The sequence below is a fragment of the Balaenoptera acutorostrata genome, chromosome 8, assembly GCF_949987535.1.
Source record: "Balaenoptera acutorostrata chromosome 8, mBalAcu1.1, whole genome shotgun sequence".
Taxonomy (NCBI): domain Eukaryota; kingdom Metazoa; phylum Chordata; class Mammalia; order Artiodactyla; family Balaenopteridae; genus Balaenoptera; species Balaenoptera acutorostrata.
In genome coordinates, this window is record NC_080071.1 from 17,771,495 (window position 1) to 17,843,583 (window position 72,089).

The window sequence follows — 72,089 nt, forward strand, 5'->3', positions numbered from 1 at the left end:
AAATTTTTTGCTTAAACAGTGCTTTTATTACTCTTCATCCAGTTTGTTAAAAGACATTGACATTTTCTTGAGAATGAAATTCTACAGAAAACATATCTTCTTACATTATATATATTCGATAATTTTAAAAATATGTTTTAAAAGTGATAAAAAGAGTTACAATAATTATCAGCCTGTTTGATACAATCGTATTTTAAAGCTATATTCTATAGTCTTTAATATTTAGTTTTTTGTTCTGTTAGGGATTTTGAATAGAGATGGATAGCTCAGAGGAAAGAGTCAGGGAAATACATGAGCATTGGATTTGAAAAAATCTAGGAAAATTATTGATAACAGTATACAATAGCTCCTTCTCCTCTGGGTATTTCTGCAAGATATCAAGAAACTTTAAGCAAACAATTTTATGAAGAATGTGGCTATCTTGTACCCATTCTGTCCTTATCAATCAGATCATATAGAAATGTTCAAGTGTTTGAATGAGTAAAGAAATAAATGTTTGCCTAAATGAATTAATAAATAAATTGATTACCTGGAACACAAGAGAAAAAATAACTTACCTTTAAGTACACATATATACAATGAAATAATTATTTAGAAAAGATTCATTACATTTAATATACTAAATAGAGTACTAAATATTGGGGCAGAACATTGAATAAGGCAGAAATCACCCCTGCCTTCAAGATGTAAATATCAGAGAGAAAAATGAAACTAAAAAAAGAATTGAAAAATAAGCTAAATATTAGCATAAGTGAAGACTAGTTTAGATGCAAAGAGGGAGTACAGAACCTGGAGAAATCTGAAGGATAATTATGAGTTACCAAGGATAAGAAAGATGGGGAAGGAATAGCATGTATACATAATAGGTTAGAGAAGTACAATTGACCCATGAAAAACATGGGTTTAAACTTATGTGGGTCCACTCACACAAGGATTTTCTTCAATAGTAAATACTACAGTACTACACGATCCGAGGATGGTGGAATCAGTGGACGCAAAACCGCGGATACGGAAGAACTGCAGATATGGAGGGCCATATAAGTTATGCACAAATTTTGACTGTTCGGAGGGTCAGTGCCCCAACCCCCCATGTTATTCAAGTGTCAACTGTACTTCCTTTAAAGTCATCTCGGTCTTCTCAGATGCACAGGGTAAGTTTCTGGACTTGTTTTTTTCTTAATACAACAACTTCTTTTTTCTTAATACAGCAACAAGTCAGGCAGGAAGTTGAATTTCTTTCTTTATGATGTGAATTTTATGTAACACAACTTTTAAAAATATTTATTCTAACATTACCCTAATTTTGACACTTCCCATTATGCCTTAGATTATTGCAATAGTTTCTAATCTCATCTTCACACTCTAACATAGAACTTTTTTAGAGCATCCTTTTCTTCAGTGATTGGTATTTTCCTACAAGAGCATGCTGATCATATAACACCTATCTTTCAGATAGTGTTAGTGATCCACACATTAACATCGTTACCATGGCAACCACAACTGCTATTAGGTGACATTAACTGACTTTTCTACTGTGTTTTTTAACCAACCTCTCCATGAAACCTCCATAACAATTACAGTAGAAAGATAAATTATTGATACTGGCATAAAAAACAGACACATAGATCAATGCAGTAGAATAGACAGCATGGAAATAAACCCATGCTTAAATGGTCAATTCATCTACAGCAAAGAAGGCAATAATATATAAGGGGAAAATACAACCTCTTCAATAAATGGTACTGGGAAAACTGGACAGCTACATGCAAAAGGATCACCCTGGACCACCTTCTCACACCATATACAAAAATAAACTTAAAATGGATTAAAGACTTAAATGTAAGACCTGAAGTCATAAAACTCCTAGAAGAAAAAATAAGTTGTACCCTTTTTGACATAGGTCTTAGCAATATTTTTTTTGGATATGTCTCCTCAAGCAATAGAAACAGAAGAAAAAATAAACAAATGGGACTACATGAAACTAAAAGGCTTTTGCACAAAGAAGGAAACAATCAACAAAACATAAAGACAACCTACTGAATGGGAGAAGATATTTGCAAATAATATATACAATAAGGGGATATACAATAATGTATATCTAAAATATACAAAGGACTCACAACTCAACAGCAAAAAAACAAACAACCTGATTTAAAAATCATCAGAGGATCTGAATAAATATTTTTCTAAATAAGATATACAAATGATCAACAGGCACATGAAAGATGCTCAACATCACAGGGACATGCAAATCAAAACCACAATGAGACACCTCCTCACTCTTGTCTCAATGTCTATTATCAAAAAGACAACAAATAACAAGTGTTGGCAAGGCTATGGAAAATAAGGAACACTTGTGTACTGTTTATGGGGTTGTAAATTGGTGCAGTCACAATGGAAAACAATATGGATGTTCTCAAAAAATTAAAAATAGAACTGCCATATGATCCAGCAGTTTCACTTCAGGTATTTACCCGAAGGAAACAAAATTGCTAATTCGAAAAGATAAGTGCACTACAGTGTCCTCTGCAATATTATTTGCAATAGTCAATGGTGGAAGCAACCTGTGTCTATCGATAAACAAACGGATAAAGAAGATGTGGTATACTTATATTATGGAATAATACTCAGCCACTGAATAACAAATGAAATCTTTCCATTTGTGTCAATATGGATGGATCTAGAGAGTGTTATGCTAAGGGAAATAAGTCAGAGAAAGACAAATACTGCATAATGTTATTTATATGTGGAATCTGAAAAAACAAAACACTCAAACAAAACAGAATAAAACAGACTCAGATACAGAGAATAAATGAGTGATTGCCACAAAGGGGGGAGGGGTGAGAGGGTGGTCAAAACAGGTGAAGAGGATTAAATATAATTCTCCAGTTATATAAGAAATAAGTCATGGGGATGTAATATACAGTATAAGGAGTATGGTCAGTAATATTGTAATAACTTTGTATGGTGTTAGATGGTTACTGGAATTATCATGGTGTTCATTTCATCATGTATGCAGTGTCAAATCATTATGTAGCACACCTGAAATTAACATAATATTATAGGTCAACTATATTTCAATTTTAAAAAGCCTTTCCTTTTTATGCTATAACATTTTATTTATATCTTCATTAGGATATTTAATTCTCCTTTACATTACAATTAGTTCATTCATTTATTCAGTGAATATTTCACTGTTTAGTGTGTGTGTGATGCTTCCTATGTGCCCTCTACTGGCTTATAAATTCTTTTAGAATAAGTTGTATGTTCTCTTATTATTTCATCAGTGTCTAGAAAGGTATTTTCTGAGGAATACACGTAACATTCTGTTTTGTAATTTAAAAATAAGAAAATCATGTAAGTACAGTTCTGGGAGATGATTTTTTGATTTAAGAAGGTTAGGTAAGAAAGTTATGTGTCTCTTATAAGAGCAAATCCTAGGTTAAGTTGTCTTTTTAAAAATATGTTCAGAAAAACATATGTTCACGTATTTCTCTCTTAACCAGAGTCATCTAATGCATTATACTTAATTTTGTGTTTTGCAATTGAAGAGTCCTATTGAAAAAACAATGAAATGCATGCAAAGACACATTAACAGAATGATGAAGCTTTGGGATATTAGGTTATGGGAGAAGAGATGGAAAGTTAGAGAAATGGGATATATCTGTGGAAAATTAATCACATTGGGGAAAGGGGAGGGAGAGCACTATTATCATTAAATTTTGCATATCCATCCAGAGAGTAGATCTAGAATTAATGCAAAATATATAATGGAGAGGTAGAGTCAGATTTTAATTTAAAAGTGAGAAGATACTTGCTAAGAGATAGAGTTCTTTGGGAGTGTTCATGCAGAGACTGGATAAATGCTGAATTGGAACTCCTTAATTGGAAAGCTGTACTATAAGTAGGGCATTGAACTTGACAATTTCTAAGGCTCCTTTTCAAGTTGTGAATCAAGGATACTTCACATATCCAGTCATATTCCAATTTTCCATTTTTTCTCTATTTTAGAATTTCATTGTTTTCGCTGTAGCTAGAAAGAATGGCACGTAAGTGAATATAAGTATTAAACATTGATGCTAATGGTTTAGAAAGTAAAAATATTTCTGAAGCTTAGATTTCCAGAGATTTTAAAAGTTATTTTCAATGTTTATAAGTTAACAAGTCATCAAGTGCCTACACAATGTTCATAAATTGTATAATCACTCATAAATGAAGGTCTACTTTGGTTTCACATACAACTTTCTTTTTTAAATTTATTTTTATTTTTTTTAATTGAAGTATAGTTGATTTACAATGTTGTGTTAGTTTCAGGTGTACAGCAAAGTTATTCAGCTCTATATGTGTGTGTGTGTGTGTATATATATATATATATGACATATATATATTCTTTTTCAGATTCTTTTCCCTTATAGGTTATTACAAAATATTGAGTACAGATCCCTAGGATTCAGTAGATCCTTGTTGGTTGTCTATTTTATGTTTAGCAGTATGTATATAAGTTTGGGATTAACACATACAACTTTCTTAATAGAAGTACAATTCTATTTGTGAAGATCGAGCATATTTAACATGATTAAATGATAAAGATATGCATGGGCTCACATAATTTATGTATTTGATGATTTTTTTGGTATATCCACTCTTAACCAAAACATTTATAATGTTCATAAAATGCCAAGAGAAGCCCTATTTTAAAAACATGATAATAAAATGATAAAATTTATTTTAGTATGACATGTGACATTAATATGTTTAATAAAGAAAATTAATATAAGGACTCAAAGAGCACAGAAAAATGCAAGCAGTAAAAGTATAATAAAGACATCTGTAAAAAAAAGGAGTTAGTGACACATGTTTCAAAAATCCAGAGAAGGAACAATTCACCCAGTCACTCTGCTAATTACCTTGATCGTAGTAGGTCCATATAACCACCATGAGTCTCAATTTTCTCATCTCTTTAGTTAGGATATTGGTACAGATCATCTAAAAGGTCCTTCTGAACTCTAAACATATAATTTTATAAACTTCCTCATGTATTCATTATCAAATAAAGTGCATTTCAAATGCTTTGGGAAACAGGCATGCTTTCTTTTAATGAAAGGAAAGATATAGTTGTGGCTTTGGTAATATTTGTCAACCCTTAAATATCTAGTTTTGGAATTACCATTTTCTTATCTTTTGTCTTTCCATTGCACACTTTTCAGTCATTTCACTCTTTATTAATACCAGATAGCTTGTGAAGAATTGGGAAACTTAAATCAGCAAACACTGCTATTATATAATCCTTTTAAAAACAGTAAGAGAGAAAATGGATAAAAAGGAGGCCTTTGAATTAACCATGGATTGAAGAATTCTTCTCATTACAGCAGATCATCAGGACTTTGCTATTAAGACTACAAAACATCTTGGTGAGAATTTCATTCTCAACATCTAAGGATAATGTCAACAAAAAACACTGCTGTATAACAATAATTATATAATTATTGATAGATTAAGTGATTAGAACCCTATCTAATAGAAATATTAGTATTGATCTCTAAAGATGGCCATGTATTTAAAGATTTATTGTAATTGAATCCCTGAGGCTGGAACAAAGTAATCAAATTATAAAAGAATTTATTTTAAGAAAACTTGATTTTATCTGAATGTAAGATAGTATAAAATATAGAGATATGTTATATAAATATACAAATTAATTTGTGATTAATGTATTCATGAATTCAATTAATATGTATAACACAATTATATTTGAGTATAGTAGTAGAAAAACAAATAAAATATAATATTCTAACATATGCTTCTATGTAGAGAAAGCTGCAATACAAATTTTAATTATTTTTATAAAGTAAGATTTGCAATGGCAAAACATTTTATGTTCACATAAATTGAATGGCTGTTAGTTAATCACAATGAAAGAATTATAAAAATAACTGGTTTTCCAAATGGACAGTCAGAGAAATGTTTACTAATCTTTGTGTGGCATATTAACATCTAAAATATGTGTAAAAATAGAAGACACTCCTAAGTTCTTCCTTTGTTGTACAATGACCTTATAAACCAATGTCTAAACAACAACTACATAGGTCTATTTGTTCTTTTATTACTATTTAACTGAAAATTTTTTACCATGAATGGGTACTGATTTTTGCCAGATGCTTTTTTGTATTGTGGTTTTGCAAAATGTGTTTTGCATTTTCTAAAACTGGCTGCAAAAGCATTTCCCATCCCACACGCTTTCTGCAGTGTGACCTTGCCAACTGGAGATTATTTCTCTAGTCCCTTGAATGTGAGCAGACTTTGGTGCTGCTTTGTTTAATAAAATGTGGTAGCAATGATTCTATGGTGGCTGATTCTGGAGATAGCCATTTACTGGTCAGACAGTTTCTTCTGCTTGACACTTGGAAGACAACCACCATATAAGAAGTACAACAACCCTAAAACTGCCATGCTGTGAGAAGTCAGGACACAAGGAGAGGCCCTGGAGAATCAAAGGGCAAGGGCATCTGGGTATCAGACATGTGAGTGATGATGTCATCATGGTAGTGGATTTTCTAGCCTCAGCCACCTCGGCTGAAGCCAAATGAATCAAAGAATCACCCAGCTAAGCCTTTCCTGAGTTCCTGACCCAAAGAACAGGGGCAAAAGGAAGTATTGCTTTAAGCAACTAAATACCAGAGCACCTGGTAATGTAGCAGTAAATAACCAAATGTATACCTCTTGAGAGGATAATATAGACTTTTCTCTTTTTATTTAGTTAATGTGGTCAAAAACTACATTGTTTGAATTTCAAATATTGAAATAACCTTATTCCTGAAATATACCAAAGGTGGTTTGTGGAGAGATGTTTACTAAGAGGAGAAATTAAGAGTAAGGGGATTCTTCTGGTAACCATAAGTTCGTTCTCTAAGTATGAACGTTCGTTCTCTTATGGTTAGAGAGGGGAAGGGTGGGGCGTGGAGGGATAGTTAGGGAGTGTGGGGTTGACATGTACACACTACTATATTTAAAGCAGTTAACAAACAAGGACCTACTCTATAGCACAGGAACTCTGCTCAATATTATGTAACAACCTAAATGGGAAAAGAATTTGAAAAAGACTAGATACATGTATATGTATAACCAAATCACTTTGCTGCACAACTGAAACTAACACAACCTTGTTAATCAACTATACTCCAATATAAATTAAAAAGTAAAAAAAAAAAAAAAAGGGGATTCTCACTGAAGGTAGGCAGGTGATAAGATATCAAGCGTTGGTGGGGGGATGGGGGAATGAGGAATTTGATCAGATAACCAGGGTGATCAGATATCCAAGGTGGGGAATTCTCTTTCAACTGACTTAGCAAGATGTTTTGCTACAACTGGAAGATGCAAGCTCATCAAGGAAAGGGGCCAACGTCAAGACCTAGTTGAGAAGAGGGTTCAGAGGAGTGTGACCAAAGTTTGGTTAAGGAAAGAGCTTTTTTAGGGTCTAGACTTTACAAATATGTTACAACCTTGATCATTACTCTCTCTCTTTGATTTTATTATGTACAGTATTATGTTGCTTCTGTTGATATCTTTCACATTTTAACATTTTTCAGAGTTGCAGCTAAACATTGAAGAGTATATTTAATGCTATAGTCTTTCTTTTCCTAAAAAAACATAACATCACAAAACATTATAAATGAATATATGTTTAGAATTAAGAAAATATGATACCTGTCCAGTTATATAACCTTCTCATTCTCCATTGAAATGTAAAATAACCCTAAGAAATTAGAAAGCTTATCACTTAATATAATATTTTGCTATTCAACAATATGATATTTTAAATAAATCCAAGGTCAGATTCTTCCTTCAAGTGAGAATAGTAAACACAGTAAGTAGTTAAGAATACTGTCTTTAGAGTCATAAAGACCAAGTTTGAAATCCTTCATCTGACAAGTGTCTCTAAAGACATGCAAATAACCATCTTAGAATGGTTCCTCAACCATTCTTAGTATCATATATAAAGTAAAGATAATAACATGTACTTTGTAAGATTATGGTGAAATTAAACATATTTTTCCCCAAAAAATCAGCATAGTATGTAGTTGATACTAAAAATTCAATATATGTTAAATTATTAAGATCAAACTTTGATGGCATTTTTGGACGATGTTAAAATATGTGTCCTTAAACTTCTAAAGGATCATTGTAGTATAGAGGTTAAATGCTGCTTCATGTCTGTGTCTATGGGGAAAAATAGATAACATAATCTGAATCCAGAAAGAGTAGAATATACTGACAGAATGATTAAACATTGAAAGACTAAGTGACTCATCAACTCTTCCTCTGGAAACCATTTACATTAAAAGATATTCCTCTGTCTAGAAAGATTTATGTCTATACATTTTTTGAAGGATGCCTGGACCAGCACTTTGCATTTTCTTTCTGTTCAGTGTGCAATATACCTGGTATCCTCTTCTAAGTGAGGATGAGTGGGAATGAAGTAGAGGATAGATCTAGGCTGTACTCTAGATGCAGATGTTGGCTAGGATATAAAGGAGCATACAAAAAAATAAATCAGTCCAAAGGAGTAAAGTCACATTCAGCAACTAGCAATTGGAAATAAGTTCTGAAGCAAGTAAGAGCTGGAAAAATCTCCTGAGGCAATGTTACAAGATCTGGATTTGGAGTAGAGAGTCTTTTATAAAATGCCAGTGGAGGAGCTCTTGGTCAGAAAGAGGGTTGTTAAGGGCCCTGAGTTAGTCAGACAAATTAAACATGTGTTAATGTTAGCAAAAGGGTGTAAGAATTAGAACTACAAGGTATTGAGAAATGTTTCACTCATCATTTAACAAGAGAGACTTTAAAGAACAAGGAACAGTTGTAAAGTAAAACTTTGTGAGTCTAGTAAGAAACATCAAGGAGATGCATTTGTGTCATAAGCAAAAAATTAAGAAAGAAAAACTTGCCTGTTATTAGCTGACAAGACTGAAGTTAAGAAGAAAGCATTGACCTTGCTTAAGTGTATTTACAATTTATAGTAATTTATAGAAAGCTTTCTTATAAAAGAAGAGAGGTTAGTTTTGTTTTGATTTTAAAATTTCAATTGTGTACCTGAATCTCTCCATGCCTATACGTATTCTCAATTTCTAAATTAGATAAGTTAATGAAGGGGCTTCTCACTTTAACTCTACCCCTGCTGCTCATGTTAATGCAGATTCCTAACTTGCCACTTACACTGATTTAATTTAATTTAATTTTAGACAACTTTATTAAAGTACAATTCATATACCAAAAATGGGCATGGTTAATGTATACAATGTGATGAGTTTGGAGATATGCAAACACACATGAAACCATCACCGCAACATAGCCAACACCTCCAAAAGTATCCTTCTGTCTCTTTGGATGTTTTTGTTTGTTTTTTGTTGTTGATTTTGTGTGGTAAGAGCTCTTAACATGACATCTACCTCTCTAACAAATTTTCAAGTGTACAATACTGAGTTGTTCACTACAGGCCTACCTCGGAGATATCTCAGGTTTAGTTCCAGACCACCACAGAAAAGTGAATATCACAGTCAAGTGAGCCAGATGATTTTTTTGGTTTCCCAGTGCATATAAAAGTATGTTTACACTATTCTGTAGTCTGTTAAATGTGCAGTAGCATTATGCCGAAAAAAACAATGTACATACCTTTATTGAAAAATGCTTTATTGTTAAACAATGCTAGCCATCCGCTGAGCCTTCAGTAAGTCATAATCCTTTTGCAACATCAGACAAAGACCACTATCACAGATCCACCACAACAAATACAATAATAACAAAATAGTTTGGAATGTTGCAAGAATTACCAAATTATGACACACACACACAAATGCTGCTGGAAAAATAGCGCCAATAGACTTGCTTGAGGCAGGGTTGTCACAACCCTTCAGTTTGTAAAAAACACAGTATCTGCAAAGGGCAATAAAGTGAAGCACAATAAAACAAGGTATGCCAGTATGACATTGTTGTACAACAGATCTCTGGAATTCATTCATCTTGCATAACTGAAATTTCCTACCCATTGAACAACTCTCCATTTCCCTGCACCCCCAGGCCCTGGCAACCATCATTCTATTCTGTTTCTACAAGTTGAACAATTTTTAGATACCTCATATGCTGAATCATGCAGTATTTGTCCTTTTATGATTTATTTCACTTAGCATAATGTCCTTCAGTTTGACTCATGTTATTGCATATGGCAGGAATTACCTTTTTTACAGCTGGATAATATTCCATTTTGTGTAAATACCATATTTTATTCATCAGTCAATGGAAATTTAGACTGTTTCCATATCTTGGCTATTGTAAATAATGCTGCAATGAACATGGGAATGCAAATATTGCTTCAAGATCCTGATGTCAATTCTTTTGGATAAATATCCAGAAGTGGAATTGCTGGATTATGTGGTGGCTCTATTTAATCTTTTGAGAAACCTCCATCCTCTTTTCCATAGTGGCTGTACTACTTTACCTTCCACCAACAGTGTACAAGTGTTCCAGTTTCTCTATATCTTTACCATCACTTGTTATCCTTTGTTGTTTGTTTGTTTGTTTGTTTTTTATAACAACCATCCTAACAGGTGTAAGGTTATATCCCACTGTGGTTTTGATTTGCATTTTCCTGATTAATGATGTTGAACATCTCTTCACATACCTGTTGTTCATTTGTATATCTATTCAAATTCTTTGCTCATTTTTTTTTTAATTAATTATTTATTTATTTATTTTATTTATGGCTGTGTTGGGTCTTCGTTTCTGTGCGAGGGCTTTCTCTAGTTGTGGCAAGCGGGGGCCACTCTTCATCGCGGTGCGCGGGCCTCTCACTGTCGCGGCCTCTCGTTGCGGGGCACAGGCTCCAGACGCGCAGGCTCAGTAATTGTGGCTCACGGGCCCAGTTACTCCGCGGCATGTGGGATCTTCCCAGACCAGGGTTCGAACCCGTGTCCCCTGCATTGGCAGGCGGATTCTCAACCACTGCGCCACCAGGGAAGCCCCTTTGCTCATTTTTAAATCAAGTTGTTTGATTTTTTTTTGCTATTGAGTTGTAGGAGTTTCTTACACATTTTGGATATTAGCCAATTATCAGACTTATTAATTTTAGTAGCTACATGTATCATGGTGTAGCTCCCATTACCCTCTAATGACTCCATTTTTTCTATCCATCCCTCATAAGAACTTGCCTCTTTTCCTTCCTTCTATAGGATCCCTGAACATAATTTTTTCAATCAATTATGTTTTTAAAAACCAAAGTAAGATTCATTTTTGTTTGCTTGTATGTTGTGTTTATTTTGTTTTGATTTTCCCCAGACAATTTCTGCTTTAGGCATGATTACACAGAACAGCCTGAGGCAAAGATAAATAATTTCTTATGATAAAGGAGAGGGAAAATGCATGAAAACAGAATATAAATTAGTATCTCCATATTATATTGACCTTCATATTTGCTTTGGGTTCCTTTAAAGCAGAGACTACTTTGACTCAACTTAGCAAAGACTTTTCTTATTACCTAGTAGACCCTTGTGATCTAAGAACCTAGATCTTTCTTTACTTTCCATTTGATTATTTATGTTTCTTCTCTAGGTCCATTTCCCTCCTGCATTTGTATTATGACAAGTATATTAGATATACTCATAATACAAATTAGATGGTGAATTACATCCACATTTTCTACTCTTTTGTTCATCATAAATCTTATTGGCTTTTTTCTTTCAGTTTTTAGTGGATTCCTCAAGCTGGACTTATACTTCACTGATACAATTTTGCTCTTTTCTGCTATTTACAATATTTTCCTAAGAGATTGTTTAAACAATTTGACAACTATAATTTAAAAAAATTTCCTATCAGAGTTTTTAACGGATTCATTGACATCTTGAACCTTGTTAAGAGTGTAAAAATAGTATTTTCAAAGCCTTTCTCCTGTTTATCAAAGTGTTTCTTTTTTTTTTTTTTTTTTTTTTATGGCTGTGTTGGGTCTTCGTTTCTGTGCGAGGGCTTTCTCCAGTTGTGGCAAGCGGGGGCCACTCTTCATTGCGGTGCGCGGGCCTCTCACTATCGTGGCCTCTCTTGTTGCGGAGCACAGGCTCCAGACGCACAGGCTCCGTAATTGTGGCTCACAGGCCCAGTTGCTCCGCGGCATGCGGGATCTTCCCAGACCAGGGCTCGAACCTGTGTCCCCTGCATTGGCAGGCAGATTCTCAACCACTGCGCCACCAGGGAAGCCCAAAGTGTTTTTTTAAGAGGTGAACTTTTATTTCTTCATGTAAATTTCCTTCTTCAGAATATTTATATATGCCTGACATTTTTCTCTTTCAGAAAAAAGTACTCATTTGTTCCTCATTATAATTAACACTGTCCTAGTAGATTTTTTTTATGAATCCAGTTAAAACGTTTAGTCTTAAGGAAAGAGTGAAGAGAAAGCATTATATTGTTTGCATTCTCATGTTGTTAACTGGGAACTGTGTTTTTCTGTGAAGCACAGAAAGAGAACTTCTCAGAGAAGAATGTGTCAATGGAAAGAAGAGTTACCACTATGGGGATTAATTGTGGTAGTTGGGAGTTAGCTTGGGGCAACACTCTTCCTTCCAACTGTAATACTTGGTCTTGTTGAGAGCCTGTCCCAGCAATAACAGCTTTCACAAGTCTCTCTGTGTCTCTACTGAGGTTCCTTCCTTTGCCACACAGTGAGAACGCAGAGCAGTTCCCCTCCTGGTGCTGACATTTACTCAGCATCCATCTGTCCTTGATGTTAATACATGCCTAACACTTCCCTCCTGACGCTGTCATGGCCACCCCTCAATTTCAGCACCTGACACTAATTTGAAGTATTTTTGTGTTCTTATAGAAGATTCTATTCAACTCGTCCCAGAGACTTGGTAATATTTCCCTTTATCCAGTCCTTTTTACATTTTATTTGCAGAACAATCTCATATGTTGTGGCATTTCAATGAGATTTTTAAAGGAAGGAAACCACTCAATTGTGTTGGTTCAAGTCATCAACTTGAAGTTGTGGACTTTTCTTCTATTCTGGCATAGCATGTAACATAGCATGTCACCCAAGAAAAGTAGGAAATTAGAATTTGACAGCACTTTTGAATTTCTTTAGTATGTTCTGTGAAATAATAAAATGTCTGCAAAGGGCTTTGACCTTTTGTAGAAAAATCCTACGTAAGTGCAAAGACCAACTCTTCCTCAAATTGAAATATTCTTTTGCATAGCTCCATAATGATTTATATGTACCCTTATGAAAACTGTAGTGTACACCTGGATAATATAGGATAATCTTCCCACCTCATGACCCTTAATTTAATCAAATCTGCAGAGTCTGTTTTACCATGAAAGATAACATAGTCATAAGTTTCATGGAGTTAGCAGGTGAATATCTTTGGGAGACCATTATTCTGCCTGTCACAGAGACATTTTACAAAATAACTGGTTATATTCTAAATAAATGTCAGTTTCATAAAACAAATAAAATGTGATGAATCACTCCAATTAAAGGAGACTAAAGATAGATTAAAACTAAATACAGTGCCTAATCCTTGTTTGGATTTTGGATAAGAAAAAATTGCTCTCAGATACTATTGGGATAACTGACAAGATTTGAATAATTGAACTATATCTATGTAAGTGAAGGTCCTTGTTCTGAGGAAATACACATTGAAATATTTAGAAGTAAAGGAGCATGTTGCTACAACATATTCTCAAATGAATTAACAGTAATAATAATAACAATAATAATTATAATGAGAATTATAGAGCAGATGTGGCAAAATATAAGCAATTGGTTAATCTGTTTAAGAGATACAAGAGTTCTTTGTAAGAGTCTTGCTAATTTTTCTGTACATGTGAAATTATTTCTAAATAAAACAATACTAAAGTATGCTTATAGAAGATTTCTTCCAGTATGATCTTATCAGCTAAGCTCTTCATCATCAGCACTTACATTAACAGAGTTACCCAGAAATGGTCTTCATGCTATGTCAAATGAGGATAGTAGGAAGACATAATTGAGACTCAGGAGAGAAAATACTGGAGACTAATGTTCAGTGTTGATGCCTAAAAAGAGCCTGTATTCGAGTACAATAGGATGGTAATACATAGAACTTTAAAGTCAGTGGTAAACTAAAATTTCTTTTTGAACTACATAGTATTTCAGAAGATATTTTAGTTATGGGGTAACATGATGCAAATAGTAATTAAGGCAAAAATGTGCATGATGGATTGGAAGCAAAACACTTTGGAATTTAACAGCAAAAGAAATTTACAACATGTTATAAGACTTTTCTAGCATTTTAATTTTGAGATGGTAGGGATTAAAACTGGGATATTAGCAGGTGGCCTGGGGAGGAAGAAATACAGAGTTATTGCAAAAAACAAATCAATAGGACTTAACAACAAGCAAGATAGAGCAAGATAAAGAGAAAGATGAAACTAAGGATAAGATGTATTTGATGTTTTTTAGTTTGGGTAACTAAGCAAATAATGGAAACTTTTCAGGAAAATTGGCATGTGAAAATGACTAATTCAACACTTGGTATAATTAGTCTGATTACATACCAAGATAAACATTAAGAAATAACCAGTAAGAAATTGTAGTTTTAGGATTAGCTATCAGTAGACACAAAAAGAAGTTCAGTTGTAAAATTTGGTTATGGGAAGATGTCTACTGATTCTAATATCCTACATTAACATTGGATCTAGAGTTATTTGATGTTATGGAAACATGGAAAATCTAATATAGTAAGAAGAGAAATCTATTTTAACTTAATCTATTTCCATACTCATACAGCAATAAGCTGTCAGTTTATGCACTTGTGAAGTTTCATTTCCTTTCAAGATAAAATGAATTTTGTATGTATAATTTGTCTCTAATTTTATCACATACTGTTATTTTAAAGCAATGCAACAGATCTATTTTTGTCAAGATAGCATTATAATTTTAGAACCTGTGTGAAAATTAACTTCAAAATCTATAAAATCACATTCAAATTTTGTCATGATTAATTCCTCCTGGTACTTTTCAAAAAAAAAAACTCATTCACTCCCTCAAAATATGCAATATAAATTCAATGTTAATTGATTCTGCAAAACTGATGACTATCACTCACTACTTAACTACTCTGCAGATTTTTTTTTTTTTTCCTTTTTACATGTCCAGGTGCTATAACCTTCTGAAGAATTCCCAATTGAAAAATCTTCCCTTTTTTTGATAGCCTCTTTTTCTATACTTCTATCTAATGCCAGTAAGCTGCATCCCATTGGATCCTATATTTGTGTACCCTTTAGAAAAATAACCCTCATTATCATAGATAATATTTATTGAGCACTTGCAATGCCCTAAATGTTGCCTGAAGTAGGTAATCATTTAAACAGATGAGGAAGCATGATATATTAGTTTCCTATTACTTCTGGAACAAACCACTTCAAACTTAGTGCTTTGAAAACTGCAAATTAATGTTCTTACAGTTCTGGAAGTCAGAAGTCTATTAAAAAATAAAAATAAAAAAGGTGTTGGCTAGGGCTGTGCTTCTTCCAGAGGCTTCATGAGAGAATATACACTATATACTTCCTTGTCTGTTTCAGCTTCTAAAGGCCAGCCAGATTCCTCACCCCTTCCTCCATCTTCAAAGGGCATTATTCCAACCATTGCTTCCCTTGCCCCAACTCCTTCTTCTGCCTTTGACCTTCTTACCTCCTCCTATAAGAGTTTTCTGATTATACTGGGCCCACTCAAATCCAGGATAATTTCCTCACCTCAAAATTCTTCCTTAATCACATCTTCAAAGATGCTTTTGCCATGCAAGGTGATAGACTCAGGTTCCGGGGATTAGGAGGTGGGCATTTTGGCAAGGCCATTGTTCTGTCTACCACTCATGATTCAAAGAGGTAAATATCTTTCCAATGACACTCAGCTTGTTAGGTAGCAGAGGTCAAAATAAACCCAGAATTTTCTGACTCCAAAAGCAATCCCTACACTACTATACGACGTTGCCTTCCCAGATAGCCCTTACACCTTCCATCCTTCTTAAGCCTCCTACATACTTTAAATTCTAACATGAATACCAGGAAACACACATACTTCACATATTAAAAACTGTGGAAATGAAATCACCGTAAGGATATCTGTGTTATTCTCTCAGAAATAACATGGGCACATATTACTTCTCTTTAAGCCTTGGTAAACTTTTTATATTTAAAATTTTTCAATGCTAGACAAAGTAAAGGTTATAGAATTGCTTTATTTGATTTTGATTCTGAAAAGTAATCTCTTTGCCACATGTTCTCCTCACCCGTATTTCTATTTAAAGCCAGTGTGCTGTATCCCTTTGTATACCATACTCATGTGACAACCTTGAAAATATATTGAAAGTATATTAGCTTTTCCAGAGTGATGGGTATCCACTTTAAAGTGACTCAATGAGAAGCCTTAAAGAATTGATTTAAATACCAAAGCAAACACAATAGACAACTCTAGAACTCCAGTCCACAGTAGAGTACATCTCATTATTATAGCTGACTTCTTTGTTTTAAGGAAATTTTTTATTTTGTGATAATTTTAGATTGGCAGATAAGTTGCAAAGATGGTACAAGAATCCCCGTTGAACAAAAGCAGTGATCTGTCTCTGGTATTCAAGAAAGCATTGTACCATGTTTGTTACAGAGTGTATGCTCAACAAATGGATGACTCGATGATGAATTTGAAATGTCAACCCTCAGTTTAAGACTGTTTTTCAACCAGGTATGATTTTGCCCCCTAGAAGACATTTGGCATTGTTTGGAGCAATGGTTTTGTCACAACTGAGAGAGGGGAGTTGATACTGCCATCTAGTGGATAGCTACTGGCATCTAGCGGGTAAAAGCCAAGACTACCGCTAAACATCCCACAATGCATAGACTACTTGCTGTCTACAAAGAATTATCTAGCCCAAGGTGTCAAAACTACCAAGGTTGAGAAACTCTATTTTAGACCAATACAGTTGTAATAAATAACAATGGATTAATGAGAATCTGTACCTTTCCAATATGTAAATGAAACAAAATCAGTGTTCAAGATAACTCCATAAATTAATATAAACACATGCAAGTGTTAGCACAAAAAACATTTATATAACAACTAGAGAGCAATGGTAATTGCACTGATGTTGAATAAAGTGGAAAACAATTCCCTTTCTGTTGTTTCAGTGTTGTGGAGAAAATCACAGATATTAAGTCAGGTTTGCCCAACATTTGATCAGAGAACTATATGTTCTCTTTTGGGAAGTGAAAATATCTTTAAAAAACTCATCAAACACTCTAATTACTCTATTCTTTGTTCTGCACAAAAATTAGCCACAGCTTCCTGCAGAAGACAAGAATGCAGATGTTGCTTTTACACTCAGCCAGATGATTTCATTAAAACCAAATGGTAAACTCAAATATATGTTTCAATCTCTTCTCTCCCTTATGACTGCAGCATTTTAAGACTTAGATTATCAACTTTGTATAAAATATAGGCCAAGAAGAAATGTGCTTGAGATATCACATTAAAGTCAGTTCGAAGAAACCATTATAATTTTTATTTTTTTTAATCTACTTTTTTTTCACGTATTATACTATTAAGTATAATTCTCTAGTGGAATTTCTAGAAGTTCTGAGGACTTTATTGAATTCAGAGAGCTAAACATGCCACTATTTTTTAAATCCCTTCCTATACCAAGAATGGTCAATTCTTTTCCTGGCAGAAATATTTACCTTTCACCATCTTACTGTGTTAGTCAGCCATGTGTATTGAGTGAATCAGTGAATTCTTTCCACTTCAGTTTTAGTATCTGTTATCACATGTCATCTAGTACATTTAGAGTTTCCCTATCTAAGTGATATAAAAGTAACTTATTGCTACAATTCGCTTTTAAACATAAAATGTTTTCCAGAATTCTCAAGTAGCTTAGTCATAAGAGGGATAGTTTGAGACACATTCACCTAGGCAATGTGTATAATATGGGCTCAAATGAATTATTTACGTACTAATAAGTAAATATCCTGTGAGGTAAGACAAATGACTTTCAAAAAATCAATATTCAAAGGAAGTTTTGCCTAAAATAATTCCTAAAAGTCTGCCCTGGATCAGTATACTTAAGCTAAGATTATACCTTATAGCATTTTAATTCTAAATAGGATTAAAAAGAAATATCGAAGAAAATGGTCATTTTAACATGAGGCTCCTAATCATAAGAACAGCAACAGAGCAATAGATTTACTTCTTTTTTAAGGCCAATATTTCATTTTATATATATACTGCATTTTCTTTATCCATGTTTCCACCAATGAACATTTAAGTTGTTTCTATTTTATCTATTGTGAATACTGCTGTAATGAACATGGGAGTGGAAATATATCTTTGAGATCCTGATTTCAATCTTTTGGATATATACCCAGGAGTGAGGTTACTGGATTATATGGTAAATCTCCTTTTAATTTTTTGAGAAACCTCCGTATTGTTTTCCAAAGTGGCCGTATCATTTTACATTCCCACCAAGAGTTCCAATTATTCCATGTCCTTGCCAACACTTAATATATTTTGTTTTTATGATAGTAACCAATCTAAGAGGTGTGAGTTTATATCTCATTGTGTGTTTGATTTGCATTTCCCTGATGGTAATTTTGAGCATCTTTTCATATATCTTCATATATCTTTTCATATATTGTTATCCATTTGTATGTCTTTTTTGAAGAAATGTCTATTCAAGTCCTTGCCCATTTTTAAATTGGATTATTCGGTTTTTTTGTTTGTTTGGGTTTTTTTGGCTATTGAGTTAAAGGTGTTTCTTGTATATTTTAGATATTAACCTTTTTTTTTTAATTTTTTTTTCTTTTAAATTTATTTATTTATTTATTTTTGGCTGTGTTGGGTCTTCGTTTCTGTGCGAGGGCTTTCTCTGGTTGCGGCGAGCGGGGTCCACTCTTCATCGCGGTGCGCGGGCCTCTCACTATCGCGGCCTCTCGTTGCGGGGCACAGGCTCCAGACGCGCAGGCTCAGCAATTGTGGCTCACAGGCCTAGTTGCTCCACGGCACGTGGGATCTTCCCAGACCAGGGCTCGAACCCGTGTCCCCTGCATTGGCAGGCAGACTCTCAACCACTGCGCCACCAGGGAAGCCCCTGGATATTAACCTTTTATATGGTTTCCAAATATTTACTCCCAGCCCATGGATTGCCTTTTCACTTTGATAATTGTTTCCTTTGCTGTGCAGAAGATTTTTAGTTTGATGTGGTCCCACTTGCCTATTTTTGTTTCTGCCGTCTGTGCTTTTGGTGCCATATCCAAGAAATTACTGCCAAGACCAATGTCATCAACATTTCCCCCTATGTTTTCTTCTAGAAATTTTGCAGTTTCAGGTCTTACATTTAAGTCTTAATCCACTTGTGTTTATTTTTTTGTATGTATAATTAAAGATCAGGGTCCACTTTCATTCTTTTGTGTGTGACTATCCCATTTACAGAGAATTATTCAACCTTAAAAAAGGAAAACCTGCTGTATGTGAAAACATGGATGAACCTTGAAGAAACGTTGCTAAGTGAAATAAGTCAGTCACATAAGGACAATTACTGCATGATGCCACTTGTATTAGGTATATATTATAGCTAAACACATAGAATCAGAGAATAGAATGGTGGTTGCCAGGCGCTGTGAGGAGGGGCAAATGGGGAGTTGCTATTCACCAGGTATAAAGTTTCGGTTACACATGATTAAGTTCTAGACATCTGCTATATAACATTGTGCCTACAGTTAACAATACTGTATTTTACACTTTTAAGAGGGTAAATCACATTTTAAGTGTTCTTACCACAATTAAACAAATTAGAAGCTACTACTTACTAATCATCTGCTGTGGCACGGAGCTCAGAACTCTACAGATATCATTATTACTTCATTAATATTGACAGTAATTGAAGTAGGTTTGAGCTGTTCCATTTAACTATGAGAAAACTAAGGTTCAAGGACAATAAGGAATTTTCCCAAACTTATAGAGCAGATAAAAGGCAATGGTGAGATATGAATACAGTTCTGTAAAATTTTAAATCAATATTATTACCAACAGACTAGCCTCCCATTTTGCATTCTTTATCTTTAAGCTTTAAGTACAAGGCTTAAAGGAGAGGAGATACAGCCCGGAAGGTTGTACTTGTCAACAAGCTAAGCTAAGACAAATCAAGAGGCTGTATTGTTCCATTTCAAAGTAATTTCCTACCCAAAATATAATTGCTCTTTTATAATTGCATTTTCTATAGGCAGTATATAAGATGGAGACCCTGAAATCATACTCCCTAGGTTCAAATCTCTTCTCTGCCACTTACACTCTTTGTGACAATCAGAAAGTTACTTAACTTCTTTGTTTCTCATATCTTTCCTTACCATGCTTGTAGTTACTGTAGCTATTAAATAAACAATGCATGAAAAATACCTAACATAACACCTTCCACTTACACAATGTTGTTTATCATATCTCAGTGAAACTTGAAAAAAATAAAATTACAACCAATCTTTATCCCTTACTTTCTCCATCACATTATTCTATGAATGTGTAGTAATTTAACAATCTGTACTGTTTTCCCATGTAGCTGTTTGCTTGTTTATTGACTAGATCCAATATTAAATAAAAGGAATTCTCAAAGAAAAAAAATCTAATATAAGATGTATGCAGTTGATTGTTTTCTGTTGTTACTGTGGTTTTGTTGTTGATATTATCATTATAACTCTAGGATAGCATAGCAGGACATACAATTCCATTTAACATGGCTTGTATATGTCACTAAACATGATGCCAGAGTTACCTAGTTAATGATATTTTTCTCTGTAGTTCTCACATCTTGTCATTCTTCTCAGAAAAACATGTTTTCCATTTTCTAATATACTTCCTAGGTTATGAAGTCTAAAGCTACTAGAAGAGTTATAGTTTTCTGAGAACTTGATATGCACTTTGTTTAAAAATGTGGGCAAGAAAAATATCAGAAAATGTTAACTGAAATAAATTTTCCAAGTAAACATTTGATTCCTCTTTAGTAAAATCACAGCTCTATAATACAGTTTTCAAAATTATTCCCAATGTCAGAATTGGGTGAACATGAACTCAATCACCTTTGTGCACCATTCACTTACTTACTCTTTTGGAGAGTAAGAAATATTTTTCTTATCAGGAATTAATATATACCTTAAATTGTAAACAATAATTTTTGTTTTAAATGTATTGCTATTCTAAAACCGTTTCATCTTGCATATGGCCAGCATAAATTCTAATGTATATTTCCTAAATAGAGAAAATAAAATTGACTTTTTAACTCCACTGATTTTATAATTTTAAAAGAAGTAAAATTATTAATAACCTGTAGATTATAACTAATGTTTATCTTTTGTAGCTATTGATAATTATTGCTTAGAATTTATACACACAAAAACTTTAAATCAAAATGTTTTTTAAGTTTTATTATTAACTTGAGCAACTTATCCACTTTTAATATTATTTACCTTACCTCTTTTACAAATTTGTATAAATGTTAATCTTTAAACAAACAATAATAAAAATTTAATATTATAAAACATTTTAGAATGTCCAAAATTTATAACTATACTTACGTTTAAACTTAAACATGAATTAATAACATTTATGCAATAAGACAATATTAACTTTTTTTAATTGGCACACAGTCGATGTACAACATTATTTTAGTTTTGGGTGTACAACTTAGGGATTCAGCGCTTACATACATTATGAAATGATCACTATTATTTGTCTAGTAACGTCTGCCTCCATACAGATTTATTACAATACTGTTGGCCATATTCCTTATGCTGTATATTACATCCCTGTGACTGACTTACTGTATAACTGGAAGTTTGTACCTCTGACCCCTTGACCTCTTTCACCCACACCACCACACCACCTACCTTTTGGCGACCACCGGTTTGTTCTCTATATGAGTCCATTTTCATTTTGTTTGTCTTGGTTTCTAAATTCCACATATTAGTACTAAGTAAATATTACCTTCTCTATCCTGACATGTGACCTCAATCTGAAGTCATCTTATGGTCCCCTACATTTATGAAGGTTACACCGGTAGAAATCTTCCCACACTACCTTTTATGCTTAGTTATGAACATGTCTTAACATTCTTGCAGATTAAGTTACAAGATAGCTGAGACTATGATATATACATTCATATTCATTCTCAGTTCTTAGCATAATAGTATAATCAAGTACTCTTTCAAGCACTTTTTCAGTGAATTAACAAATTATGAACAATACACACCACTGACTTCCAGGAAAATTAGATTGAAGGAGATAACAGACACCGTGGAATTATAAGAAGACGATACTATTAATTTTATACAATGAGTAACACACTTAGCTAGTAAACTGTACAAATGTAGACAAAAATAATACTAAAACTTTAAGTGAAACTTTCAGAGGTTTTTTTTTTTTCATTTCTTAATAACATGGAATCCAGAACATATAATTCAGATATATGTGATTTCTTTCTATGGTACGCTACTGTGGTAAATCTATCAAATAACTAAAACCTTTCAGGAAGAGTAGAGAAACTAGTACATTTCTTGGCTAATTAGCAATCTTTAACCAAGGTAGAATATAAACATTTTAAGTGCTTCATTTTTTTTTAATGTGGTGATTCTTAGAATTTTCTCCAGACCTTAGTATTCAATGTAAAGACAATTATAATTAAAATGAAAGTACCTTACAGGGAATATTGTACCAGTTTCTATTTTCCTTGATACTCTATAAACATATGTACCAGTATTTTATAGCCAACCAAGACTGCCTTGATCTCTCCCTTCTCTACTTATTTCTGCAATCATTGAAACTTGATTTCTATCATCATTTCGTGGAAATCACTCTAGCTCAAGTCATCCATAATCTTCTGATTATTAGTTTCAATGACAATTTTTAATGCCTCTTTAATTTGTGCCCTAATTTGATGCTGGTGATTTCATGTCAAATTCTTCAGGGTTTTTTTCCCCACATTTCTGGCCACTGAATGTCACTCTCTTTTATGAGCCTTTCCTTCTTTGATCGCTTTTTAAATATGATACTCTCTAGATCTCTTAACCACTATAAAATGTGGTTTCAATTATATCCTAGAAACTGATGACTCCCCCCCCACCAATACACATCAGTGTACAAGAGTATTCTCTTATTTTCATTCCTGTGTTTCTGATTTTCTATTGCACATTTCCACTCAGGTGTATACAAAACCCATAACACTTGACTATTTCAAAAATTATTCCGTGTGTTTTTACTAGGAGGCATGAGAAATCATCTAATGTTCACAGAAAGATAAGAAGGTCTACATGTCCTGAGACACATGATATGTAAATGTTATCTCCACCTCCTCCAGGGCCAATGCATAATGCCTGAGAACTATCCTAAAACTAACTTTCCTAAATCCCTACAACTATACAGACACCAAAAGTGTAGAGCTGAAAACTCTACTTCTAAACTACTTCTAAACATCTCTCAAATCCATACCAACTGCTATAGTTCTGGACTATATCATTTCTTGCCTCAGTTATCTCACTATTTTTCTCCTTTCTTGCCCTATTCCTTTCTCCTTTTCCAGTTGTTTGCTCTGCACTAGAGTGATATTTCTAAATTGAAATCTAGTTAGTCATGCACATAAAATTTGTTAAATGGTCCCAATCATAGTCAAGATAAAATCCTAAATGACATATAATATAAAGGACTTCATGATTTACATCCCCCGCTAATCTTTCTGCTTCTCCTTTCTGCTTTGGGCCTTATGTAACAGCCTGACTGAATTACTTTATAACAACACCTAATGAATCCTTATGTTTTTGTTCTATTTTTTCTTAGCTAATTAAGTTCCTCTCAGACTCTGCTTTCATACTGTCTCCACCTGAAAAGTTCTACTCATCTGTCAAATGTGAGTTTAAGAATAATCTATCTAAAATTTTCCTGAAATCCTGATATTTCCATTATCCTTAAATCCTATTTTTACCTTACTGAGATGGTAACTTATATCATATTGTGTTTTATTGCAGCTCACTGTTTTAACATCTCTCCCTTCACTCTCCTGTAAGCTTCTAGGATCAGTGACCATTTTAGGAAATTCAGTAAAGTTCAGTTTCTGTTGAATAATATGGACTGATACCAGTATAGGTTTGTTTAATTGAATTGTGGGCTGACTGGTGTAGAAAATTAGCGAATATACTTTGTCTTTGGGCAGAGACATACAATATATTTATCCAACTATTTTATTTTCCTTCCATTTCCCAGCTTCCTTGCATCTGAGTGATGCCTTTAAATTAACTCTGTCCAGTGGAATGTGGACACCAGCAATGTGACGTAACTACTAAAATCTCCTGCTAGGTCTGCACCTTATTCTCTCTTTGCCCATTATCAGCTAAATTCAGATTATCAAGAATTCTGAAATCTTAGAAATGGCACTGGGTGCCTGCAGAACCATAAAGTGAACAAAAAGTATTGGTGCGTCTAGAACAGTCATTAATTTATACAGAATGTGTTGCTTGAGGACTACTGACTTTTAGGGAGTTTAATATTCCTTTTTACTTTCCCCGCCTCCTGAGCAGGAATTAAGTAATTAAGTCAAATCTAGCTGTATTCATTCTACAACCATGTTGCTTTAGGTGGAGCTTTATGTTCAAAGAGGATGGATTTCCCTCTACCTGATTCTGCAAGATTGGTTACTTTGTTTGTTTTATTTCTTGTTCTTTGGACTCGGTGTCTGGTGATAGGTCTCCTTGGAATATAGATCTTATTCACGGCTGGTAGTGAAAGAAACTGGAAAACCTGCTTTCCAACCTCACCCCTACCCCCTTAATAAATCAAGCAGAAGACAGAGGGAGACTTGGAAGAAAAAAAGTGTGGAGTGAATAGTTTAAATCATCAGTTACAGAGACATCTGCCTCCCACAAGGGGTTCACTTTTCCATGCCAATCGTGTGTTAAAGTATTCAGGATAAACTCCCTGCAGAATTTCTCCACTTGTAGCATAAACCCTGGGCCTTTGGTGGCCTTTGCAAAAGATGTCAATTGTAAACCCAAGTGTGCTAGTCTGTCTTGTGATATGAGACAACAGTCTTATGGTAATAAACAGAGTTATTTGATATAGAGAATCTATTCTGTACATTTCCCCCATGAATCTGTGGAAGTGGTATGTAACTGGTCAGAGTCTGATTTCTGGCCAAATATCTTTTAACACGATTAATCAGAACCTCAAAATAAAATGGATGTATTCATTAACTTTTTATTTTCTCATACATGTAAATGTTAAGCTAAAGTTTTGGAACCAGTCTAATTAAAATAAGAAAGAAAAAAGAAAGCCTAGCAGCTGAAAACTGTATGTGCATACTTACCTGAAATGATTGACAACACTGCAGTTTTTTTGTTTTTTTTATCATTCAAGTCACCACTGTTATAGAAGGACAGACTAGGAATTAAACAATGCTGTGATTTGAGAAAATATGAAAAAGAAGACTTAGGTGTTTATTGCATAACAGAGTAGAGAATATATGCTTCAGCTAACAAAAATTTTGTATGCTGAAACCTACAAATTCTGCTTAGATTTATGAGAAAAAAAGCAGAGGTCGCAAAATGAAGGTTTAACATTCTTAAGGAAAATCCCTATTCTCTCCCACTGTCCAAAAAAAAGTCAGGTGATTCAAAAGCATCCTTTATAAAATGATGTCAATATAAGCTTCCTTGTGTTGCATTGCTGGACCAATTGCATTCCACATTCTAGTTAACTCTTCGTAGTTTCTAATATTGACCTTTTGGAGACACCCTCCCCATCCTTCTTGTTGATTCTCTGTTTTCCTCACTTGTACCCCATTCAAAGGACAACTCTTCACTTGGCCTGGCTTTTCCTGTAATACAGCCACTGTAAACTGTCCCACACCTCCATTTCTCTAGCTCAGACTCTTGATGATCAAAATTCTGATGACCCAAAGAAATTCCTACAGTCTTTATAGGCAACCAAGATATATACATTTAATTTCTAAAAATTGTTTTTCTATACAATGGCATTTCCTCCTACCTTTTCACTATAATATTTCTTGACTTATATTTAGGGTAGAGTAAAAAAAATTCTGAGTATGATGAAAAAATTAGTTACTAACTCAAGGTTAACAATAAAATTTGTCAAGCTTCTCATTTCTTGGATCACACTATTTCTGTTCAATAGGTATATATTTAATAAATACCATTTGCCCAGCATAGTCTTAAAGCTGAGGGAAAAAAAAGAATAAGGCACAGCCACCTGAGCTGGATTTATGCACAAATAAATACAATGTAATGTGATCTTTGCAGCAGTGAAAGTATATGTGTGTCACAGAAATAATACAGAATTTAAACTAATGCTCTCAGGAAGCTGTAACCATTAGGGAAGCATCACAAAGGAAGAGATTCCTAAGCAGAATTTTGAAAGATCAGTGGGAACGTCCAGATTTGCATTAATTAGGAATTCCATGAATAGAAATAGCATGTGTCAATATCAGCATGTGGGTGACTGTCTTTGTCTCGTTCAGTATCCACTGAGTAAAATGGACTCATGAAGTATGATATTCTTCATAACTCACATATTCTATTACCAAATCTATTTTGCATTGGGACATAAGATCATTCTGTTCCCAATTATCATCAATATCATCTCCCTCACCCAAGTTCAGAAAGTTTATGTTTCTATGTGACTACATCTTTACACACAGTTTTATCCATATTGGAAGAAGAAATGATCTCTCATTTTTTTCTGTTTTCTGTGGGCTCATTCTAGGACCCTACATAAAATATTAGAGCCATGTGGTAAGGGATGTTAAAACCCCCAAACTACAGATCAAAATTCCTCCCCCCAGTAGGGTAGGAAAATACCAGCTCTAATAGGAGATAAAATGAACAGATTCCTGGATACTGTATTTGCTTCTGACTCTATAGTAAAGAATGTGCTTGAAATAAATATTGCTGATGACCTTTATATGTTTCTCTTTATTAGCCATCCAGTTATTTAATAGTTATTTGATCAATCAATTAAGAATAGGTACCAAACAACAGGGAAACAATTGTTTTAGACATTTTTTAAATGCAAGGAAAAAGATTTTGAAAGTATAATGCTATTTAAAGACCCCCAGGATACAAGCTGCATAACACAATTTCCCTAGCCTTCTATGTAATAATCCATGCCCCAGAAAAGATTCATCTACAATATTGTATCAATATCAAAAAGTGAGTAGAAAGACCCAAAAGATTCACGATTCCTCTATAATATCTCAAATAGAAAACAATGAGCTGGACAATGTCTATAAAAGTGAGATTATAAATCAAATTTTCCAGGAGCAAAAGGCTGCTTGGGAGCCCCCTCTCTAAAATATATTACCTCTCTTACATTAAAAAAAGCGGAATAATAATTATCCAGTAAAGAACTACAAAGTTTGAATTGCTTAGCAGCAAATTCTATCCTTGGTAGAAACTTAGAACAGGATTTATGCAAGGTCCTCTTCATTTAAATTTTTGAGTATCATTTGACATTAAAAATGGATAAAAAATAAAATTATATAATTGTTCTTTATAGATATGAAATATCAGACTGTGTCCTTAGAAATCATTTTTAGTGAATACTCTTTGAAAAATATAAAGAGAGAGTGAGAAGAGAAAAATATATATATGTATAGCATAAATTCTCAAAGTCACATTCAAGATTAATTTAGAGTAAGAGAGTTCTAAAATAAATATTGGTGAGCACACACACAAATCTTCAAAGCTGTCTCGATTCAGAGCATATTTTCATGAAACTGTAAATTGTCTTACATAAAAGTGATTCTTGAAATGAATGTAACTGATTCATTCACAATTGAAAGGAAATGGAAGAGCAAGAAAGTTGAAAAAGAAGCTTATTAAAGTGTGTTTATGTTAGATCCATAACATTGAATAGTTACCACATTATTTATAATCATAAAATACCTAGTTTATTGAAATCATACAATACAATAAAAATCACTTTGATTGAATAATGAGGCTTATGGAATAAAAGTCCTAAAGTATAACCATAATTTGCCATGTAAGGATAATGGTAAAGACAGGGAATACAAAATAAAAGTACACAAATGATTATTTGGATTATTTTTCAGAAAAAAATTCAACATTCTTTCCCTGTCACTATGAGTGAAGTATAATTCCTCCTTGCATTAATGTTGGGCTTGACCATGTAACTTTGGCTAGCAGGAGACAATGATGCTGCAGCAAGCAAAGGTTTGGCTTGGATCTTATGATCTGATGGTCTATCATGGAAGGAATATACTCCAGATAGCCAGGGCCTCAGGACAGAACAAGTAAAACAGACCATAAACCCTGTAGCTGCTGGTTCAAGCAAGATGAGATAAATATGAAACTACCTGAATTTATATCTGCATCCTGGAGCCTGAGACCCAGAAACTGGAATCTAGAGTCTAGTCTAAACCAACTGATTTGCAGCCAACCCTCACACCAATGAGCATGAGAATAAATGATTGCTCTTTCAACTTCAAATAATTTGTCTCTTAAGAGCTACAAAGGAAAAAAAAATCTAGAAAGAAAATAATGTATTGGGATCTCATGCACAAAATCATTATTATAATTTATTATTTTTGTACTTTTGCTCACCTTGATTGTTCCACACTTGGCAGGTGAAAAATCATCTCTGAGGATGGTTGTTCATCCATGTGTTATTTCAACGAATCTTGAATTTATGTGAACATAAAGAGAATAGCCATAGGATGCAAAATGTTATGCATAATGACCTACTATTCTTCACTGATGGGCTTTAACTTTGTAGAAAGCATTCCGTTTGGATATTTTAAAGATCTTTAGGTTTGGTACTAAAGTTTATGAATAACCGAGTTAAGAAAATGCAATCTTTTGGGAATGAGTAACAAACAGAATAAAAGCATGTCAGAAATGAAAGTGTCAGTGGTTGATTTAGACATGTACAATTGACTATAAAAATCTACCATTGGTTTGTGGTTTTATTGCAATTCTGTTTTTTCAGGCTTAGTTCTGTCACATGAAACTGCTGAATGTGATGGTCAGTGAGGTACCATATGAAATTCACTTTATCAAGAAACAGCATACTTTCTTCCTAAATTAATGAAAGATTTCCAGGTTAAATATGAAGAGAGGAAATGTTGCATGGCTATCATGCAATCAAATCCAAAGAGATTTGCTTATCTTCCACACATGTTGCCTTATATTTGGAGTTACACTCTATAATTAAATCCAGAGGGAATGAATTGTAATTCTTTCTGATAACCCATCTTTCAATATTTTCACATAAATTTGGGGGATGTCTTGGTATAATAAAGCTAATTGGTCTCTGTGGGAAATACAGAAATGCATTTTAAAGCAATTTGCTTTCATTCAACTATGCGTTCTGTTTGGTATATTATTAATATGTGAAATAAAAAGTAAATATCTAAGCACATGTAAAGACATGCCTATAATTCATATAACAGATTGTGTTACATGAGGCCTGCTTAAGTTAGTTCTTTGGGACACAGATTGAACTTTTTCAGAAAAATAATGGTCTCTCCAAAGATTGGGATTCAAGGCAAGATCCAATTTATCAGAGACAGGGTTTGAACCTAAGGACACGGAAGTCAAAGTAAAAGAACTGAATTAGGTATACTTGAAGAATACTAACAAAAGGAAAGCCTGAGGTGGCATATTCATATTGGACTAAATAGACTTTAGGGGAAAAATACTGATGAAGATAAAAGTCTCTATACAATGATAAAAATATTAATTCACCAATATACTATATATATGTACATATATACTCTAAATATTTACAAGTAAATATCTAGACTTTTCATATGTAAAACAAACAAAGGAACTACCAGCAACAGACATACTCACCATCACAATGAGATTTACCACACATTTATTATCTGTAGAAACAAAAATTTTTTAAATTTAAATTGGTGAGAAAATGACTTTATTAATATTTTAACCTAATAGGCATTACATTTGGCAACCACAGAATACAAATTCTTTTGAAACACATACAAATCAGTGGAAATATTAACCACATGCTGGGACAGAAAACAAATGTCAATAAATTCCAAATTTGATATTATACACAACACATTCTCTAATCAAAATAAGTCAATTAAGATAAAAATTATTATACAAAATTAGAAAAGATACATGTTAGGAATTAAGAGATATACTTCAAAATGACTCATGAATCAAAGAAAAAAAAAACAATAGAAATTAGAAAATATTTTGAACTAAACTATGTTTTAAAAACAAAATACATAAATGTGTGCACTACAGATAAAGCACTTCTTAGAGAGAATTTAAAACCTATAAATGTTTTTAAAAATTTTTTAAAGGCTGAAATGAATGTGTTAAGGAGAAAATTTAAGAACTTAGAAAAAATAAAATCTTAAATAAAAGAGAAGAAATGATATATTAAAATTAACAATATAATATTTCAAAAAGCCATATTGGGTTACCATGGAAAAATAAAATAAAATAAAACAAAATGATAATCCTCAGGCAAGTTTGATCAAGACAGAAGGAAAGCACACACACAGACATAAAAACTAATAAGATTGGAAAATCTGACATAACTACATAGCTGAGACAAATAAGTTTAAAGGTTTTGTAAGTAACTCAAAAACTTGAAAAAATATATAATCTATAAATTACTAAGATTGGTTCCATTTTGAAGAGAAAAGCTGAGAAAAAAATGGGCTTAGAATAAAAAATAAACAAATTATAATTACTATCAGAAATTGGTTGTCTATGTGGAAAATTCAAAAAGAATATAGATAATTAGAATTAAAAAGATAATCTAACAAGGTCACTAGATTCAAGAAATCAATGTTTATAATTCAACAGCTAAAATTTCATTGAACTGATGTACACTTATTTGTGCACTTTTATGTAAGACAGTTGTAGCAAGAAAAAACTTGGTTTGTAAAAGAGTATTTCTAAACACCAACAAAAAATAGAATTATTAGAAATTTAAGCTATTTATAGTATCATTGAAAATATAGATTATCTAAGAAGAAACCTAACAAAGAAGTTCAAGATATTTTTGAAAATATTATACATTTTATTGAATAACGTTCAAGAACACCCAAATAAAGAAGACAAAATGAATATACCATGTTTATGGATTGAAAAAGTAAATATGTAAATGCAATAGTTCTTTCTAGTTCATGCATAGATTCAATGCAATTAAAAAACAACTTTTTGGGGCTTCCCTGGTGGCGCAGTGGTTGAGAGTCCGCCTGCCAATGCAGGGGACACGGGTTCGAGCCCTGGTCCCGGAGGATCCCACATGCCGCGGAGCGACTGGGCCCGTGAGCCACAATTACTGAGCCTGCGCGTCTGGAGCCTGTGCTCCGCAACAAGAGAGGCCGCGATAGTGAGAGGCCCGCGCACTGCGATGAAGAGTGGCCCCCACTTGCCACACCTGGAGAAAGCCCTCGCACAGAAACGAAGACCCAACACAGCCATAAATAAATAAATAAAAATTAAAAACAAAAAAACAAAAAAACTTTTTTTGTAGAAATTTACAAAATGAACTGATACGGGAAAAGCAAAAAACCAAGAATAGCTGAAATACTCCCAAAGAAAAGGAACAATATTCGTGAACCTGCCTTACCAGATATCAAGTATCATTAAAAAGTGAAATGATTAATACAGGATTGGACCAAAGCAAGAAAAATTAATTCATGGACACAGAATAGAGATCAGTAACAGATACTTGAAAACACTTAGGAACTTGGTTAGAATTGAACTGATATTGCCGTTCACTGTGCAGTAGACAGGCTCTTTAATAACTACTGCTAGAACAATTGTTTGTCCACTTAGGAAAAGAAATCAGGCTGGACATTTCTCACATCAGAGACAAAAATAAATACCATTTTGACTACAAAATTAAATTACAGTTAAAATAAAATTATAAAGTTTTTAGAAGACAATAGATGAATGTTTTTTATTACCTCAAGTCCAAGAAGAATTTCTTTTTAAAAATATAAAACTAAAAATTATATAGTTAATTATTTTATATTTAAGAAATTCTGCTTATCTAAAGACAACAAGAAGAAACTGAAAAACAAGCCACAAATCAAGAAAACAGTTTCAGACATATAAGGACAGTAACATATATATATATATATATATATGTATGTGTGTATCATGTATCATATATCATCTACTATATATTATAAAAAAAGAACTTCTATAAATCAACAAGAAAAAAACAAGCAACCCTATTAAAATATAGGCAAAATCTTGCAGACAGATTATATGGGGAGAAACAAGTAATAAATATATGAAGTTTTGCCTTATTTGAAATCAGAGGAATGCAAAATAAAATCACAATAAGATGTCATTTCACACATACACAGGATAGGTAAGAATTTTAACATCTGAAAATGTCAAGTACTAGAAGATATGTAGAACAGCCAGAGGCTAATAAACTGCTGTGATAATGTAACATGGCATAGCAAGCCTAGAAAACAATTTGGCATTATCTAATAAATTTGAAGATATGCAGAACATTTAGAAATTCTACTCCTGGGACTATATCCTAAAGAAGTTCTTGCTATTTATAAGCTCCAGGAGACCTCTTCAAGAATATTGATAGCCTTACATTAGCAGACACCTGGGAAGAGCATTATAATCCATTAAGAGAAGAATGGATTAGGAGTCCCTTTCATATTCATAGGCTAGAGTACGATACAGGGTTGAAAATGAGTACATTACAGCTAATGTAAACAGCACACACTGATCTTAAAAACTTAATTATGATTGAGAAATACAAGTCACATAGCATAATTTCATCATAAATATATAAAATGGAACTATGTATAGTTTAGAAATAAAAACATAAAATTATGATGAAAAAGAAGGAAATTATAAGCACAAAATTCAGGATAATGGTTTTTAATCTGACTGAAAAAAGAAAAGGGACAGACAAGGCAAGGAGCAGAGGGGACTTCAAAATTATGGTAGGTGATATTTTATTTCTTAGCTTGGGTGATACTAACCAAATCATTACTTTTTATACTACTTACATTTGAGAGTCTTTCATGCCAAATGATTTTTTTAAAAAATAAGTTCTAATACTTTCATCTCACACCTCAAAGGATTGTCTGTCATACACCCACTTGGAGGCCATCTACTACAGAATAAAGAGGAAGATAAGTACCCATCTTCACCAGAATTCCTTATGGCTTCCTAAAGACATATTTTTTTAATGTCTTATTGGGTTTTTATAGCATTATAGCCTTTCTTACTCTATTTCTTTGGATAATTAATTCATTCTGATTAATCCTCCTTCAAAGGTATTTTTTGATTTCTTTTCCTATTCTTTAACTCTCCTAAAGCACACAAGCTGGCATGACACAGAAATGCTCTCTTGGCCCTGATCCATTTTCCTTTATTTCTCTCTGATAATTCCTTTACATTTTATTTTTCTTAGTTTCATGTACTTCCTTATAATTACCACCCTCTTTAAATATGGTTTATAAAAAAATACATGCTCAAAGCAATTTATAATTGCTTACATGTATTAATGCTTGCTTGCTTACATGTTCTTAATTGCTAACATGTATATTTTCAGTAGAGGATAGCCTTTTCAACACATCATACCAGAGAAATTGACATCTATAGGCAAAAAAGAAAAGAAGGATTTATATATAAAGCATAACACTATAAAAAACTTGGGGAAAAAAAAGAGGAGAGGATCTTTAAGATTTGGGGCTAGGCAAAAGGTTCTTAGTCTTGACACTAAAAGCATGATCCATAAAAAAAAATTGATAAATTAGGCTTCATCAAAATTAAAAACTTTTGCTTTATGAAAGACCCTGTTAAGAAAATAAAATGATAAGCTACAGAGTGAGAGAAAATATTTACAACCTCATATTAAACATAGGACTAGTGTGCAGAATATATAAAAAATTCTCAATACTCAACAGTAATAAGCAGATAATCCAATTAAATCACGAGTAAAGATGTGTAGAGCTGTTTCACTAAAGTAGATATACAGTGTGCAAATCAACGCATGAAAAAGTAAGCAGCAGCATCAGCCATTAGGAAAATGAAGCTAAAACCACAAGATATTACATAACTATGAGAATGGCTAAAATTTTTTAAAGGTATAATAAAAATGACAAGACCAAATGCTGGGGCTTCCCTGGTGGCACAGTGGTTGAGAATCTGCCTGCCAGTGCACGGGACACGGGTTCCAGCCCTGGTCCAGGAAGATCCCACATGCGGGGGAGCAACTAAGCCCGTGTGCCACAACTACTGAGCCTGCGTGCTGCAACTACTGAAGCCCGTGTGCCTAGAGCCCGTGCTCCGCAACAAGAGAACCCAACGCAAAGAGAAGCCGTTGCACTGCAACAAAGAGTAGCCCCCGCTCTCTACAGCTAGAGAAAGCCTGCGCGCAGCAATGAAGACCCAACACAGCCAAAAATAAATAAATAAAATAAATTTATTTTAAAAAAAAAGAATGCATCTCTCATTTAAAAAAAAAAAAAAAAAAGACCAAATGCTGGCAAAGTTTCAGAGAAACTCGATTCTTCATACATTGCTGGCGGGAATGTGAAATGGTATAGCCACTTTGGAAAAGAGTTTGGTAGTTTCTTATAAAGAAACTAAACATGCAATTACCAAACAACCTAGCAATTGGACTCCTGGCCATTTATCCCTGAGAAATGAAGACCTATGTTCACATAAAAACATGTACATGAGCATTTAGCAGCTTTATTCCTAATAGGCAAAAGTGGAAACAATTAAGATAGCTTTCAACGAGTGAATGATTTAAAAACCATTTAACCATGGATAAACACACTGTGGTACTTCCTTATCATGCAATACTTGTTGGCCATAAAAAGGAAGACAGTATTGATACACACAACTCCCTGGATGAATTTCCAGAGAATTATGTTGAGTAAAGAAAGCTAATCCCCAAAATTATGTATTGTATGATTCCATTTACATTACAGTCTATAAATGACAAAATTATAGAAATGGAAAACAGATAGCGGCTGCCAGGATTTAAGGAAAGCATGGGGACAGGAGGGAAGTGGATGTGGCTATAAAAGGGCAACAAGAGGGATCCTTGCGGTGCTAGAAATGTTCTGGGTTTTGACTCTATCAAAGTCAGTATCTTGGCTGTTTTGATATTGTACTAATCTTTTGTGAGATGTTACCATTGGGGGAAATGGGATAAAGAAAACACGAGATCACTCTGTACTGTTTCTTACAACTGTATGTGAATTTACATTTACCTAAGAAAGAAAAAAAAGCTTAATTTAAAAATTAAAACACATGCTTAATGAGGGTAACTAAATTAGTACTAACAATCAAAATACGTACATGCGATATTAGAACACCTTCCTGTTGAATGAATAGTTTTATCTCTTTATGCCTCTGAAGTATTAAAATATAACTCCATGGTAAAATTAAATTCATTTAATTTCATTTATTCATCATCATTTATCAATTACTCACTCATAATTAACAAGACATTTAACTTAACTGTAGTAAGGGACTTTGGTAAGTAATGTAGTCTGACCCCTCATTTCTAGTGGGAAATGTAAGGCAGAGATTCTCAAGTTTTAGCGGGCGTAAGAATTATCTGGAGAGATTGTTAACTCACAAATTGCTGGGTCCCATCCGCAGAAAGTCTAATTCAGAAGTTCTGGGCTTTGCCTGAGACTGCATTTCTGCTAAGTTTCCAAGGGTTGCTGTGATCCAGGTGTTGGACAATAGGCCATATTTGAGTAGTACTTTCCTTAAGGTCAAAAGAATTGTTTTCTTAAAGGCCACCCAATTTCCATAGCCAAGCACTATTTCCAGTCAAATTGCATTCCATACTACCACTCTATTCTGGAATTTAGTTGTTGTTGTTTCATTGTTATTTTTAAAAGAAATATAATAAAAGAAGATTTTTCATCTCCACTGAGTGATATAACAAGCCATAAGTAGAATTTCCACTTCAGTTGCACATATCTCTCCATGAGCTCATCAGATTTTATGAAAAATTATCAAAATTGAATTCACCATTTTAATTCTAGTTTAAAAAGGTAGAAGCTTTTGAGGCACTGTGTAAGAAGTGTAAACTTGTCACAAGATGACTTTCAAACACAGCACGCACACAGCACCTACACAGGAGCAATCTCTTGAATACAATCACCTTTCAACGGCACAGTAGCATTGCATCAGAGACCTTATTTTTTTGAACTGTGAAAATAAAAAAGCAACATTATTTTTTGTAGCATTGCTTAGAAGTAGATTTTAAAACTCTAGATATATATACGATAACATTGCCATCTAATGTGTAATCCACAAAGAAATTTTACAGTTCATAATTAAATATGTTGTTGCTGTCCAGGTTCTGCTATGAATTCCAGAGGAAAATCTTAGGTTACTACATCTGAATATTGCTAAGAAATAGGACACTAATTTTTTTCTGATGTGGAAAACAGTGACATAATATATCACAAATTACTGAGTTTGTTCAAACATTTTCCTTCTTTTCTGATAGAGCTAATTTTTCCTATTTCCCAGGAAACAAAGGGGGGCAACATGCATACTTTTTTGTATGAGTCTTAAAACTAAATGTTCATTCTCTGTCAAACTATTTAAACACTAATTGCATTTTGCGATAGAATAAAATTCATATTTTTAAAAATTTATTTATTTATTTTTGGCTGCGTTGGATCTTTGTTGCTGGGCATGGGCTTTTCTCTAGTTGAAGGGAGCAGGGGCTACTCTTTGTTGCGGTGCTCGGGCTTCTCATTGCGGTGGCTTCTCTTGTTGTGGAGCACGGGCTCTAGGCGCGCAGGCTTCAGTAGTTGTGGCATGCGGGCTCTAGAGTGCAGGCTCGGTAGATGTGGCACACGGGCTTAGTTGCTCCACGGCATGCGGGATCTTTCCAGGCCAGGGCTCGAACCCGTGTCCCCTGCATTGGCAGGCAGATTCTTAACCACTGCGCCACCAGGGAAGTCCCATATACGTTTTTTTTTTAATAAATTCGAACAATCATCAGAAATAGGGGAAGAAGGTTTACAAAGATTGCTATGGTGTAGAAGCTGCATTAAAATAAGAAAGAAATGGAGATCAGTGGTGAAGTACCCAGAGGCCTGGTGAAGAGCACAAGCCAGCTGACAGTTGTGGTCTGACTTAATGAAAATTGATTCGTTTCATCGTTAACAAAGTACAAATTTGAGATCCAATGACCTTTTAGGTACCTTCTTGATTTAACATTCTTAAATGTCTTTCTGAGATGCAGTTCCTTTCCTTACTGAGAATAAAAATTGGTTCCAGTTAGGAAAGTTCTTTTCAAGTAACGTTGAACCCATAATCACATCTCCTTTCTCTGGGATTTCCCAAATGCTTTCAAGACACCCAGTTTAAATCATTTTCATTTTTCACAACCCCAAGTTTTACTAATGCCTCAAGTATCATGAAAAGACATTTTCCCCACAATATTCTATCCTCAGAAAGATTCACCACAACCTTAGGAAATAAACTCTTCCAAGTATTCATCTTTCTTAGTATATATTTTCAGCAACAATATAAAGATAAAAGCAGAGTATCTAAAATTGCATTGTTTTTAGGCTTGCCTAGGGTAACCTAGTAACCATCTGTGGGGATGGAGATGCCCCCCACGACCACCACTCTTGCGTTCTTGTGCCTGGACTAATATACAAGACAGATTCACAGGAGAAAAATCAATTTAATTTTGTGTGCATGAGAGGTCCTAAAATGATGCTCAAAGTGTGGCCAAAAGCAGGCAGCTTTTACATCTTTTTCTACAAAGAAACAATAAATTTGTGAAGATCTGAAAGGGCAAATAAACTTAGGTTTGGATTTGTAAGGAATTTAAGCAAAGTTTGGGCTTGGGTAGAAAATTAGCAGGAAGTTACACAGTTTGTTTATATCAGCTTCTTTGCCCTGAATTCTGTCTCTGGTGATGAGTGTCTTTCTACCTCCCAGGACAAGGAGGACATATTTCACATGGGCGATTTATTTTCTACTTTCAGGGAGACAAGAGAGAAGGGTCAAAGCATCCCTCTTGCACCAGCCATTTAAGTAACTTTATTATTTTTTTAGTCTTTTAATAAAATTATTTTATTTTTTAATTGAAGTATAGTTGATATATTATATAAGTTTCAGTACAGTATAGTGATTTACAATTTTTAGAGGTTGTATTCCATTTATAGTTATTACAAAATAATTGCTACACTCCCCGTGTTATACAACATATTCTTGTAGCTTATTTTATTTATACCTAATAGTTTGTACCTCTTAATCCCCTGCCCCTATATAGTCCCTTACCCCTTCCCCACTGGTAACCACTAGTTTGTTTTCTATATATGTGAGTCTGCTTCTTTTTTGTTATATCTACTAGTTTATTATATTTTTAGATTCCACATATAAGTGATGTCATAGAATATTTGTCTTTCATCTGTCTGAGTTATTTCTCTTAGCATAATGCCCTCCAAGTCCATCTATGTTGCCATAAATGGCAAAATCTCATTCTTTTCTACGGCTGAGTAGTATTCCATTGTATGTATATACCATATCTTTTTTATTTTTTAAATCACGAACACTTCCAATACTAGAGACTTTTCTGGAATATATGGCTTTACTGGCATGGCTGCTTGCACTGTGAGCTGGGTCTGTACAGGATCCATTCTAAGCTTGCAGTGTATCTCTTCTAGGTGTGGGATGTGTTATCTCTAGGACCTAAAGAGCTCACCTGGTGCAGTGCTTCCTTCATTGTGGTAAGGGATGCAAGATGCAACCATTCATCTTTGACTTTGGAGACGATATACTAACTAGAATGTTTCTGATTGCTGGACCCCTAAAATTTGCTGATGTGGCTGGTGCCTGCATCTTCATAGGGTTTATTTTCCACCCTGTAAAACATATGTGTCTTACCACGGTCCACAGTGTACTAGTCACCTATTTCTCGTCTTGTCTAATCAGCATGATCTCACCAGCATAATAGATCTGTGAGATGGCAAGTAGTCTAGACTTCTTCAGACAACAAGAGAGTAGAAGAGTTAAAATAAACATGAGGAAAACCTATAAATGAATAATTGTGTCTATTCTGTATGAATGTGAATTGTTTCTGATACCTTTTTATAACTGGAAAGGAAAAGAGTTCATTTGTCAAATCAATGACCACATGTCACGTACCTGAGGCCTTATTAACCTCCTCGAGCAATGATACCACATTCTGACCCAGCCACTTGAATTGAATCTACTATTTGGTTAAGCCTGCAGTATGCTACAGTAATTCTCCAAGAAAGATCCACCCTGTTTCTTCAAGGGCCAAACAGGAGATTTAATCAGAGATATGATAATGGCCATCATGCTTTCCTCCTTATGGGTCCTTAATGGTGTCACTAAACCCTACCATCCCCATCCCCCAGAATATGATACTGCTTTTTGTTTCTATCTTGGCTAGCAGAGGGGAAGTTTCAGAGGTTTCCACTTGGCCTCCCCTATCATGTGTCTTAATAACTCTTACCCTATAGTCAAGAGAACCTGAGAAGTTTCACGGTCTTACTAATATTGTCTAGCATTCCTCAGAACCATAGCATATAAGACTTTTCTCATTTCCCATGACTCTTATAAAGAGTAGTAGGAAGAAGATTGAAGCAAGATCTACTTTCAGAATTCCTCTTGTGTAGTTAAGCTTCCAGATGTCATAATGAAGTTCAACCTTTCCTCCTCTTATAATCAAGTTATCTATTGGGGAAAAACAGGGAGCCAAAAGGGTAGTAGCTTATAGTTGTTATTGTTGTTGTTGGCTTTTCTTTTGCCACAAATACTAGTCATTAGAGTCTGTTCAGTCACCTGATCTTGGTCGTGTGTCCTGGTCCTCTCTAGAATATATTAGCCTTTTCCTAAGCATCTTTTGGTGAATCATTCATTTTCTCCCATAGGACCTGTCTTTGTTATGCTGAGATCTGACTGTAGTTATCAGTTTGAGGATTTAAACGTTACCTTGTGAAGCATCTGCCTAAAATGAGATATTTGCTTAGTCTCCAGGAAATGGATGATCTTATCTCCTCTATAACAGGGGAAGCTGCTGGCTGCTTCCATACCAAAGGGTACAGGGGAATCTAGGAATTCAAGGATTTTATATGTATCTCCCTAAACATTCCCATGACATTCTTAGGATTACACTTCTTTCCTATCAAGGCCCTAACTAAAGTTAGGTGCAGAATAAAGCATAGGACAGGAATCAACTAACATTTTTTGTAAAGAGCCAAATAATAAATATTTTCAATTTTGCAGGCCATATGGTCTCTGTTGTAACTATTCAACTCTACTATTGTAGAGTGAAAATAACCAAAAAAATACTGAACAAATGCAAACAGATGCATTTCAATACAACTTTATTTAAGGAAACAGGTCATGAGCTGTATTTGATACATGGCCATAATTTTGGATCCCTTGCATATGATTCTCGCTCAAATAATGAATACAAATTTCTTTGTATTTTTTTTTTTTAATTTCCATGTTAACCTTTTTTTTTTTTTTTAATTTATTTTATTTATTTATTTATTTTTGGCTGTGTTGGGTCTTTGTTGCTGTGCGCAGGCTTTCTTTAGTTGTGGTGAGCGGGGGCTACTCTTCGTTGCGATGCGCAGGCTTCTCATTGCGGTGGCTTCTCTTGTTGCGGAACACGGGCTCTAGGCACACAGGCTTCAGTAGTTGCAGCATGTGGGCTCAGTAGTTGTGGCTCACGGGCTCAGTAGTTGTGGCTCACGGGCTCTAGAGCGCAGGCTCAGTAGTTGTGGCGAACGGGCTTAGTTGCTCCGTGGCATGTGGGACCTTCCCGGACCAGGGCTCGAACCCATGTCCCCTGCATTGGCAGGCAGGTTCTTAACCACTGCGCCACTAGGGAAGCCCTCTTTGTATTTTTTAATGATTAAATTTTGGGCTTTATTACCAGTACAATCTCCTTCTAGAGAGAGGAAATGAGAGTCTCTATATAGACTCCCATAGAGGCTTTCTATCTCTTACAGCATGGCCTGAGTTGATAGTTCACTAATCTAAACCTCTCTTTCTCCTTCTTCAAGATGTCTTTGGTGTTTAACAAAATCCAACCCTATCTCTAATTATTATAATTATTATTGCCATCATATCTTTCAAATGCTCGAATAATTTCTTAAGATATATACCTTATTCCAGCACTCTGCAAGTGAAGAAAGTTTGAGCATTCATGATGCTTCATCAAGCTAGGATTCCACTAACAACAGATTCCTTCTTGCCTTCGGAATGAAGAGTGATCCAATTCCAGATTTCCAACCAGAGTGCTTACTAAGTTCTCCTAGAAGCATTCAACGACTCCCATCCCTTATTGTTGGTTTTGGGCATTAACACCTTCCCTCCCAAACCCTCCAGCCAGCTCCTGGCTCTGGCTTAACATTATTTTATGAACAGAGAACACTCTCAGGCAGGAAGATGCAGGAAGCTATTGGAGTGTCTGGGAACTGTCTGCTGATAACATCCAGGTGGACTGAGTTGATATCTGCAGGGACTGACAGGGTCTCTTACAGACTTTAAGTGGAGTGATTTGGGGAAACCACTGCATGGAGGTATCATCTGAGTTGTCACTGATCCATAGAAACATAAAGAAAGAACAATAAAATAATCTTAAAAGAATATTTTATCATCATTTAATTTTTAATTATACAAAATAAATAGCAAATAAATTAAAATGCCATGGTTTGGGGTGAGTAGTTACGGTATTAACTGCTTTCATGTAGATATCTTGGAAATCTAGTCAGGGTCAATGCCCTTCATTCAATGACCACCAGGAACACATCTGTATTTGAACAAGTTGGACATATTACTTAATGCTGGGAGGGAGAAGGCACAGCATGGAAAAGCATAGTTCATCTCAACAAGAGGGTGTTGGTAAGGACTTACGACAGGATCTGGCCCTGTGTTTGGTTAAGTTTGGGGAATATTTAAAGAAGCAGGCTTTGCTGTTGATGAGATGCTTTTGGGAAGAAGGGGTAATATATACTATGTCTGAATATCTTAATAAATCTTATCTAGGAGGACGGAAGACCAGACCAGGACGGAAACCGCAGTTGGCAGTTTTAAAGAAGTGGCAGTCACTCACTTAGCAGGGAGGGAGGAATATCTGGTACTTTGAAGCTAGGACAACGTTCATGTGTTATCTGTATTCAGACATGACTATGGAGTGTTTTTGTCTTGATCCACCAGCCCCTAGAGAACGGCCTTGTCTGATGTTGATACTCTGTGATGTTGTTTATGTTTAATAGAAAACACCACGCCTCTCAGTACCCAGCTAGGTCATATCAATCCCAAGGCCCAGCTGATAGCAAGAGATTCTGGATGTCAGTGGATGCTTTGCTCTTTCTCAAGGGCACAAACATCGTGGTACAGATCAAAAACAGCTCTTTCAGAGTCCATTGCATTTCATGAAATCACATAAATGTTATGGAACAAGAATCATTTACAAGTGAGTAGGTATTATAAATTTAAATTATTTAGATGAAAATTGGTAAGATTATTATCCATGTATGCATTCCTAAGTGATTTCAGTTTATGATATTATTTTGCATTTTTAGAAAAATCCATGTATCTAGATTTATGTAAAATTATGATTTTTACTTAATGCTTTCTTCAATTTTTTAGCATGATATATGTGCTTATATTCACTAGAATTTTTATGCTAGATAATTTTAAAAAGCTTTTATTTACAACTTCTCCTATAGCCCACTTATTTGTTTACAATATATATTGCTGAATTTCAGAAAAATTATTTATCCAAAATTTTTCAGAATTACCAATCTGGATACATTTTTCTGCTGCAGATTGAAGGAGCCTTCTAGAAAGTGTCTTTACTCTTGGTTCCAAAAGAGGAGAATCAATCTTATTATGAAAATTAAAACACTGCTGCATAGAAAGCAGTTTCTCACCATCTGATACTTACCTTTACTTTCAAAATAATAGATTATTTTAGGAAATTAACAGTTGACTTTTTCTTATTCTATATACCATCAAAATGTAGAGAAAGAGAAAACTTCTATTTATTTATGTATTTATTTATTTAAAAATATTCTAACCAGAAAATGAGGCCCTTAAGAACATAGAATTATTTTCATCCTATACTTGAGTTTTAGAAGAAATTATTGACAAGTTATAATTTTTATTCTCCAAAGTTCAAATTTCTAAATGAGAGTTGATTAGAAACATAACAAATTATAAGTCCTGAATCATCAAATAAAGGATTAGTTTCTCTTTATTTAATTTACTAAATCTATTAAATACATAAGTACATTTTTGAAACATTTTAAATTTGAAATATATTTAGGAAAAAATCTGGAAAACATTCTTTTACAGACAGTTGAAACTAATAGGATTAATCAGTTCCTCAATGATCCCAGTCACCTGAGATTTGACCCTACCATAGAAGAGCCAAGTCCAAGGTACAGGCTAACAAAATAGGAAGGTGAATAGAAATCATCTATCAATTTTCTATGCTAGGTCATACTAGAGTACCACTCAGGGGAAAACTGCCTCAATATTTGTTATCAACCAGTTGATATTCATAAGTATTTTATATAAATACTTTGCATCCCCTCTATTAATTTCCTAGACAAATGAGGAAGGTGTATATCTGTGTGTTTCTTTTGGGACAACTGTCTGGTGCTTTCCCTTTGCACTGGCTGCTAAACTCAGCCAGCCTTAGTAATTACCCAGGCAATGCCCCTTCTCCATCTGTCACAATAATCAGATTCAGTGCACAATAGAGATTTATTGTGAATAAAACATAATGGTAAACAACTAACAGGAAATGTATTATAGATTATATAGAAGTATAGTTTACTGTTTCACTTAAAAATGATCAATAAGAACACACAGTTGAAATGACCCTGTAAATCGCATTCTTGAGTGACCAGATGAAAAATCTTGCTCTATATAAACCTATGTTCTCTATAAATTACAAAAGAAGTTAAAGACCTTTGTTTTACATAAAGTTCTGGGATTAGAGGATCCTTGAAAATCCATTCTAGGTCTATCATTCCATAATTCTAACATTAAAAAATATATACTTTCGAGGAGAGAGATTTATAAGAAGAATTCACATCTCAGAGATGCTGCCTCCTGACAATTTTGTATACACAAATCATCACCTACTGCACAGTGGGAAATCTTGAAGCCATGGGACAAACATGAGAGCGCAGACTTAATCCCAAATATTCTAGGAAGAATTTAGCAGGTGATTCTCCACTTTACACCCCTGAGGGATAGGGAAAACATATGTCACAACCTTTAAGCTCCTCTCAGTATAGGGAACATATTTTAGCAATTTTATTCTAGAAGTTGGCATAATTACAATTTTCAGCCTTTTTGTTGTGCTTTGTAAATAGATTAAGGTAAGAGCATCATCACGTAGTTAAAAGTGATGAGCGAGATTTCTTATAATAAAATTTTGTTACGCCAACTTGACTCATTTCTCTTATTTGAGTTTCATTCTATGGTACATGAAATTTCTTTCTTTGAGAGTTTTTCTATGATCAAAAAATCTAAAAAACATGTTAAACTGGACAAAACATTCTATGTCACCAATAATATTAATTCCAAATTATTATTTTCACTTTATTCCAAGTTTCTTCCGTAATTTAAACATTTCCAAATAAATGTTTCTGATGGTAGCAATTAAAAGCAAAATAACTGATCTCAGTATATCCTTATTTACTTCTAAGAAAAGTTTTGTTTGAGCCAATATATGACATTCAGGAAGTTCATATTTGTTTAAAGAAAACTTTATCAATATAAAAATGGAAGATCATCGTATTATATTTTAACTTAATACTAACTTTGCAATGTTTTAAGTAAAATTATTTATGTATATATATCTTCCACTCATTAATATATGGTACATTTTTATTTTAGGTTCTACATCATCCTTCATGAGGAGTCATTAGACAAACCCAGAATAAAGGACATTCAACAAAATAATCGTCCTGGACTCTTTAAGAATATCAAGGTTATAAAAGACCGAGAAATGCTCCAGATTAAAAGAGACCAAAGATTCATGAAAACTAAAAGCAATATGAGATCATGGATTAGATCCCAAACAGAGGGGAAAAAATGGCAGTAAGGGCATTATTGAGAAAACTGGCAAAATTTTATCACAAACTATATAGATTAGATAACAGTATTATATCAATATCAGTTCTATAACAGATTTCCTGATTTACATAATTAAGTTAGTGTAAAAGAATGTCTTTATTTTTAGGATACATGTGGAAGTATGTAGAAGTAAATTACCAAGATATCTACAACTTACCCTCAATGGTTAAAAAAATTTGATATAAAAATATAAGGCAAATGTTAACAATTGATGCACTTGAGTAAATGGCATATAGGAGTCCTTTTTAGTATTTTTTCATTTTTGGTAAGTTTGAATTTGTGATAAATTTACAAAAAAGGAATATCATTATATCCATAAAACAAATTATATTAATTTTAGATAAATATAGAGATTTAGTTTATTTACATATCAATGTATGTTTCAGGATCCTTGTAAATATTTTTCCTTTAAAGGACAGTCTTTAATCTATATCTCTATGCTGTAAGTAAACATGGATCCACTTCCATTTTAGAATGCTCAAACATCAGAAAATTTGTGACATAAGAGCAAAATAATGATGACAATCCTTATAAATTTAAGGCAGACCAAATTCTTTGGCTCTCCGAAGGATGAAACTCTAAGGTATTAAAATCAATTCTCATTAACTTCTTTATCAAACTAAAGGGGATATGGATCAAATCTTACAAGTTGTATCATCTTGATTAGAGCTCCTCTCAGTGGCTTTATTTAGAATTTCACATTATATATATATGGATAAAGACACACACACATATATATTTATGGTCCCACAAATATTTAACTTTACAAGTAGGAAGAAGATTTATTTCAATACTCTGAAAGATATCGAAGTGCAACTACTTAAGTTTCTTTTCCAAAAATGCTGAAAACAGGCTACTTAGTATGAAATATACAGATGCTTCCATTTAATCCAACATGACCACAGACTTTTCACATCAGAGATATAAAAATAAAACTTTTCATTGTTTTAAAGATAGAACTGTCATTGAAAGAGTAAAGTTGGACCGTAAAAGTTAATGAAGAAATATAGTTATACATTATTGCTTGTATTTTCTTCCTGTGTTTTCAAAGTAAGTATGTATTTAAGGGGCTGAAGTGAAAGTATTGATACAACTCATAACAACATATGCTTGTTTTCTCTTATTTCGGTAATTGATGTGAAACTAAATTTCCTATGTGTTAGCCACTCAAAAACACACAAGATAGCAATGCCAATAAAAATGTATGGAAAGATGCTGAGTTTATATTTTGAATATACAAATCTTATGTTTGAGTCAGAGTTTTAGACTATTTGATTTGAAAGCCAGAGGAAGGTGAAGCCAAAAACGAAATGAAACAATGACACAGAATTAAATAGGATTTGAAATTTTCTCGTTTGGTAGTAGACATGTGTGTGTGTGTGTGTGTGTGTGTGTGTGTGTGTTGGGGCTGGAGGTGTGCAGGCAGGGATTGGCCCAGCTTTCCTTTCTTCCCTTGGGAACAGTTTTCCCTTTCTTAGGGCGAATTATTTGAAAACCCAGCTTCTACATGTGTTTTAAATGAAAGATGGCATTGCCCTGCTTTCCTGGGCACAGTGAGTGGTAGCCGTCTGACTCAGTGTGACAGACAGCCTCCAAGTCGTCCCCCTTGATTCTCACCTCCTGGTTTCCACAGCCCAACACATTATACCAGAGTTGGTCTGCATTACCAATACAACATTGCTGAAGTGATCGCATGCTACTTCCAAGATTAAATTATGAAAGTCACTGTGAGTCTCATCTTGGTCCTCCCTTCACTCTCTCTCTCTCTTCCTCTCTCATTATTTGCTCAAGCCGAAGTCAGCTGCCATGTTCTGAGCAGCCCTATGATAATATTGCAAGGTAAGAAACAGATGATCCATTTTGCAATGTCATTCCTGAATGCCACCTCCACGGTATCTATGAAGCATACGTTCACTTTTTTTGCTTAACGAAATCACACCTATTGAAATACTACTCGTTATTTTCCAAGCTCAGATCAAATGTCATCTCCATATTGAAGCCTACTTGAAGCTGTGGACATATATGGCTTAAGAATGGTGCTAATCTCTTTGATATTCTCATCACTATAGTGGACTTGTGGCAGGACTGGGATATTATTTGATCATCTTAACTTTCACATCATGTTCAGATACCAAACAGAACCTAAGAGAGGAAGGGAGGTAATAAAAGGGAGTATTATTAAATTGTTTGCACATTCCCTATTTTTATTTCACTTTTTCTATCCATTCATACAAATGAATATATTTAAGTCTATTTCAATGCATAAACCTACTAATATGGTTATTTTGACAAAAAGCAACTAGTTATTTGCTAGTTTATTTGCTATAAAATGAAGTCTTCCTCACAGTGGCATTTCTGGGCACTGGGTGTATGCTATCAGTCTGGGTGGACATTCTTTTCCATTTTCACCTGCAGAAATCACATACGTTGAAACCTACCTCTTTTTCCAGCCTTAGCTTAAGTGCCACCTAGATTGTGAAGTCCCCTGAATCCATAATAACGCGACAGATCACTTTGCTTCAAGTTTGAAACTTTGTTTTGTGTTATAATGAGTTCTATACCTGCATGCCTTCCCTATTTATGTGCTCCTTGAAGTCAGGAACAATCATTGTCCTCTCCATGAGTTGTATTAACAGGTAGCTAAATAAAAGTGACTTTTTATAAGAATTTCTGATGTCGGTAAAGAATTGATAGAACTAAAATATCACCATGTTATAACCCCATCCACACTGAATTAATAAGCATTAATTAAGCATTAACCATCAACATTAAAAATGGGGAAATGACCATTTTATTTCTCCTGTAATCTTGCCCAACAGGACCTTTAGTCATGACAAAGGATAAAACCTGGGTCTCATTTAACCTCTGGATCCAGTTGCTAATTTTCAGAAAATACAAAAGATGGAGAATCATATTGAAATCCACTCTAAGTGTGTAGCCAGCAAAATCAAGGCTGTGGAAAATTCTCTAGGTCAAGTAGCTGAATCCTTCAAAAATAAATTGTAAGACATGAAAGAAGTAGATGAGGGATACATTGAATAAGAATTTTTTTAATATTAATTTTTTAAATGAACATGATTGAGCTATATTTTCTAAGAATTCACATTTGTATAATAAAACAATTTTTGAAAACAAGAAAATAATTACTGTAAAAATGATAATAGTTGTTTATGGAAAGAAGGAAGGACTCATGGATATTTAGAAATGCTTCTGGGGTGGTTGGTAATAATCTGTTTCATGAGCTCGCAGTTACTTGTCTTACAATAATTCTTTAAGCTATACATTTGTTTTGTGGATTTTTCTGTCTGGGATTCATTTTATAATAATCCAATTTTTACAAAAAAGAAAAAAGAACATACATATATAAGAGATTCATGCACACAGAACCCATCTCTTTCATGAAAAGTTAATTTAAGGGCTTCCCTGGTGGCGCAGTGGTTGAGAGTCTGCCTGCCAATGCAGGGGATACGGGTTCGAGCCCTGGTCTGGGAAGATCCCACATGCCGCGGAGCAACTAGGCCCGTGAGCCACAACTACTGAGCCTGCGCGTCTGGAGCCTGTGCTCCGCAACGGGAGAAGCCACGATAGTGAGAGGCCCGCGCACCGCGATGAAGAGTGGCCCCCGCTTGCCACAACTAGAGAAAGCCCTCGCACAGAAACTAAGACCCAACACAGCCAAAAATAAAATAAATAAATAAATTAATTAAAATACTTACTAAAAAAAATAAAAATAAAAATTTTTTAAAAAGTTAATTTAAAATTAAACTGTAATAATACAAATTAAATTATTGAACTGTCTACAAATGAAGGACTAAGATGAATTTTGAAATTACTTTACTTGCATCATTTTGGAGAAAAATGAAAACTAAACATTCTGAGGTTGATGGAATTAAAGCTGCTTCTTCCAGTTCTAACAGCATATTTCTGGGGGATTTGTTTCTCTAGTCTTTTGTTCCAAAATTTATAATGTAGTATTCAGTATATTAATCACTAGTACACAGCTTTTCAGGGAAAAATATGTATAGTTTTATAATTCTCTTGTATTTGCTTATGTAATATGTGTTTTACTTATATTTATTGAAATGAATGTTATACTTGTATTTCATATCACGTGATTTTTTAAATTTCACTTTTCTAGTAATCCATTTTTACTGTATTTTAAGAGAATATTGCTCTGCAATGAATTGGAAATTAGAAAGCCTAGTCCGTCATCGTAGATACTTTGAGAAGTACTGCCTATCAACACTTTTAATTTAGTTCATAGTGAATATATTTTTAAATTCAACCCACCAGATCTCATTGCTCAGTATTGCCTCTAAAAATCTCAAAGTGTCCATACAGTTACATTTTCATTTTTATTATGCAAATGTACTTCACTGTTAAGTATATTAGAGTATACTTATCTAATATAATTCAATGGAATTTAGTTTAGTTCTACTAAATTCCTGCCATGTGAAACATACTGAACTAGGCAATGAAGGACAAAATGAATTATTAATAAATTGTCCCAAGGTTTAAGTAGCTTAACACTCCAATATGAAGAATAAAAAAAGTATACAAATTACTATTATATAAGTACAAATAGGATGTATTTTCATACATTTTACCATGTAGGAAGAAATCGTATTTTGTTCAAGATATCAGGAAGAAAAAATTTAACTGAAGAGGACTTTGAAAGACATTGATGGGGAGAAAATTGTTGAAAAGAACATGAAGAAAATACTTTAATATTTAATGGAGTACTTGCTTTAATAGAAACAGAGACTTAATATAAAATAACATTTGAATGATACATTATGGAGGACTTTAAATCCTAGGGCTAAATAACTCATATATTCTTTCAAAAATCAATTGTATTGTTAAGCAAGTTTATGTCACAGGCTATACGCTAGAAAACTGGGGGTGAGGAAGGGAGGGAGGAAAGGTGAGATTAAAATCACAGAGGTAAATTACCCAAAAAATAGTGTTGAAAGATAATTACAGTCATGGTGATAAATTCTATTATATAGGGAATCATAAGTGTATGAGTATAAAGATGAAAAAAATATTCTGCTGGAAGCTTTGATTTGGGTGTTGAAGAATGAATAAGGGAAAATTAGACAAAGAATTTTAAAAAAAGTATTATAGGCCAAGGGGAGATCATTCATTTATTCAACCATATAGATACCTTTTTTTTTTTAATTAATTAATTAATTTATTTTTATTTTTGGCTGTGTTGGGTCTTCGTTTCTGTGCGAGGGCTTTCTCTAGTTGCAGCGAGTGGGGGCCACTCTTCATCACGGTGCGCGGGCCTCTCACTGCCGCGGCCTCTCTTGTTGCGGAGCACAGGCTCCAGACGCGCAGGCTCAGTAGTTGTAGCTCACGGGCCTAGTTGCTCCGCGGCATGTGGGATCTTCCCAGACCAGGGCTCGAACCCGTGTCCCCTGCATTGGCAGGCAGATTCTCAACCACTGCGCCACCAGGGAAGCCCCAGTTACCATTTTTTGAACTCCTACTAACTGTTAGATGTTTGACACTTACCTCTTTACATATAAATGGGAATATACAGGATAAAATTTTTTGTGCCTGACTTCCTTTACTTAATATGATGTTTATGAAACTCATCTATGTTATGGCATATAGAGCTGCAGTTTATTTGTTTCCACTGATGGATGGTATTCTTTCATACGAATATACCACAATGTATTTATATATTCTACCACTGTTGGTCCTTTGGAGGTATGACTGATGCTGCAATGATAAACATTCCTGTAATGCCTTTTGTTACACATTTGCATGAGTTTCTGTTGGGTATAAACATGGGAGTGTAATTCCTGGATCAAAATTTGTACATGGTGAAAGTTGACATTATAAGACTGTTTTCCAAACTCATATTAACTGATGCTCCTACCAGCATCAGTTGAGAGTTCTCACTGTTCCAACACCTTGCTGATATTTAGTACTGCCATTCTGCTTAATTTAAGCCACTTTGACATGTGAATACTAAAATGTCATTGTGGGTTTTTTTTGCATTTCTCTGATTACTAATATGTCTGGGCATTGTTTATATGATTATTAACTATTTGGATTTCTTCATAGATTTGTGAAGTGGCTTTTCAAGTAATGCCATTCTTGGAAAGGGAAAAGTCTAGTGAGGAACAGATTCGACACTATGAGAAATATAATGAAATTTCTTTGAAAGACCCTAGTTTGAGTTACTAGGAAAATGTCCAGCAGAGTGTTGAATCAAAGCTTGAGGGAAAAGGCAGAAATGACTCCTAAATCTTTGCGAAGATGGGGAAGAAAAAGTCAACAACACAAGTGGAGAGAAGTTAGAAAAGAAATATTATTTTGCATAGAGATAAGAACAAGGAACATACCACAGACAGATTCTGTGATAGAAAAATTATTAATGAGAGGTGGGATCAAGATGGCAGAGTAGGAAGATCCTGAGCTCACCTCCTCCCACGGACACATGAAAACTACATCCAGAACAACTCTCTGAGAATGACCTGAACACTAACAGAACAGCTCTTCTACAATTCAAGACATATAGAAAAAAACACATTGAGATGGGTAGGAGGGGCAGAGACATAATCTAGTCTAGACCCACACCCCCAGCAGGTGATCCACAAGTGGAAGGGATATCACAAACTCAGAGGTCCTCCCTAAGGAGTAAGGATTGGGCCCTGCATTGGGCACTCCAGTCCTGGGGACCAGCAATGGTAAGATAAGTCTCCCTCCTCAACTGGTTTTGAAAACCAGTGGGGATTATGAATGAGAGGATAGGAGGTCTGTAAGAAATCAAGACCGCACTCTTAAAGTGCTTGTGAACAAACTCTAAGTCCCAGCAGAGAGGCAGCAGATTGAATAGTTCCTGACACTCTAGATGGCCTGCTAAGACAATTGCAGCATGCCCCCCTTCCCCCACACACATACAATTCTGCTCCAGCCCCCTGCACCAAGGTGGTGTCCCTGGTGCACCTCAGGAGAAGTCCCTGCCCATGATGGGCTCCAGCCCTCTCTTCAAGGCAGCAGTTCCCAGTGCACCTCAGGAAACTCCTGGCCCACACCTGCTTTAGCTCCAACACCCCAGCCAAAGCAACTGGGCAGTTGCAGTCTGTATAGGGAAACTCCTAACAAGGACATGCCTTTAAGACCAGGAGAGGTAACTGTTTTGACTAATTCATGGACACAAACACAGAAAGTCAAACTAAATGAGAAGGTAGAGGAATATATGTTCCAAATGAAAAAAAAAAAAAATGAAAAAAGATAAAAGCGCAGAAAAATATATAATGAAATAAAGGTAAGTTACCCAAAAGAATTCAAGGCAATGATCAAAAAAATGCTAACTGAACTCAGAAGAATGGAGAAACACAGTGGGAGTTTCAACAAAGAATTAGAAAATATTAAAAAAAAAATCAAAGCTGAAGAATATAATAACTGAAATGAAAAATACACTAGATGGAATCAACAGCAGATTAGACAATACAAAAGAACATATAAATAACCTGGACTTAAAGAGGATGAAATGCTTCCAAACTTATTCTACAAGGCCAGCATTACCCTCATACCAAAACCAGACAAAAGCACTACAAAAAAGAAAATTACAGGCTAATATCCATGACGAACATAGATATAAAAACCGCAACAACAACAACAAAAAAAACCTCAACAAATTATTTCTAAACCAAATTTTAAAATACATTAAAAGGATCATACACCATGATCAAGTGGGATTAATTCCAGGGATGCAAGGATGTTTCAGTAATTAGAAATCAATCCATGTGATACATCATATTAACAAAACAAAGGATATAAATCACATGATTAGCTCAATAGATGCAGAAAAAGCATTTGACAAAATTCAGTATCCATTCATGATAAAAGATTGTCAACAGAGTAGGCATAGAGGTAACATACCTCAGCATAATAAGGCCATATATGATAAACCCACACATAGCATCATAGTCAATAGTGAAAAGCTGAAAGCTTTTCCTCTAAGATCAGGAAAAGATAAGGATGTCCACACTCATGACTTTTATTCAAATAGTATTGGAAGTTCTAGCCACAGCAATCAGACAAAAAAAGGAAACAAAAGATATCCAAATTAGAATGGAAGACATTAAATTCTCAATTTTTGCAGTGGACATGATACTATATATATATATGTATTTATATATATATATGTGTGTGTATATATATATATATATATATATATATACACATATTTATATACACAACCCTAAAGACTCCACCAAAAAAGATTAGAAATAATAAATTAATTTAGTAAAGTTACAAAATACAAAATTAATGCGCAGAAATCTGTTGCATTTCTATACACTAATAATGGACTATTAGAAAGAGAAATCAGAAAATAATCTCACTTAAAATTGCATCAAAACGAATAAAATACCTAGTGATAAATTCAACCAAGAGATGAAAGACCTGTACTCTGAAAGCTACAAAACATTGATAAAAGAAATTGAACATGACACAAACAAATGGAAAGATATACTATGTTTATGAATCAGAAGAAATAATATTGTTAAAATGTCTATACTACCCAAAGCAATCTATAGATTCAATGCACTCCCTATCAAAATACCCATGGTATTTTTTACAGAACTAGAACAAATAATTCTAAAGTTTGTATGGAATCACAAAAGACCCTGAATAGCCAAAGCAATCTTGAGAAAGGAGAACAGAGCTAGAAGTATCATGCTCTCTGACTTCAAACTCTACTACAAAGCTACAGTAATCAAAACACTATGGTACTGGCACCAAAACAGTCACATAGATCAATGGAACCAAATAGAGAGCCCAAAAATAAACCCATGCATATATGAGTTCAATTAATCTATAACAAAGAAAGCAAGCATATACAGTGGGGAAAATGCAGCCTCTTCAATAAATCGTATTGGAAAAACTGGACAGCCACATGTAAAAGAAAAAAACTAGGCCATTTTATCACGCCTTGTAAAAAATAAATTCAAAATGGATTAAAGACCTAAATGTAAGATCTGACACCATAAAATTTCTAGAAAAAAACAGGCAGTATGTTCTTTGACATTGGTCTTAGCAATATATTTTTAGATATGTCTCCTCATGCAATACAAACAAAAACAAAAATAAATGGGACTACATCAAACTAAAAAGTCTCTGTATAGTGAAGGGAACCATCAACAAAACACAAAAGTAACCTACTGAATGGGAGAAGTTATTTGCAGATAATATGTTTAATAGGGGGTTAATATCCAAAATATATAAAGAACACATACAAATCAATAGCACAAAAAATAAACAATTTGGTTTAAAAAGGAGCAGGGGACCTGAACTGGGATATCCAAGAAGACATACAGATGACCAATAGATGCATGAAAAGATGCTCAACATTGCTAATCATCAGGGAAATGCGAATCAAAATCACAGTGAGATATCACCTCAGAGCCATGAATGGTTATGATTAAAAAGACAAGAACTATTAAGTGTTGGAGAGTATGTAGAGAAAAGGGAACCTTCATGCACTGTTGGTGAGAATTTAAATTGATACAACCACTGTGAAAAACAATAAGGAAGTTCCTCAAAAAACTAAAAGTAGAACTACCATATAATCCAGCAATTCCGCTTCAGGGTATTTATCTCAAGAAAATGAAAACACTAATTCGAAAAGATGTAGGCACCTCATTGTTCATTGCAGCATTGTTTACGATAGCCAAGATATGGAAGCAAACTTAGTGTCCATTGATGAATGAATGGATAAAGAAGATGTGATATATATGCATATGTATAAAAATTTCCAGTCATTATGTACAGCTAAAACTAATATAATATTGTAAGAATTGTATATTCTTGCTTTCGTTGTTATAGATTAATTGAACCCAAACATGCATGGGTTTATTTCTGAGCTCTCTATTCTGTTCCATTGATCTATGTGTCTGTTTTGGTGCCAGTACCATACTGTTTCTATACTTCAATTTTTTTAAAAAAGGAAACTTATTGATAGGGTTAACATCAAATGACCTCTGTTTTATCAGAGAGGAAATTGTTGTGGCCTCAGCTAGTGCTGAAGTGTTTCTAGTGTTCTCCAAAACCTGCATAAACAAAATCTCTTCTCTGTTACTATATCTGTCAGAGGAAACTCAATTTCTTCTAGGTTTCTTTTTCTGAAATCTTGTAGTTCTGAGTCTCTTTCAATTACTATAAATCTAATCCTTCTCAAGGCAGAGTCTCTCTACTCAGCTGCTTGTATCTGCCAGTTCCTAGATCTCTGTCAACAGCTCTATGACCTGTAAGTTTCCTGGAGCATCAAACTATTAAATTATTTCCTCCAGTGAAATAATTCTTTCCAACACAGACTGTGGAATTGTCCTATATTCAATTGTTTTTTTCATAGATTCTATGTAGTCAAACTCTTGCAAAGTCTCTCAAGCTTTAACCAGTATCCTGCAAAAGTCATTGTAAAAATGAACAATGCTAATCTTAAATTAATGAATATCTCACTTTTAGTGATATAGCCTTAATCTGTTCCCCAATTACAATAAAACAGTTGATTGTAGTCCAGACAACCTCTCAAGGAAAAATATATAACTTGGAGCACTCAATTTTCTCTAAATTCTGAATGACTCCTCGAATTTAGACTTATTATAAACTTTTACGTATATCTGAAATAGCTGTAGGGATTTCTCTTCTCTCTGCTTTTTTCCCTCCCTCCAAACAATGTTAGGATGCAAAATTGAATTTTAAAAAAAGAGTAAGATGAAAAAATATGTATAAAACATAGAAAAGTATGTAAGCTTATGGACAAAGACCAAAAAAATATATAAAACATTTCAATTTATTTCAAGGGTAGAGTTATAAGTGAATGTTTTCTTTTGTGTACTTAGACCCCATATTAATATACCAAAAAGTGTATAATAAAAATATATTACCTGATTTAGACCCAAGCTGGGATTTAGCTTCAATATTTTAGGGTTAGAAATATAAGATTAGGGTCACTTTTTAAAGTGGGAGACATCAAGGTGAAACTTTATTTTTGGGAACTATGTTCAGTCATCATCATCACCCCATATACCAATATAGGACTCTGGAGGAAAAGAATCTAACATCATTATCTAATTTGATAAAACCACGTTTTATTTCTGCCACCTAGTTCTTCTTGCTTTAATAATTCTACTATAGTGGATTTTTTTGTATATATAGTGGATTTTCGTTTGCCAATATAGGGAAAATAAGGAAGCACATGTTTATCCTAAATCAAATATTCCATTGGTGTATAAAACTGACTTGTGGCCTAGTGTGTGTTTCATTGTTAATGTGGACATTTACTATAAATACAGCTTAATCCTTTCTTATTTTTTGATTTCAAAATTAATACAAATTGAAGCTGTAATATTTTTTCCTACCTCACCAATGCATTATCTTTTCACACACTGAGGTTCATCAAATACTTTGTAGTTTTCTGTTTTGAAATATAAATGCCATAACTGGGAATATACTATATCTTGTGGATGAGGCTTACATGCAAACACCGGAATAATCTCTTTTAGAATTAGTTAATAGATAAGATGAACTCATGACTATTATTTTTAAGGAAACTAATTCTTTTTTAATAGACCAATGTTTAAAATCATTTTACAAAGTCTTTGGATGAGAATTCTGTCATTCAAAATCTAAACTGTCACAGCCAACTCTTTTCATGTTTGTACCTTTCCTTTCCTTTTTTTTCTTTACATTCCATTTATTTTACTGTTTTAAAAAAAGGTAACATTTGCTTCTGATATTGTTTTGGTACAAAACAATTTGGAAATACACACACCTAGTAGAATGGCCAAAATTTGGAACACTGACAACACCAAATGCTGACAGAGATGTAGAGCAACAGAAGCTCATTTATTGCCAGTGACAATGCAAAATATTACAGCCATTTTTGAAGACAGTTTGGTGGTTTCTTAGAAAACTAAACGTACTCTTACTGCATGATCCAGCAATTGCACTCTTTGGTATTTATCGATAGGAATTGAAATTTTATGTTGACCCAAACACCTTCACAGAGATGCTTATAGCTGCTTCTTTGTAACTGTCAAAACTTGGAAGCAACAAAAATATCCTTCTAGTAGGTGTTGGATAAATATACTCTACTATATCCAGACAATGGAATATTAGTCAGCACCAAAAAGATTTCTTTATTAACTAATCAACTAAAGGTTGCTTTATCAACTAATGAAATGTACGGAGGAAGCTTAAATATATATTACTAAGTGAAAGAACTCAATCAGCAAACTCTACACATTGTATGATTCTAACTATGTGACATTCTGGAAAAGGCAAAATTATAGTGATGCTGAAAAGATGAGCAGTTGCCAGAGTTCAGAGTTGGGAGATGAAGATGAATTGGCAAAGCATGGAGGACTTTTTAGTGTCAAAAAAATACTCTTTATAATGTCTGCCATAATGATGGATACATGTCATTATACATGTGGCCAAACCCGTAGAATGTACAACACCAAGAGTAAATCCTCATGTAAACTATGGACTTTGGGTGATAATGATGTATCAATGTGGGCTCATCAATTGTAACAACTGTACCATAATCATGGGGGGCATGGATAATGGGGGAGGCTAGGCATGTGTGGGGAAAAGGGGAATATGAGAAATTTCTATACCTTCCCTTCAATTTGGCTGTGACCCTAAAACTTCTCTAACGAAGTCAATAAAAAATGAACTATGAACAGTTTATTTCCCTCAGGTATTTTGTGTACAATTTGAACAGTTATTTATGTTCTAATTGTTGTATACTATAAGAATTTTTACAGAATAATACAAAATATTCACATTACTAGTCTTTTATAAAGAGTATTTTCTCCTGCTGTTCCATGATTCTATGATTAATTTATTCTGCACTTTTAAGGAACTGTTCCAAATGGCTTGCTGTGTTTTTCTGGAATAGAGGAAGGAAAGAAAGCTAAAGACAACAAAAGATTAGATGACTACCTCCCAAGGGATGAAGTCAGACTTCTTTTTTCATGTGATACTTGATCCTTTAATAACTCTGTCACGATGGATTCTTAATTGGGTGTCCCTGAGTGAGAGGTTCTGACTGATTTCTGCTAAAAATACTGGGTATATTTTGTACATATCCACTGATGACTTTTCTCAGTGCTATCACCAGAGTTCATGCACACATTCTTGGAAGTGAAAAATCAAATTTCTTCTGTGCATATAAATGATAGTTCAGTTGGTTGATTGTAGCGGAATGAGGGAACTTGTAAAAATCCATATGACAGCACAGGCAGGGAGTGAGTGCTGACATCTGAGAATAAAATATAAAGAAAGAGCTCAACTTCAAATCTGAAAAAACTGATGAAAGCACATTAAACCTTAAAATCCATGGTTCAAAAACTACAAGAAACTGCATAGTATATTAGAATGAATTGTTTTCAGTAGTTGAAGAAAAACGAATTAAAGTATTGATAAATAAATTTATTAAGAATACAGTGGTTAAACCCAAGGTCCAAGTAGAAATTTTCCAAAATAACATTGTTCTTCAAGGTATAGATATTCAACCCAAGTATTCTTCATTCTGTAAATAGTATCACAATCCAAACAATTGTTGTAGCCCAAACACTAGACATCGTCCTGGCTTTCTCTTTCAGTATATAATCCAAAAGCTTATTTTATCTGTATTATTTCCAAAATATGTATCAGATATTTCCTTTTAATTTTACCAGGTATTAAATTTTTCCAAACCAACATCTTCCCTCATCTCAACTACTGCACTAGCATCTATGAGAAAGACTGTTAGATCCACCACCTCCACGACCTATTCTCAGTTTAGAGGAGTTGCCTTACCACAACCTGTTTTTTATGACACCTATCAGATAATTCTCACTAAATTGAGGATGAGGTGAATGGACCATGCACAGGGACCAGTAAATAGAAAAGCCTAAACCTAAGAATTAAGAACTATGTTGAAATAAGCCCTTTTCTTCTTGATGCTAGTACATGAAAAGAAGTGGAAGCATATAGATCAAAAGCCCAGTAAGATTTTGGAAAAATTCTATTGCTAAAGAAATCACATGTCTGACCTGTGAAAGTCTATGTCTGTGTAACGTTAAACCCTCTCCTGTTTATCCAAACCGGCACTAGCAGGAAGAGTCAGCAAAGTGTTGTAGACACCAAGAGCATACTCCATGATGTGCTACAGATATTGTCACAGAAAATAATGTACAAGGAAGTTTCTTCCTGAGAGAAAACTGGGAACTATGAGACATAATTTTAAAAGTTCCTTTTCCATGCATCTAAGGAACTTACTCTAATCTCAGGGCTGAGAGTTCAGCCTGAGTTTCTGCACAGCAGGTTTTTTATTTTTTTTTAATATACTTATGTATTTAATTATTTATCTTCATGATTTCTGGGATAATGCAGTAGCATTATTCAGTTTTTTTTAACATGTTTATTGGAGTATAATTGCTTTACAATGGTGTGTTAGTTTCGGCTTTATAACAAAGTGAATCAGTTATACACATACATATATCCCCATATCTCTTCCCTCTTACGTCTTCCTCCCTCCCACCCTCCCTATCCCACCCTTCTAGCAGGTCACAAGCACTGAGCTGATCTCCCTGTGCTATGCGACTGCTTCCCACTAGCTATCTATTTTACATTTAGTAGTGTATATATGTCCATATATACACTACCACTCTCTCACTTTGTCCCAGCTTACCCTTCCCCCTCCCCGTATCCTCAAGTCCATTCTCTAGTAGGTCTGCGTCTTTACTCCCATCTTGCCCCTAGGTTCTTCATGACCATTGTTTTTTTTTTTTTAGATTCTATATATATATGTGTTAGCATATGGTATTTGTTTTTCTCTTTCTGATTTACTTCACTCTGTATGACAGACTCTAGGTCCATCCACCTCACTACAAATGACTCAATTTCATTTCTTTTTATGGCTGAGTAATATTCCATTTTATATATGTGCCACATCTTCTTTATCCATTCATCTGTCAATGGACATTTAGGGTGCTTCCATGTCCTGGCTATTGTAAATAGAGCTGCAATGAACATTTTGGTACATGACTCTTTTTGAATTATGGTTTTCTCAGGGTATATGCTCAGTAGTGGGATTGCTGGGTCGTATGGTAGTTCTATTTTTAGTTTTTAAGGAACCTCCATACTGTTCTCCATAATGGCTGCATCAATTTACGTTCCCACCAACAGTGCAAGAGGGTTCCCTTTTATCCACACCCTCTCCAGCATTTATTGTTTATAGATTTTTTTATGATGGCCATTCTGACCGGTGTGAGATGATATCACACTGTAGTTTTGATTTGCATTTCTCTAATGATTAGTGATGTGGAGCATCTTTTCATGTGTTTGTTGGCAATCTGTACGTATTCTTTGGAGAAAGCTTTATTCAGGTCTTCCACCCATTTTTGGATTGGGTTGTTTGTTTTTTTTGATATTGAGCTGTATGAGCTGCTTATATATTTTGGAGATTAATCCTTTGTCAGTTGCTTCATTTGCAAATATTTTCTCCTATTCTGAGGGTTGTCTTTTCTTCTTGTTTGTGGTTTCCTTGGCTGTGCAAGAGCTTTTAAGTTTCATTAGGTCTCATTTGTTTATTTTTGTTTTTATTTCCATTTCTCTAGGAGGTGGGTCAAAAAGGATCTTGCTGTGATTTATGTCATAGAGTGTTCTGCCTAAGTTTTCCTCTAAGAGTTTGATAGTGTCTGGCCTTAAATTTAGGTCTTTAATCCATTTGGAGTTTATTTTTGTGTATGGTGTTAGGGAGTGTTCTAATTTCATTCTTTTACATGTAGCTGTCCAGTTTTCCCAGCACCACTTATTGAAGAGGCTGTCTTTTCTCCATTGTATATTCTTGCCTCCTTTATCAACGATAAGGTGACCATATGTGAGTGGGTTAATCTCTGAGATTTTTATCCTGTTCCATTGATCTATATTTCTTTTTTTGTGCCAGTACCATACTGTCTTGATTACTATAGCTTTGTAGTATAGTCTGAAGTCAGGGAGCCTGATTCCTCCAGCTCTGTTTTTCTTTCTCAAGATTGCTTTGGCTATTAGGGGTCTTCTGTGTTTTCATACAAATTGTGAAATTTTTGTTCTAGTTCTGTGAAAAATGCCAGTGCTAGTTTGATAGGGATTGCATTTAATCTGTAGACTTCTTTGGGTAGTAGAGTCATTTTCACAATGTTGATTCTTCCAATCCAAGAACATGGTATATCTCTCCATCTATTTGTATCATCTTTAATTTCTTTCATCAGTGTCTTATAATTTTCTGCATACTGGTCTTTTGTCTCCTTAGGTAGGTTTATTCCTAGGTATTTTATTCTTTTTGTTGCAATGGTAAATGGGAGTGTTTTCTTAATTTCACTTTCAGACTTTTCATAATTAGTGTATAGGAATGCAAGAGGTTTCTGTGCATTAATTTTGTATCCTGCTACTTTCCCAGATTCATTGATTAGCTCTAGTAGTTTCCTGGTAGCATCTTTAGGATTCTCTATGTATAGTATCATGTCATCTGCAAACAGTGACAGCTTTACTTCTTCTTTTCCGATTTAGATTCCTTTTATTTCTTTTTCTTCTCTGATTGCTGTGGCTAAAACTTCCAAAACTATGTTGAATAATAGTGGTAAGAGTGGGCAACCTTGTCTTGTTCCTGATGTTAGTGGAAATGGTTTCAGTTATTCACCATTGAGGATGATGTTGGCTGTGGGTTTGTCATATATGGCCTTTATTATGCTGAGGTAAGTTCCCTCTATGCCTACTTTCTGGAGGGTTTTTATCATAAATGGGTGTTGAATTTTGTTGAAAACTTTCTCTGCATCTATTGAGATGATCATATGGTTTTTCTCCTTTGATTTGTTAATATGGTGTATCACATTGATTGATTTGCATATACTGAAGGATCCTTGCATTCCTGGGATAAACCCCACTTGATCATGGTGTATGATCCTTTTAATGTGCTGTTGGATTCTGTTTGCTAGTACTTTGTTGAGGATTTTTGCACCTGTATTCATCAGTGATATTGGCCTGTAATTTTCTTTTTTTGTGACATCTTTGTTTGGTTTTGGTATCAGGGTGATGATGGTCTCATAGAATGTGTTTGGGAGTGTTCCTCCCCCTGCTATATTTTAGAAGAGTTTGAGAAGGATAGGTGTTAACTCTTCTCTAAATTTTTGATAGAATTTGCCTGGGAAACTATCTGGTCCTGAGCTTTTGTTTGTTGGAAGATTTTTAATCACAGTTTCAATTTCAGTGCTTGTGATTGGTCTGTTCATATTTTCTATTTCTTCCTGGTTCAGTCTCAGAAGGTTGTGCATTGCTAAAAATTTGTCCATTTCTTCCAGGTTGTCCATTTTATTTACATATAGTTGCTTGTAGTAATCTCTTATGATATTTTGTATTTCTGCAGTGTCAGTTGTTACTTATCCTTTTTCATTTCTAATTCTATTGATTTGAGTCTTCTCCTATTTTTCTTGATGAGTCAAGTCCTACTGACCACCCCCAAGGCCGCCAAAATACAACGTTTCACTCCTTGGATTCATGTGCCACGACTAAAGACTGCCCCTCGCCCAAAAGACTAAAATTCTCAACTAGCTGAAGGATCACAGGACGGCCCCTACAGTTGCGAGGCTCTGGACGGTCTCTTCAAAAGACAATCAGGTGATGCCTCTCCAATCCCCGAGTCTCGATAGCCTGATTTTCAGTCTTATCACCCTCATTTTCATTTTATGGGCTCTCTCTCTCCCATAGGTAATTTTAGCCTACTTCTGTGGAAATACCTCCTGGTATTCTTGCTTGACTCAGGCATATCTAAGGTGGTACAGTCATAATTTCTCACACCCCGCCACCTCTTAATTTAGGTGTATACTATTAATCAGCTCCTTGGTCTACTTTTTTCGTCGTCTCCATCATCTCTCTCTGCTAGACCACCCCTGATTATGGTCTCTACACTCTGCTTTTATTACTCTTTATTACAAGATATAAACCTTCAAAACCCCCACCTATCCACCCTAACCCCTTCCCAACAACTGCAATAAGTATATCAGTTAACATGGGACAAAACCCTCCAGGGAGACTTTCAAGATTATACCCCAAATCAACTCTATCAATATTTAAATATAACTTCCTGAGAACCATTCTGATTCTTCTTTCTTTTTCCATCTTTGCTCATACATATAACCCACATCTATATTTACCAACAGTTCAGGAAGCCCTTAAACTTCTTAATCGGCTGTCGCCAGGTTTATATAGAAACTGCTGGATTTGTGCCACTGTTGCCCCCTATATGGCCTCACGACACTCCCCATTCCACCAGCTGAATGGAGCCAACTTGAATCCTATCTAGCCCCCTCATATTTCAATAGACCAGGATGGGCCATCCATCCCAGAGTAAAACCGACTGTAGATCATATACTCCTCAACCACATACATCAAAAACCTCACTATAACCTTCGATGACCCATATTCTCTTCAGTTTCTATGGTACGATCGGCCCCTCTATGTGTGTCCTCCCCCTCTCGTCTGGGACCCTCAGTAGGTAGATTCCTCAATATCTCCCAGGACTGTAATCATACGTTCACTCTTTCCTCTACCCTAATGTGGGTTACCCTCATAACTGAAGACAGAACTAACTACCTCGATTCTTATTATTATGATTCCCCTTTTTACAATACTTACTTCCCAAAACCCCCCAATATAACCGCTGATTGGACTCAAACTATCTATTTTGGAACTTCCATCTGCCCTACCCCGTCTACAAGTTGTCCCTATAAAAACCACAATTTTTGGTTCCAACCCTTCAATATTAAGCAAGAAGACTGTAAGAAACTTAGGACAGCTGAAGAGTATGATGTAGGCTGGAACCCCACTATTCCCTCTTTTAACTGGGCCTATAATTTTTCTACTCACCCCTCAGAAGTGGCTTGCCTTCCCCCTTTAGCTGGAATGACTTTAGCTACTACTTATGAGGGAATAGAACATTCCCGCACTCATTTAGGGAAACCATACTTTAACATCACTATGGATGTCTGCTTAGACCCTACAGATCACACCTATTTCCTCTGTGGGTCTAATGCTTATTTATGTATTCCAGCTAACTGGATGGGGACCTGTACTCTTGCATACATTATTCCTAACCTTATTCTTGTAAATGACACTATACCACTTCCCTTATACTCTCAACCTCATAAACAGAGACGGGCAGCTCTCACTATGATATCAGTTCTAGGTAGTCTCATTGGGATAGGAACAGGCTCAGCTGGACTTTTAAACTCCATTTTTACGGCCTGACAATTCTCTCTCGAACTCACACAAAGATTACCAACCTAGCAGCTCAAATTAACACGCTACAAGAACAAATAAATTCACTGGCAGGAGTGGTTTTACAAAATAGAAGAGCTCTGGACCTCCTAATAGCTAATCAAGGAGGGACTTGTGCAGTGTTAAAGGAAGATTGCTGTTTTTTTGTCAACCAATTGGGCAAGGTCCAGACTAATCTCCAAGCCATTATTGAAAGAGCTAATGGATTCTACAAGGAAGGAGTCTCAGGGGAATTCGACTGGTGGGACTTCAAGACTAGTATCTGGTCCTGGTTCTCTTGGCTAACCCCTTTCCTAGGCCCTATAGTAGCTTTTCCACTTTTACTAATCTTCGGGCCATGTATTTTTAACCTCTTTGTTAAGCTCATCTCTTCCAGAATGCAACGAATAAACCTCCAAATGGTGATGCAACAAGAATACCAGCCAGACAACACTCGTACAACCCTTGAACAAGCCACCATCACTTTCCATGGGGCCCACACCCTTCCCTAGATACACCCTGACAGAGAGCAGGCAATGGGAACCCAGGGCCCCACGACAACCCCGCTCAGCAGGAAACAGCCAGAGAGAGTTCATCGCCCCTTCTCCTCACAAAAGGGTTCCCGAACGCCTGAGAGAGAATTAGGTAGTTAGGTAGATATGAGCAGGGTATTCAATAGGGCCAAGGAATTGGCCCTATAAGTAAAGAGAGGGGGGAATGTGGTGCTCCAAGGACAATGGTGCTTCAAGGACAAAGGACAACCCTGCCTGAAAAATTTTCAGCGTTACACGCTCTACCGAACTGTCATCACCCTCCCCGCCATGTTGCGATGGGTAAGAAATTCCTGAGCCCACCTGGGCGACGGGACCTGTTCCTCTCTTGTCCCAAATAAGGAAAGGCATCTGCCCTGTCCCACTGCCACGCTATAGAAGGAAGGTATATGTGCCTCGACCAATCAGAAAATGAAATTTTCACCTCGGCCCATTCCTTTGTTCTCTGGCTATAAAAACTGACTAATAGCACATGTTCAGGGTCGGCTCTCCCAGACTACTAGGAAGTTGGCCCGCTGTTCTGGCAGTGACAATTCCCTTTAATAAATTCTATCTTCTTTACATTCTGCCTTGTGTCTGGAAATTATTTTCCAACCCGCATTCAGACCATGACAATACTGACACTAGACACTAAGTATCATCATATTCCCCATTAGACTGAGTACATTTGGAGACCTTGGCTTAGTCTGGCTCACTGGGTGCTCATGTGGTACATGGATCCACATAATGGTCATTTTCCTGGTTGATAAATATATAAAAATTAGACATACTCAACAGCTAGAAGAATACCCATATTGGTCTTTTTGCCTGTGGGTTTAGATCTACTGTGGTGAGGAGAAGATCAAGGTGGTAGAGTAGGAGGATGTAAGTTCACCTCTCACCATGGACACACCAAAAATACATCTACATATGGAGCAATGCTCACTGAAAACAATCTGGAGAAAGACTCTTATACATCCAAGACTGTAAGGAAGATCCACACGGAGTCAGTAGGAAGGGAAGAGAAGGGATCACTTTGGGACCTGTGCTCCTAGAGGGGACACAGAAAAGGAGGGGTATTACATGGACTTGGAGATCTTCCCTGGGGATTGAACGGTTGGAACTACATACAGGGCATCCCAGCCCTGGGATCTGAAACTGGGAAGGAGAGTCTCCTTTGCTGGTTTGAAAATCAGTGGGACTGTTACTGAGACCAAGCTTGCTCTGCTCACCGCACAGCAGGCCAATAAATCGGAGATGAGGTGCTGAGGCAAGGAAGACGACTTTATTCAGAAAGCCAGCAGACTGAGAAGATGGTGGGCTAGGGTCCCCCAAAACCGTCTTATCAGAGTCTGGATGCCAGTTTCTTTTATAGAATCAGAGAGAGAGAGCCGGTGGGGAAGTAAAGTAAAAAGGCAGAATAGAGAGGAAGAGGTGGTGGGAAAGTAAAGTAAAAAGGGTCATCAGTCTTGCAAAATATCTCCTGGAATGACCAGCCTAGGTGAGGGGATGTGTTAATTTCTTCTTTCTTGCAGCCATTTACAGGTGGGCAGGGTCAGGTTGTCTCCCTGTGAGCTGAACCGAGGCACTTTAACATTCAGGCAGAGAGGAAGGGTTCCCTGAGGCAGGCCATTATGTATGATTATAATAAAAAAAGCAACGAAAAGCAAAGGTTAAAGTCAAAGAAACAGATCCACTATGGAGCCGATTTAGCTCTTCCCTGTTACGGGACTAATAGCAGGGCTGTAAGAAAACTAGACTCTGCTTTTGAAGAGTTCATATCCGCTTGCGTACTTCGGAAACAAGGCAGAGGAAGCAGATTGACACTGCCCGGGACTCTGGCTGGTTTCCTGTGAGGGTCGCTGGTTTCCCGTCAGCTCCAACCCCTCATGCTACAAGGCGCAGACCCACGCTAGGGTGAAGGCTGCACTTGCTGAGGAGAGCGCGCAGTTGGGGACAGAGTAGGTTCAGACCCAACACAGCATGCAAACTGTGTGAGGGCAGTCCAATCAATATATTTATGAAGGTATAAAGCACTGTTTTAATTATCGAGTACTTATAGTATGTTGACAATTTTGAGGAGAGGGTTGCTACTCTGCATTTTCTCTACAGTTTTATTGGTTATACTTGACTTGTTTTTGTTTTGTTTTTAATACAAACTTTGGTGTGAGTTTGATCAGTTCCAGAAAAATAGGGCTACAGGTGTTATTGTGGCATCAAATTATTTTACAAATTGAATGTATGCAATTCATTATATATATTACATATATATATAATATTACATATATAGAGGACTACAAAAAGAAATTGACAAACCAGAAGTCCCTTGCAGTCCAGTGGTTAGGACTCCACACTTCCACTGCAGGGGGCTGGGGTTCGATCCCTGGTTGGAGAACTAAGATCCTGCAAGCCTAGAGGTACAGCCAAAAAAAAAAAAGAAATTGACAAGCTCACATGAATAGTAGAAGTTTTCTTAAAAATACATCTCTCAGTGATTGACAAATAATGTAAAGTAAAAATAAAAAACCCAAGTGTAAGCATATAGAAATTTCTATACGCAATTAATACTTGACCAAAAGGACATGTATACACCATTCCACCCAACAACTATAAACATGCATTCCTTTCAAATTCATTTAGAATATTTAGATAAATAAGCTTATAGGTGTTTAAAAAGCCACCAAAATTAAAGGAAAAAAAAATTCTATCTTATAGAACACATTGTCTGACTAAAATAAAATTAAGCAACATTCTTACAGAAGTTACACTCGAGGAAAAGATATGCACTAAGTACACAGAAAATAAAAGAGTCATATCAAGTACATATAAAAAGAAGTCCTAAAATTAGTAAGGAAAAAAAACTAACCAATACTAAAATGGGAAAAAGACATGAATAAACATTTCAAAGAAAAAGAAACACATATGGCTTCCAAAATAGAAAAAATGTTCAACTTTATTATCAATCATTAAAATGAAAACAAAACCACAGTAAGATATGATTTTACTCTCATAAATTTAAAGAAAAAAAAGCTTGATATTAACAAGTATGGTGGCAATATAAAACAATAAAGATTTCTACAAATCTCTGGTAGTACAGTCACTTTTGAAAACAGCTACTAAAGATACACACATCGTATGACTGAATATTTAACTCATAGATGTATCACATAGAGGCTCTTACACATGTGTGATAGGGGATTGATACAAGAATGCTCATAACAGCTTTGTTCATAACAGAAAAAAAATATATTAACCAAAATTCCTTAACAGGGAAGGAATAAATACTTGTACATATATGCAACAGAACGTTCGTTTGATATACACAAATATATTTATTTTATAATATAGATATATATACATAGTTTAAAACAAGGCAAAACCAAATAACATATTAATTAAATGTGTGTATGTGTGTTTTAAAACTACAGGAAAACAAGGAAATGAATAATGCAAAATTCAGAACTGTGGTTACCTCACGGAAGAAGGGCAGGCAATGTGATCAGTTAATGCACACAGGTGGATTCAACTGTATTTGTAGTGCTCTAATTCGTAAGCTTAATAGTGATACTTTTATTTTGTTTTGTCTTATTATGTAACATATACATACATATAAACTATATATTACTTTGCATGTCTGATATCATTCAAATAAGAAAGTTGGTAAAATAAGTAAAACGAAAACAAGAACTCCCTTAAATTTTTACATCATTCCATTAATTTTGACATTCTTCTTTTATATAAAATTCTAACTATAAATATGCAATTTTACATCTTGAAAATGTTAAAAAGCCACTTGAAAATACGTACTTGTTCCTTTGTTGAAAATAAAATGACTGCCAGATCAAATAAATTTGATTTTCAGCTATATTGGTATTAAACATTTCCCTTTCATACCAATATGTAAAGTTGTTCTAAATCTGCTTTCATGAACATGCGATTTGAGCTAATTACTTTATAGTAAATGCAGCTCTTAAATAATTGCTAAACCTTGAGAAATGCTTTCAATAATTGACTTGGTTTTCATAAGCAAAACTTGTGTTATTAAATTTAAATTAAATGCACATTTGAGACACAGCTTAAAGTGTTAACATATCAGCATTTTAATAGCATAAGTGAAATAACTTGTAGAATACCAAAAATAATTCAAACATTGTATTCAGAATTCTTTACATATTTTCTTTCATCTGAAAAATTTGCATAAACTCTCTACGTATATTATGTCATCTGTAATGAATGTGTTTTCTTACTTTCTGATATAACATAATTTTAAAATATTATGTTTCTTAAGATACAAATTTCCAATATCTGTGACCTATAGAAAATGAGGTAGAAAGGCTTATTTTATGGTGATATAAGTATATATCAGTGAAGAAGTAACAAAATATTGCAGACAGATTGATATATCTAAATGTTAAATTATTCATAATTAGAATTCATTGGTAATTTTTCATAAACTTTTTATTCAAATTTTTATAAATTTTATACAGTTAGGATGAAGAATGTACAGTTCTAATCTCCTTTTAAAAATTCTCTATTGTTTTCCCTCTTGTTTGTGCATATATGTGAATTTTTAGCATTTATTTATTTTTTATCTGCTTCCAAAAAGAATTTAAAAGGTAGATGGTTGGATAGATAGAGATAATTTCTTAAGCATAATACTTTCCCCTTGGTCAATCTTTGTTCTTGTTAAAGATGAAAATCTTTCTGAGTCTCATACTCAGAAAATGGATTAAACTCTCTGGTGTATTTTCAAGAAAATGTGTATTTTATGAAGAAATGAGAAAGAAATGGTTACATTACACATTGCATACGCATAAATCCATAAACATATATTTTAAATGTTTCCTTTTTTCCACTGGAATCCTTTTTCCCTGCCCAGATGACTCACCTGTCTTCTTATCTCCAGTATGCCTGGAAGAAACCCTTTCTACTCTTCTCAAAAATTACTCTAAAAGTTACAGTTAAATAAGTAGTTATGCGAAGAGAAATTTCCTTAGAGTATTCAGCCAACACAAGAATCTATGGGAGATATTTTAAGGCTTAAAGAATAAGATTTTTCTCTAAATTATGAGATTTGTGTGTGATGTATAGACACAAACACACACGTATATATTTGCATGCACATATAAATGTAAACATACTACATAGAACAATGGAGAAGTACTATAGGTTTCTGCCTGTCAGAGAAGACAGATGTTAAGATTTTGGTATTATTTAAGGAACTTGAGTTATAAAATCAAGACACTCAATTCATATCCCATCTTGACCACTAGTTAATAAATCTTTGTTATCTATAACTGTGAAGCTGAATCCGGCCTCTGTACCCTGACACTGAATTAAATCTCGGAGACAGACTTTTGGGTGAAGTAGAAAAGAATAGCTTTGTTTTTTTGCCAGGCAAAGGGTGCCACAGTGGGCTAATGCCTTCAAAACTGTGTGTCCCAAGCAGGGGGGCTTTGTGAGGAGTTTTAGAGTCAGGGGGCAAGGTTTCTGATGAGGATCAGGGTACTTGCAGGGCCTGCATTCCTTCAGTAGACAGATCATCTGGCATCAGGTGGTGAAGGTCCAACTGTGACCTTCTCTGGAATAAAGAGTTCTGTATCAAGTAGTTCACATCTTCCATTTGTTGGGGGTTTTAGTTCTGCAAAAGCGCTCAAAGATATTGTTATGTGTATCCCTTGACGGGGCACCAGGACCCTGCCCCAAGTCTGCACTATTGTTTCCTGACTGCTCCTCCCTTGTCTCTGCACCCCCTTCCTTCCCTGATGAGCAACTGCTTGAACCTGCCCTTTGGAACTCAGAGAAGGGGACACAGAAAAGCTTTTGTGCCCAGGAGCCCCACAGGGTCCTATTGGTTTCAACTGTCCTCCTTACACATGGGAAATATTCGTCTCATATATTAAGTCAACTCCAATAAATTGGGCTTTGCAATATATGGATGTGTGGAATAAATATGAGAAAGACAAAAATGAGTCTCCAGCTGGGATTCCTTCTCAATAGTGTGACAAAAAAGGAATATGAATGATGTTTGACCTGCATGTGTGATTAAGCGCCCTCAAATAGAACCAAGTCTCCTCCAGGTTTGGAACAGGGCAAACTTAAGAGATGGTTTCTTATTTTGACTCCACCACTCTATGATATTTTTATACCCTCCCTCATACTCAATTATTTCTCCTTTCTCCCTATGCTGAGTCATAATCACATTGTTTCTCCCCCATGAGCTACAATCCATCTCTCTTCTCTCATCAAAATTTCCCTCTCCTGTTTCTGTAAGGCTGTAGCTTTCACTTTTTAAAATTTGAAAGAGGAACCTCAGTTCAGAAGTGTACACTAGAAGCATTCCTTACTTCCTTTAACGAAGAGATGGTAATTCTGCCTAGATGGTTACATTCCAGGACAATGTGAATATAACCATCATCCATTGATGAAGTGGCACATATATTAATGTGCTATATTATTAATGTAATGGCATTATATTAATGTGCAGGCTTATTTCTATTTATGTAATCAAATGTAATTTTAAATCTGCTTTGGAATCTTTCAACTTTCTGTTATCTCTGTTGTCTGTGCATTCATTCAAATTAAAATAGTTGTGTCATAGAGTCCTTGTTCTACAAAAAAGTGCTATTGTATGAATATTTGTGCATATTTCAGAGATTAGTTTATGATCATATGTTCACAATTTTTCCATAGCAAATATAAGCTCCAAATATACTGGATAAGTAAAGATAATCCAAAGAATAAAGAGGTTTGCCATAGATTTCAAACTTTTGGGAGGGAGCTAATTGAGTGCCTCAGGATTATCAGGGTTTCCACGTGAAATGGAAAATGGAAAGAGTAGACAAGGCTTTGCTCTTCTATTCTACTTTTTCTTTATCCAAAAACTTTTCTATCTGAATTGGGTTCTCATGGAAAATTTTATTTGAGGAAAGTTTTTCAACACTTTACAAATTTGAAAACACTGAGTTAATGGGTAAAAAAAACCCCAACAAAACAGCCTTACAAACCTTAAAG